Source organism: Amblyomma maculatum, chromosome 5, assembly GCF_055883805.1.
Source record: "Amblyomma maculatum isolate TAMU_Amacu chromosome 5, ASM5588380v1, whole genome shotgun sequence".
Classification (NCBI taxonomy): domain Eukaryota; kingdom Metazoa; phylum Arthropoda; class Arachnida; order Ixodida; family Ixodidae; genus Amblyomma; species Amblyomma maculatum.
This window is the reverse complement of record NC_139348.1, coordinates 43139558-43211646: the sequence shown is the minus strand read 5'-3', so window position 1 is coordinate 43211646 and position 72089 is coordinate 43139558. Positions and strand designations below refer to the sequence as shown.

Here is a 72089-nt window from a genome sequence, read left to right as displayed (position 1 = left end):
AAAACGGATTACTCGATCTTCCGAACGTTTGTGCGTCGGGTTAACACACTCATGAAGAAGGATGAGAGTTTTAAATATATCATGCTCGTAAACTCCGAATCTAATATCAAAAATAATGAAAAATTGTCTACAAACCTAAATACTTTAACAACTGTTGATCCCTTCAGACGGTCGCGGAGTAGCCGGTCGTATTTAGCTAAATATAAGTCGCTACGATGTAGGAGCCAATTCAAATGCCATCTGTTTGGAGGTAAAAGCTATCCTTCCATTGAGCAAGAGTTGAATTAAGATAGAAAGTTAAAAATTCTAAAAATCCACTAACAGTTATATCTGGACAATTTTGAAAGACCACATACGCCATGTTCACTGATGTATTCCTCGACACACTGCAACAACTTGTCTTGCGGTAGAGAGTAATATAGATATTTGATGTCAATTTACATCAAATATCTATATTGTGAGGCGGTTCTTATGACAGGCGTTAAAAAAAATCAAGGGGATGGCTTCGGATTTTTTTCAACAGGAGAGCATCATTTAAATGCGAAAGGGACAGCTTTTGCAAAAACAGAGCTATCAATTTCTGCCAGTATCCATTCTATGAGTCTATAACACGGAAAGGGCATTGTATTCCGGCTTGTGAGGCTTTTATGGAAAGGACTAGATTTATGTGGCTTTTGTTCCTATTTTCTACACACTTATCAAATACTGCAGGTTCAGCCCGTCACACTTTTTTTTGCTTTAGTTTTGAGCTTGAAGTTAATATCGCCATGGAGTTCAAAAGCTTTCGAGTTGGCATCCCCAGTTTTGGAACTAAACCAACCAAACGATAGAGTAGTGAACCCACCTGTTTGTCTGAAGCCATTACACACAAGAAATATTCCCTGACCAAATTGACGACAGGTTGTACAGGAGGTCGTGACATACCAGGCTTGCACTTGGCCAGAAGTTGACGCCTTGCGATATGCACCGCTGTTTTTGTTTTCATCCGGAACTTAAATTTGTTTGAAACCTGTCTCACAAGTGACAGGAGCTCGGGCGCTGTGTTCCTCGGCTGAACAGCGAATTTCGGGCCAAGCGCCAGTACCTAGGCTACGTGCTTGAGGACCTGCAGATTTTCAGGGTTGTGGGCCTGCGCGCTCACTCAATGAGTCTGTGAAGGTTGGCGAGTCCTCAAGTAGGCCAAGGCCTGTTGCCAAATGAATTCCGCTGTGCGGTCAGCGGGGAGCATAAACTCTCATAGCCGACTTTTGGCCACTGCGGGGACCAGAGAGCTATGTAACTGGAGAGAAAGCGACGTTTTGTGCAGGCGAGCTAGTCTTTGCCATTTATATGTCAAGTCCTTGCAGATCTGAGCACCATGACCCACTAAAGTTTTTAAACCGCCGAACAAGGAGATGACGTCTTCTGGGAGCGTAATGTGTGCATTGCCTTATGACAGTCACCTAATGTTTAGGTGCGTCATTAGAAAGAAAATAATTACACAAGTAATAGTTAAGCAGGCATCAAAGAACATTTACGTTTCGCTTACCTGCGATATAGTGCACAGGAGAGAGGGCGCTATGTGCAGAAGAAATGCATCAGTGCTGAGCTGACAGCTGGGTGATTTGCCTCCGTCACCGCTAATTTTTCGAACCCCGAAGGCACGCAACAAATATTTGTGTCGCTTTAGCTCTCAAACGCTTGTCTAAATGTATTAAAGCGATTCTGTGCATAAATAATTGAACTAGCGGCCATCGTCGGGAAACTTATGTATAAACGGCAAGACACATACATCCCAGGCCTCTTTCCTCCCAAAGAAATGGCTTGGGTAGATTCAGGTTTTGCAAAAAACTATGCGGTCATAATTTCAATTTGCCGGAAATCCAAGCACATACCATGACTATGCGGGATTGTGTTTAAGACTGCTTTCTGAAGTCGAGTCAGATATAGATTGCCGATAAAATGACAAGCAACAGTAAGCAATTTCCTAAACGTATTGTTTTTTTTTACGCTAGCTTGCCATAAGCCATATATAGAAACTCATGTAAATTATTTTCGGTAAGGAACCGGAGCAGGCTCCCACTCTTGTCGTTGTCGGAGAGCCTTTAGAGAAGTCCTCTTCCCTTGTTTTGGTTAGTCCCACTTCGCCAGAATCTGCGTCCTTGATGCCCTTGTCCCTGCACAAGTCCACAGCAGGTGGCGAACATCCACTTCGGCAGCTAGTGTGGAACACTTCGGGCATGTGGTTGGTCCGATGTCTGCTTGAAATTCCCATCGGCATGTTACCGATAAGGTAAGGGCCTGTACGTATTCGGTAATTTATTTCTCAAATCTTAACCAGAGGTGCCATAATGAATGTCTAGCGTATATTTATGATCACAAATATTTTGATTATCCGATGTGCTGGTTTATTCGGGCTAGACTGCGGCCCCCCATCGACGCTCACGGAACTTTATGAAAAACCAATGGAGAAAGTTTTAGGCTAGTCTAGAGTACATTATTGTTTGCGCCACATGTAAATATAAATATGTGAAGATTGCTTGGAGACAGAAATTATTTCAGGGGCTGCTGAATACTTATTTGAATGTATGCATATGAACAGGCAGTTGCATAAAAAAATACGAAAGAGATTAACGAGAGCTCATACAAATGCACGAAACCGCATAGCGGACGACTTCAAAAACCAGCAGGGAAAACAATTAGCGACTTCAGTGAATATAAATAAATAGCTCAAGAATATGGTAGCAATAATATGAAATGCTACAGAAATATATGGAAATGTCACTGAACTACAACACGTGAATGAATTAAACTGCTAAATTTGAAAGCACACAAGACGCATAGACAGTCAATAAATAGAGCCCTCAAACACGATTATTTGCACCAGCTCACATTTAAGTGCTTTATCTGCTCTGCTTTAGAGCTCTCCTGTTGGTTTAGTGACCACAAAAAAAATGGAAACGCATATGGACGTAGAGCTTCACAATGCGAAGCGTCATTTCTCTATCATGGGTAGGACATCCAGGCTCGGGAACTTGTGCGCTTTTAAAAAACATCGCAAAATCTATGATGCTCCTTGGGTTATTCATAATTCTTAAACTACAAAAAAATGCGACTCTTCCAGCGCGTTTATGATCTTTTCAAGCTCCGCAGACGGATAAAGAAGCCCTGCGTGATTGAAGTTTGAGGTAAATTTCTTTTTGTGCGCGCATTATTTGCACTAAATGAAATACGCAGAACAAGCACTGCATTTTGATTTGTGCTTGAACTTTCAAGCCACATATACTGCAATATTAGCTGTTACCTAGAACTGTACCTATAGTGATTTACGATCATCTGGAGGAAGAGCATTCAATGTAGCTTCAACGTTCTCGAACCATCCCTCGGGAACAAAGCGGTCAAGGTCATTAATCGGAAAGGGCGCGCAGTGAGCAAACCAAAATCAAACAAAAAAGAGACGTTCAGTTTTTTTTTGTTTTGTTTTTTTTTTTTGGGGGGGGGGGGTGCACAGGAGCCAAACAAGATGAATGGAACTGTGACTGCAATATCTGCAGACTTGTGTTATCCTGCTTGACCAACTGTCTACAAGATATCATATTACGACAGAGAAGCAATGCGACGCAACGAAATTAACGCAGGACACGAGCGCAGAAGCAGACGCCCCGAATCTTTCCTCTGCGGCGCGCGCCTTCCTGATGCGCTCCTGCGACTGACAGCGCCACCTACGTTTTACATCATTCCGCCGATCACCTTGCTCCCATTGCCGCGCGCTGCAGACGGCACCACTTCTCAATTCAAGTGCACTATCCTGCGATGCAGCGTTCACTGAAAAATTCCTTCAATCGTATGCCGCTGCCGCAACAGATGGCGAGGGCCGCCGCCCGATTCTAAGCCTTATACATCCGTCTATCATCTTCAAAGCATTGGGGTAAACGCTATTGAGTTCAGCGCTTAAAGGTGAAGGTTAAGTGTCGTCCAATTGTTTGTGGATATTTAAAAACAACAAAATATTTTAAGGCAGAGGTTAAGATGGATGTATAGTGAAGTGTTAACTATAACACACACTTGCATGGCTCCCAAACTGTTAGACTTCTTTGATACGAAGCTACAACGCGAGCATTACCAGACATCCCAGCACTCATATTGTAATGAGGTGACATTACTTTTCAGAAGCAGATTTTGACATACTTGGTTATACATCGCAGGATTCGGATATCATGCTTTTATGACTAATGTTTCTACAGCAATACGCACTTTCTCACGTATGACTGAGGTTTTGTGCGTGAAGTGTCTGCATAATAAGTGTGTTGTTTCCATAATCCCTGTCTTTTGTGCATTTTTTTTATGCTAAAATGTAGATCTGAACCTCCTTGTGTACTTGGACTATGCCTTTTTTTGCCTTTATCACTGACTTAAAAACACGCCGCATTTCTCAGAAATGAAATTACATTTTATTTATTTAAATATAAATACTGCAATAGAAATGGGGACACGAAAGGAAATATATAGGTGGGATTCCAGATATTGTTACAGACTAGATGGATAAAGAAGAGAAGCTGAGAGTGTAGTAGGACGAAGAAGTGTGGTAGCGGAGTTGCTGTCTGGCTCGAGTGTATTGTTGTTTGGTCGCAGTAGCGTTGTCTTACGTCGTGACATCATGAGTGCTACATTTCGGTGGAGAGTGTGGTTTCGATTCCCCGGCATCGCCCCGCAAATGAAGCGCCCCTGGAGCCTCTTCGTAGCCGCCGCATTGCTGGACTTCGGCCACTGTTCATTACCATGCCACCGCCAACTGAGTCTACATCTGTGCTTCTTACCACTTCAAGTCCAGCGGCTTCCGCCCTTTAGCCACCACACCGGGAGCCCTGCTCTTTCGCTGGCGCAGCGGAAGAGTATGTTGGCGATTGGCTCCGCCACTACCAACGGGTGAGCCGCTACAACCGTTGGAACGCCACCACACAGCTCGACAACGTCGTATTTTTTCTTACCGACACCGCCCTTCTTTGGTTTGAAAACCACGAGGACACGCTGACATGGGAGTGCTTTGTCGCTGAACTTAAACAGTGCTTTGGCGACTTGTCAGCGCGCAGGAAACGGGCCGAGCAGACCCTTGCCCATCGTGCCCAACTACCCGGCGAGACCTGCACTACCTATACCGAATAGGTCCTCAAGTTGTGCAAGAGATAGACTCATATTTGTCGGGTGAAGACAAAGTCAGGCATCTTCTGAAGGGCATTTTACATGATGTCTATAACTTTCTTATCGCTAAAGATGGTATCTCGACTGTCTCCGTTGTCCTTCGCCACATCCGCGCATTTGAAGCACTAGAGACTGGTCGAATAACGCCTAAGTTTGGAAGACTGGCCAATGTGACAAAACGTCGCCAGTGTTGACGAGCATGTCTAGACGGACCGTAAATCGACTATCCGACAAATCATTCACGAAGAGCTGCTTCGGCTCGATTCTCACGGCCGGCACACATCACCAGTGTCCTCCCAGCCATCTTTTCCGTACGAGCCTGCCTACACGCTGCAGTCACAGCCTGAGTACCCTTCTGTTCACACAGCACACCCTGCCTCTACCAACGAATGACCGCAGCAATATTTCACAAGCCGTGTTTCTTCGAGGCATCCTGATCAGCGCAATGACCTTCGCCCACGAAGACTAGGCGACCATCCAGGTTTACAGATCAGCGCGACCCTGACTCTTATTGACACCCTCACATCGAGCACTTTCAGGACCAACCTTCTTTCCGCCCTGCTCCCATCTGTTACCGGTGCGGCATCCCGGGCCATATCTCAAGACAATGTCGCCGTCGTCCGCCAACACGGTATGACCGACCAACGTACTCAGGCACGACTAGTGATCACAGTGATCACCCAATTGACTCCCATTGATACTGGCCGCCTCCTCCGCACGGCCAAATTCAGCCCGGTGGCGTGCGCAACTATTCCCCAGCTTCCGACCGGAGTCTAACTCCACCGCCTGCATTTCGTGCTCACCGTTCGATGTCTCCGCAGCGTCGCTCCCAGTCATTACTTCCGGGAAACTAGGCGGCGCGGCCGATAGAGGTGAGGCCGCCGGAGAGCGATCGCTACTCACAGAAATACCTCCTTCCATGACTATGCTAAAAGAAAGATCCGTGTTTCAGTTGACGGTATTTTGACTATGACGTTAGTGTACACGGGTGCAACCATTTCGATTATGAACATAACGTTTAACAACTTGCTGGGCACCAAAGTAACGTCTTCTTGGAGCAGAAATGCTAACTTCCATAGCATTAGTCGCAATTTATTGTACCCTGTTGGAATGTGTAGCGCCAAGATGTGTATTGGAGGAACCGTGTTTCCAGCTGAATTCATTGTGCTGCCCCACTCTACACGTGATGCAATTCTTGGTATCGATTTTCTGCGCATGTAGAACTGTAGACTGCCGACGAACCTCTTGTTCGTGATGACGTGCTTTGCGCGCGCGACGATACTGTTGTGTCCCCGATGTCTGTGCAGTGCGTTCCGGTTTCGTGCTCTCGTCGTGAGACCAAAGCATTTGATGCGACCGTGAGACCTAATTATTCGAACTGCGTGAAGACATCTCTTCTGGTTCCTCATTGTTTTGTGTCGATAACCCAGGGCCGCACGTGATTGTGGACCATTAACTGCTTGACACCGCCAGTTCTTTTAGCAGCCGGCATGAAGCTGGTGTCTTGTAGTGAATACGTGCCCGTATCAGTGGCCTTGGTTACGGATCTAGCAGAGCAGCATGTCGCAGCATCTCCAGTGAATGCTGAGCTGCGTGGTATGACTAGTCATTCTCTTAATGCCACAAAGAGTGATGTTCTGAAATATCTTTAATCGAAGTATTCATCAGTTATTGATTTCTACAAAGCCACGAGCTCACGCTCCTTACCCGGGTCACGTACTAATCATCGCACTGACACTGGATATGCGCATGTTATTCGCCAAAACCCGTACCGTGTGGCGCCATCCGAGTGCAAGGTGATCAATGGCAAGTTCGCGAAATGTTGAGGCAGGGCGTCATTCAAGAGTCGTGCAGTATATGGGCTGCTCTAGTAGCACATGGTGATTTTGTGTAGATCACTGCCGCCTGAATTCAGCACCTAAAGAGGACGTCTATCCACTTCAACGCAATGGCCGTTGACTGCTGGTACTCTGCCTCATGCTTTTCATCCTTAGACATTTGGCCTGGATACTGGCAGATTCCGATGCACCCAGCAGATAAGGAGAAGACCGCCTTCATCACTCCCGATGGACTGTTCGAATTTAACGTTGTGCCCTTCGATTCGTGCAATGCACCTGCGACATTTGAAAGATTCATGGATTCTGTACTACGCGGACTGAAATGGGAGGCCTGTAGGTGCTATCTGGACGACGTTGTCATCTTTGGCCGGACATTAAAAGCGCACAACGACCGCCAAGTGCTCGTGCTGAACTGCTTGCACCAAGCTGGCCTCGTGCTGAACTGCTTGCGCCAAGCTGGCCTCCTGCTGAATTCAAGAAGTGCCGTTTTGGTGAGCGACAGGCGTTGGTGCTTGGTCACCTCGTCAATGGTGATGGCGTCCGGCCTGATCCTCAGAAGACCGTAGCTGTTGCCGCGTTTCAGCAACCTCGTAATGTGAAGGAGCTCCGCTGTTTTTTGGGGCATTGCTCCTATTTCCGACGCTTCAATCCTCGTTTCGCAGACTTCGCCTACCCGCCCACGTGCCTGCTACATAAAGATGCGCCGTTCCAGTGAACAACTGAGTGCGACTCGTCTTTCCGGCAAATCAAGTTCCTTTTAACAACCCATCCTATTTTACGGCACTTCAACCCTTCTGCTCTAACGGAATTGTATACTGACGCAAGTGGAATAGGCATCGGTGCTGTTCTCGTTCAGCTATATGATGACCGCGAACATGTGATTGCTTACGCCAGTCGGACTCGAAGCAAGACTGAGCGCAACTACACCATCACCGAGCAGCAGTGTCTGGCAGTTGTTTCCGCCATGCAGCGCTTTCGCTGCTACCTATACGGACGGCCTTTCGTAGTAGTAACAGACCACCATTCCCTATGTTGGTTGCTCAATCTCAGAGATCCGTCGGGTCGCCTGGCTCGCTGGGCTCTTCGATTACCAGAATACGAATATACTATTTCATACAAGAGTTGCCAACGGCACGCAGATGCGAACTGCCTCTCGCGGTTGCCACTTGCCACGACAGAATGTAACGCGGACGACTTCAGGCATTACATCGCAGCTTTGTCTACGAGTTTTCTCGATATTCGCACCTTTCGAACAGAGCAACACAACGACCTGCACCTAAAGCCGTTCTTGAAGGCTGCTCAAGACCCAACCTCAAACAGCCAGTTTTGTGTGCGCGATGGGTTGCTGTACAAGTAGCTTTACTCAGACACTGGCCATCGGTTCCAGCTGGTAATACCTGAAAGCCTCTGTCTGTCCGTTTTACGTGCCATGCATGACAATCCAGCTTCCGGACACCTGGGATCGGCGAGAACTTGCGCCGTACTCAGGGGCGATTCTACTGGCCCCAGAGGCGCCACACCATTGACCAGTATGTGGCCAGCTGTCTTTATTGTCAGTCACAAACGTCCTACTGGTGTAGCCTCCGGAATGCTTCACCCCGTATTGCCACCTAAGGCTCCTTTGAGAAAATTGGAGTTGATCTTTTGGGTCCTTTTCCAAAGTCGCAAAAAGGCAATCGTTGGAGTGTTGTATGTGTGGATCATGTTACACGCTACTGTGAGACGGCCGTTCTTCCCACCACTACAGCCTACCAAGTGTTTTTTTAATGCTGCATTCAGTCATCTTGCGACATGGTCCGCCGAGAGTTGTTATAGGTGACAGAGGCCGTCAGTTTACTGCCAATGTAATAGAAGAACTTCTCCGTTTATGCTCACCTGATTTTAGGCATTTGACCCCTACCACCCCCAGAAAAATGGTTTAACAGAGCGCACCAACAGAACTCTAACCAATATGCTTGCAATGTACGTCGCTTCGGGCCATAAAACCTGGGACTGTGTTCTCCCATTCATCACATACGCATTCAACACTCCCAGCCATGGGACCACCGGGCACAGTCCGTTATTCATCCTGTACGCCCGCTCCCCGCGACGCACCCTCGATACTATATCTTCCCATTCTCCACTTACGACGACCCGTGCTTAGCGAAAACTCTCTGCCCGGCTGAGAAGCGCGGCGGATAGCCCGATTGCGGACTTCGGCGTCAAAAGAAAGATCAAAAGCTCGCTATGACGACCACCATCGCCAGATCACCTATCTCCCCGGTGACTTAGTCTGGCTTTGGAAACCTATGAGGAAGTGCGGCTTATAACAGAAAAAGTGGGCACGCTACACCGGTCCATATGTAATTTTAGAGTGACTCAGCGAACTTAACTACCGGATTGCATGCCTTACGGCCATTGGACAACGTTCGGCGGACACTGAGGTTACGCAAGTCGCCCGCCTGAAGAAGTGTCATAGTCTTCATAACACCTGACTCACCCGGAGGGCTTTGTTTGCGAAAGGGCAGTAAATGTTACAGACTAGATGGATGAAGAGGAGGTGAGAGTGTAGGAGGACGAAGAAGTGTGGGGTAATGGAGGTGCTGTCTGGCTCGAGCGTATTGTTGTTTGGTGGCAGTAGCGTTACCTGACTTCGTGACGTCAAGAGCGCTACATTTGGGTGGAGAGTGCGGTTTCGAGTCGGTTTCGAGTGGGGTTTCGTGCGGATTCCGAGTCGTGGCCGAGTGGTTTCGGCGCCCGTCTCGACTACGGGAGGTGGTCTGTTCGAAACCAGCTGCCGGACCTCCACCGGTAAAATGGGTACAAGTGTTGTTGTGACCGTGCATGGTCCGCGCTTGCGCGCACTATTGTGCGCCTGTGGGCATGGTATTGATATGTTCTGTTTGTGCAAGGTCTCTAAGTGAGCGTGTTCACATGAATCTTTTTGTGGGAGCATGTTTTACTTTGTCGTGACCCTACAACTGCCAAGTTGACCCTGTCAAGGGAACGTCAAGAATACAAAGAAACATCGCCCTGTGAGAAATAGCCGGAAGTGCTTTTGTTCAACTGTTCACGCTTCCCTTCGAGAGGCGCTATTGTCAAGTGAGGAATGCCTATTTTCCAAAGGAGACGATCGGAGTGACACGTCCGCTGACGTACAGGAGAAGAAAGGAGCATGAGGATTAAGGCCATTGGAGGATTTCCTGGGAATGCAGGAAAGAGTTGAAATTGCCGGAAAGGGACAATGCTGGGAGCAGTATTCGTGGCGCGCACGTACACTTGGGTTTCTGAGAAGGAAATCCAGTTGCCGGAACCAACATTGCGGACCTTTTCAGAAGAATCGAAATTTACCTCCTCGCCGTTCCCAAGCTCTACCCGACAAGTGACCACGCCCGGCGAAACAATACTGGACCAGTCAGGCATCAGACCATCAGTGCAGTGATGTGTTCAATTGGTTGCCGATATCTGAGGGCTGTGCCCTGGAACTGATTGGTCAGAATCTTCAGAGAGGGGCTGGACATAGGGGATTTAAGGACGTTGCAGAGCACGAAATGACGCTCTGAACCCTGGGTGAACGGCTCATCCAGACTCTTCTCGCTATGAACTCTTAACGCTTGCCATTTTGCTTATATACCCTTTTTTTCATGTAAATAAGTTTTCTCAAAGTGCCATTAAGCCTGCTTGTGTATATTTTAACAACTTAGAAGATTCAATCCTTCATCAACACGGAGTCTCTGCACGCTACCAAGTGAAGGCCGGGTCGACTTAGTCCCAGCGTCACGACAGCGTCCCCCAGCCCTATGCCCGGCTCTCTCAGGGGTGTGCGTTTGGAAGGGGCTGTGCTAACCCTGCTGTGCTCCTTTGAGGGCTTTAACTTTCGAACTAATGACCTGCAAAAGTCGGGTTGACAGAAAAAAAAGGGCCACGTAATGGGCTTCTTGCCGCACAAGGTGGACTTATTGTTGTTCAATGGCGGAATGAATCATTGCCCCTGGATTGATTTTAAACCTGTTGTCCACTCCCTAGTGCCACTCAATGCCGAAGTAATACTGATCGATCTTGCCTGCTGATTTATTTGATGTCAATGAACCAGATGTGAACGTTACACCGGTTAAATTAATAAACTTGTGAAGGGAATGTTTTTTTCCTAGTCTTGAGGCAACATCCACTCTCGCTGCAGGAATTGATCTTCTTATATACATAAAAATTCGTGAGCTGTTTTTCTCGAGTCGAAGTTTTCTTTGAAGACAAGGAGCTGCTATTTCAGTTCAAGACCTGCATCTGCTTGCTTAAGGTAATTTTTCATTTCCAGTCATTTCATTTATATAAGACAAATCTTTTCCACAAGTCATCTCAGCAGCTTTATTTCAAGGAAGTGTAGGTACATGAATGCCTGCAAAATTGAAAGAAAAACGTCTAGATTCTAAAAGAGTTTTGCTGTATATTTTCGAACGTCACACATAACAGTAAAAATACTGTCATGAGTGATATCATTCATTGCAGTCTTCCAATTTCTGATAGAACATGAAGTCCACAGACCACGTTTGGCTAATCTGGCTCTGTTTGTAACACAAGAGGAGGTTGCTATTGCATCGCTCTCCTTCCAAAGCCAGTAGACTAAAGGAGCTGCAAAAATAGTTTTGATATGACAATAAGTCTAGTGAAATGTGTTGTCAGATGCAGCATTGTAGTAAGTGCTGAGCTACAAGTGAAAAAACGAAGTATAATTATTTGTTGCATTGCCTGAGACAAAAGTGCAAGAGGTTGACAACATTTTTTTTTTTTGGTTATCCAAAGATAACATGTTCAATTCCCTTTAAGAATGCATGTGCTGTCTTTTCACGGCCAACAACAGCACAACAGCATCAGAGTGTATAAAAATGTGGCTTTGACCATTTCGATTAGTTTTGCAGTAGGCCATATATAGAGAAGGAAAGCGGCTACAGTGATTTGCTGCAGCTTGTTTATGGGTATATGTTCACAAGAAAACAAAGGAAAAGTAGGAGACATACACACACACACCGTAGCCGCACCGATTTGTAAGTCCATTGACGGTGTGTGTGTGTATTTGTCTCCTACTGGTCATCGGTCCGTTATCGCTGCCTTTTTTTTCGTTTCTACATGTACCAACTCGCCCAGCGATTCAGGCTTATGGATATATACCATGTCTGATCTCAACACGATTGTGTCAGAGTATGTGAAAACATAGATTTGAGTGCAGTAATGACTGTATTATTGTACAGGTGCAAAATCAAGACAAAATTAGGCTTACTGGTGATTCACTGCTACTCTGATATTGTGGGCACGAGGGATGGTTTGGTTTCACCAGTGACTACTGTTTCGGTGACGCAGCAGAAAACGCATAAAAGTAATGTGGCACCTATATTTTGGCTCATTTGTATGTGTCAACCTACTCGTATTTCTACTTTTATCAAACATATTTTATTATGTAATTAGAGTACCACTCTCATTGCAATATGCAAAGACCCACTTTAAGACGTTATCATCACATGCTTATATGATTTTGAAGCTCATTTACTAGTAAGCCTGTTGCACCAAAATATGGAAACTTTAGGCCTCTAATTCTGCCTGGTGAAGGGCAAGTGAGGTATGTATTTAGAGAATTATATCAGAACATTTCTAGATTGAGCTGTTAATCAAATTCATCTTTGCTATCCATCTATTCTGTTAGCTATCTTGGTCGACTAAGTTGGTAGAGCGACTGGCACCAATAGACAGTGGTCTCAGGTTCAAACTTTGGATCAAAACGAAGATTTCCAAAGTAAGTTGTTGTGAGAACACTTTTGAAGCCATATGGTTTTGCTTTGGGGGACGTTGAAGTAATTACTCTCTTTATATTAGTTCTTAAACTGCATGTAATTTATTATCTTCCACAATATCTGCAGTGAGAGGTTGTATGTGTATTGGACAGTGCTTTGAAAGCGGCTATAGCTTCCTTTAAAAAACTGTAAAAGCTTTCTTTTTTTGGAAATTCAGTATATTCAGTATAGAAAATTGAGGCCCTACTGCTCGCACTATAAATAGTATCTATAGTATTTAGCAAGCAATAAATGTGTTGAATGCTTGAAGACTCTACTGGGCTGACTGTTGCGCCGCTTTGTTTAGCTTTGGGGAGGTAAACGCAGGAGGAGAAAACAGAGTACAATGGGACATATAACATTTCATACTTAAAAATATGCAGTGCGGACTATTTTATTAGTGGGGACATTGATGCAGTAAGAATGATACTTTGAGGCCATGACCTACCGCACAATGCGTCTCATAAATTCAAGAAAATGGATTTTAGATAATATTTTCTATTGGTTTTTTCGAACCATGCATTCTGTCCAAGCTATATCGATTTGTGAATAAATCGCCCTATACAGTGCCACTTTGTGCCACGTTCTTGAAAAATAGAAGTGGAGAAAATCTTCGAGACTCATAGCAGAAATTCTCAGCGCTGCTGCCAAGACCTGCAGAACACTAGAACTAAAGGAAACAACAGAAAGCAGCCAAAAAAGAAAGCCTTGGACATCAAATAGTTACTAGTAAAGAACAAGTGCGTGAATGCACCATATCTGACACTTCTTAAAAAGAAGCTGGTGTGAATATTTCATTGACAAGTTGATTATTTATACCTTTCTATAAAGCCATTGTAGTCAATATTGTCCCAACTGACGGCAACATCTGCGCATGTGGTTTCATTACTAAAGACAGAAGTGTGTTCCTAATTTAGTCGCATGTAGTGTCTGACGCGTCCAGTCATCTGGTCCTTTGTCTTCTATTCTAAAATTTAAAATTTGAATGACAGATAAAGTGTTTTTGCGTTGCATTTGAATGGAGCAGAGCGCTTGTATGACGGAGAGGAAAAGTGGAAGTTAATATGTTCATTCATATCTGTTTCATCTTTTATTTAGGGGAGTACCTTGTCTCACGCGTCATTTTGGTAGCCACAGCCCAGAACCTCCCATTTGATGAGCCATCAAGCTTGCAGCGCCTTCGATGATCTCTGCTGGGTTTTGCTGTGGAGCAGCTTCACAGTAGGATGCCGCTTGTTTACATATTTCAGGCGGCTGCTGCACTGTTGTTGACTATTGCTGAAAAGCTGGACATGAAAAAAGAAGTGGATTAGTGACAGCAAACAACTGTTCATGGAGTGAAGCGCTGCTTTGATAGTTGGTTGCTTTCTAGGGTTTTAACATCCCAAAGCGACTCCGGCTATGAGAGGCCATGGTGAAGGACTCCAGAATTTTTGACCACCTAGGTTTCTTTTAGAACCTTCTGTTTACACATGCTACTGCCATAGTATGACTTCCTGAAATTTTCACAGGAGTATCCGCAGTCACATATCCATGTGATATTTTGGTGGGGGACGATGCTACTGGGTGTTTGTTGCATGGGGTTTAACATTATGGGCTTTAACGTCTTAACGTGACTCAGGTTATGAGAGTCCCCGTAGTGGAGGGCTGCGGAAATTTCAATTGCCTGGGGTTCTGTAACGTGCACTGACATCGCATAACACACGGGTGTCTTTTTTTCGCCCCCCTTGTAAAGCGGCCGCCGCGGTCACGATTCGACCCCGCACCCTTCGTCAAAGTAGTCTAGCTCCCTAAACGCTTCACCAAAACGACGAGTATGCTTGGTTTCGTTTATCGGGTTTAGCGTGCCAAAGTGGCTCAGGCTCTAAGAGACGCCACAGTGGAGGGCTCCGATGATTAAATACCTGGGCTTCCTTCATGTCGACTGACATCGAGCCGCACGAGAGCGTTTGCTTTCCGTCTCCACCGAAACACGGCCACCGCGACCGGGATTCGATCTCGCGTCTTTGGGCACATCAGTCAAGCGCCCTAACCACTGCACCACCACGGCGGGGGCAGGATACATGAATATCACAATACAGATATAGGATTACGGTAATAAATAATATAATTATGTGAGCCGTAACTAATTGTGCTCGTGCAGATTCGTAAGTGGAAATACAGTTAAAAAACAAGGTTCAGAGAAAAAAGCCAGGAATACAGCATAATCCGTATCATGCGGTACAAGCGCAATGCATAAACATAAAAATCATGCTTGAGTTGCGGTTGTAATAGCAACGAGCGCATGTAGATGAAATGGCGATAAACTGCAGAAGAATTAAATAGAATTGCCTAACACAATTTTGACAGCATTTATCTTGAGTTGGAAAGACTATATATTGGAACCAACATGGGTGCTTAGCTATGTCGAAAACATTCAAATTTAACAAATGTTATTCACATGAAACATTACTAGGGTTCAACGCTGAACCGAGTGTGCAGCGAGCGCTGTGCCTGTGGGAAACCGAGCTTTGGAACAAGCACAATCAGCGTTTACTTTAACGATTCAACGTGCACCGGTGTTCAGTCCATAATAAGAGTAATTATAATTGGTTCGTTGCAGGATAGGAAAGGTGCCGCATGCCGCACGTTTTTATATGGACACCTCAATCGCACTGTCGGTGAGGAAAGTGGGAGTCAGATTCCCTCCGTGGTGGCGCAGTAGGTAATATGGCCTACTACAGTTTCCAGAGTAGCCGGGGTCCCAAATACCGGCGGCTTCGTTTCGCTGGGGGCAATACCAGAGGCATCCGTGTACTGTGCTATGTAGGTGCACGTTAAAGATCCCCAGGTGGTCGAAATAACTCTTCGCCCTCCACTACAGCACGTCTTTTGATTCGGAACCTACTCCCATGCCTTGCGCTTGCGAAGCCGGCAGACGCTTTCCCGATCAACTCAGCTCTCCGCGGTGACGCACGAATGCGCAGCGCAGAAACTGCTCTTCTCTCCGCGCCAGCGCGCAACTGCTCGGAATTCCACTGCTTCATCCTCCTCTCAGTAGCTGCTACCACATAACTAACAAGCCACAGTGGGTGAAATTACCACCACTACCAAGAAAGTTTGCCTTATGTCTCAACTAAATTGGTTTAAGCGAAAATCTTATATCCCTCAATGAGTGAGTAATAATTTTATTTATTGTCCGGCAGGCTTTGGAGTCACCGAGCATAAACCTCCCACGTGGTAACGTCAAGATATTATCTCTTCGCCGCCTCTAGGGCCTGCTGGACGGTCCTGGGTTGGTCGATGAGGCTTTAGCTGCACAGAGTGGTGGACCACCTCGACGAGAGGGTCTCGGTATTAGCAACTGTATGTTGTGCACTACGCTTCCAGGGTCTGTGTTTAAGTGCGTCTATTTTGTGTCTTGCATACCTTACACTTGTCAGTGTTAGATACTTCTGGGTAAACCCTGTGATACTGCATAGAGTTCGGGTATGTATTTGTTTGTAATAACCTCCAGACCACCGCCGGAGCTCAGCATACTTTACTGGTAGGAGGAGAAAAGTTCCGGCAGGCTTGGTAGAATGCTTTGGTTAAATCATTGAATCTCGTCAGCTTCTCTCTACCCCCTTGTTCACTATGGCTCTTTCAGTTACTGCTTGCGAGAGCTTATGCGACGGAGTGAGCGACCTCGTGGGGGTTGGTGAAATACGAAGACGTCCCTCATGTGTGCGGGGAACCAAACTTGCTCGTTCTTGTTCTCCGGTGAGCGTTTCAGGTTCTTGATAATTCAGCAGGCTTGTACGAATATTCTACTCTTGGCGTAATTCTTTATGGGCGTGCGTGAGTCGCTGACATCGACCTCGCATTCAGAATCAGGTATGGCAAGTGCAATGGCTAATGTTTCGGCCACTTCGCTGTGCGGGACATTACGCTGGCGCCGTAGACACACGTTCCGGCAGTGTCGATGACCGCAACGGCGTATCTTCGATCATCTTAAACTCGGCAGCTCCACGTAGAGCGCTTCCCTCGCTTTTTCGTAGTCTCGTAGCAGGACCACGACTCTGGCCGGTCTTCTGCATTGTTTATACTTCAGGTGTACGTTCTCGGGATTTGTGCGATATGGATGACATCCTTTACGTTCCACGGGATTACTTCTTTTCACTGTGTTGGAGATGCTACCGATGCTAAGCTGCTCGAGTATGTGTCGTCCAGCTTCGATATATGCGGCGCTTCTGCAAATTCGTCCATCGTGTGGTGGATTCCTAACTGTAGCAGGAGCTCAGCGCTAGTCGGGTCTGGCAGTCCAAGTGCTGTCTTGTATACTCTGCGTGTAATCATTTCTATTTTGTTCTCCTCCTTGTACCAATTGTGCATGGCAGCCACGTAGGTCATGTGGCAGATGACGAAGAAGCGCACAAGTAGACTCAAGTTATTGTCTGGCATGCCAGTTCTCCTGCTGATGACTTTAGTTATCGGATTTGGACGTCTTCTTTATGAGCTTATTGACCGTCTCTTCATTTACGCTGTTGGATTCGAGGATCATCACTAGAACTGTTTTTTTTTTCCACGGTGGGGATGGTTCCGTCGTCATTTGTGGTTAATCTGTTTTTTTTTTTCATATTCTGTCTCGTGCTTGGATCCTTTGGGAGGCTGTCCCTTCTGCGTGGGGCGGTACAGCAGGAGCACTACCTTCTTGCGCGGATGGAGGAGCCGCATATTCTCAGTTATTCTTTCACGACATCAATCGCTTCCTGCGTCGAAGATTCGAGCTGGCCGTTGCTCCGCCTTTATTGCTCCGCTCTTTTCGTGTATTGAAGCAAAAACCACTACGCTAGGTTTAATCGCGCTTCGTGCGTATGAGAGTTTGACCTTCAAGTGGCCCTGAGATACCAGCGCATTTCTTTTCTTGTAAACCAAATTACAATTGAAGCGAAAGTTGTTGCGACTGTAAGAAGAAGGCAAGGCAAATGTACGGGCCTGTTACTTGGCTCTGTAGCTGAGCCACCTCCGCTACCTCGTGCTGACAGAAGAGACAATAGGGAATGAAAGAAGAAGGAGGAGAGAGAAAGACGCGCGTCGCAACACCCGTCATCCGCCACCGAAGCGGCGGCTGGGCAATGACGGCCTACAACAGATAAAATTATGGTGGCAGGCGAGCCCCCACCCCCCATAGCAAACGGCAGGGACCTACTATTCCGAGCCCCATAGGGCCAGGAGCTGTCAGTCACCCTTCCCGTCTCTTGAAGCCAACTCTTCACTACGGTAGGTATCGCCGGTCTTCGCGCCACATTAAATTTGACCTTCAAGTGGCCTTGGCCTAATTAATTGTGGGTGCCCGCGATTCCGCGGTGTCCACACAAAGTATACTTCGCCTTCTTTCTCCAAAACCTAACTTAAACGGCGAAGCAGCCCTGTGTTGTGCGATGTCAGTGCCCGTTAAAAGTTCCCAGGTGGCTGTATTTACTCTGTAGCCCTTCACTATGGGACCTTTTTCACTCTTTCCACTTTCACTCTCACGTTCCTCCCTTTCCTCGAGTACGACAAACTGTACTGTTCCTTTCTTACAAACCAATTCACAATTTAGAAGAGAACACATATGAAAACATGACCTTGACCTGGTTATGTGTATGTCTCAACCATTCCGTGGTGTCCACCAAAAAGTATAAAGCTGCTTCCTTTAGCCAAAACCTAACTTAAAGAAAAATTATGAAAAACCGCTTATTTAAAAGGCGATATTACAGAGGCTATCACTGCAACGCTCACTACGTTCGCTCTATCAGAACGTTCAAGCCATTCTTAACCCTCTAGAATGTTTCGTACGAAACCTATCGAGCATTTCCTTCCAGTTGCGCTATGTATTCAATCCATGATTGACGTTCGCTACCGTATAGTGAGCGTTTTTAGGATACAGGTTGGCTTTATTCATGGTAGCCGACCTCTTGTCCGTGGAAGCTATGATGTGTAGAAACAAAATTAGAACTCGCAAAACTCTGTCATGTCATCTTAAAACGGATTTCTTCGAACAGTACAATAATCGAAACAATATTGTTATAAACGTGTTGGCTTGTTTTTTGCAGAACTTGTGAACGAAATTTATACGAGCCATGAGGGAGTTAGTCCGGCAGGAGGGAAAATATATATGAAACTCGACAAAATATGTAATTTGGGGGTCTAAATACAGACTGCAACACATATACAAACAAAGAAAATAAAGAAGACATTACATATTAATCACATATTTTGAGTATTTTTGAGTTGCCTTTCGGATTCTAGGTAAAACTAAATTAGCAAAAAACCCATAACTCTATCATTCGGAGCAAATACTTTGAGTTGCGTCCTTGGTGACAACACCAAAGGGCTTAATGAATTGAGTTCGAGGAAAATGGCAAATTCTTAACGTTCATTGACATTTAAGTGACGCCTGCAAGAAAAACGCTGCTTCGGACGGAGAAAATAAAAAGAGAATGCGGGCGTAAATGCGTTGTTCGAGCAGCAACAATCACGCTGATAATGCCACTACAGTATATATCCACCATACTGACAGCCATTATTCTTGTATTAAGCCTGGGAAGCATATCCTGGTGCGAAAAAGCAATTTGCGATTCCAGCTGTGAAGAGGTTTGGAAGGTAAGTAGATATAATTGTTTTCGTTTCGATTTTTAGTAGATTAGAAATTAACTTAAACTCTCCTAAGTGGAATTCACCCTTCCACTGAAGTCTCGCCATCGGACAGCGCATCCAAGTAATTTTAAATTTAAAAAAACTTGCATAGAGAAGAGGTTCAAACCTATTAAAAGGAATTGTAAATAACATCACCAAATTTTGTTAATAGAAGGCTCTGCAATTCTCTCTTCCCACACCTGGTGCTCCTTAATTAAGCACGCAGGGAAAGGCAGACGAAATTGATTCAAAATATCGCGGCACGCGACATCGCGATGAAGTCAATACCTGCAAGTCAATATATCGATTGTTGAAACCTCCTATATAAAATCCCTACACACGTGCATTTGAGGTATGAATATATTTTTTATTTATTTATTTATTTATTCGATACTGTTAATCCCATCAGGGATCGTAACAGGAAGGGCATAAAAATACAGAGGTACAAAATATAGTAATGGCAATTAATCAAGTACATGAAAGAATATGATACCAAAATTATGCATAACAAATTAAACTATAGCAATAAGACAGACTGAGATGCGTATGACAAGATTTTCGCGGACAAATAATACAAGTGAAACACAAACAGAAGGAGAAAAATTCGTAATGACATAAGAACACAGTAATTAGTCAGATGTAAGTAGCTTATGTTTCACACGTGTACTAAAAGCATTTAATGATGAATTATTAACAATGGATGTGTGTAAGGTGTTCCATTCGCGTATAGCACGAGGGAAGTATGAATATTTGAAAGTGTCAGTACGGAATGAAAACTCGTTTAGAGTGTGAGCGTGATTATTACGTGTTTGTCTTGTTTGCGATTTTGATATGTATCTTGAAGTGTCGATTTTTAAGTGATTGTGTATTAGCTGGTACATGGTTTTAAGGCGCGCTAGTTTTGCTCTGTTTTGAAGGGTGAGTAGTCCTGCCTGTTTGAGTAGTTCTGTTGGTGAGTCTGTCAACCTGTGTTTGTTATATATACATCTGACCGCCTTCCTCTGTACTGCTTCTATCTGTTTAGTAAGCTTGTTAGTGAAAGGGAACCAGACAACATTGGCATATTCTAGAACTGGCCTGACAAATGTCTTATAGGCGAGTAGCTTTGTTTCCGATGGTGCTTGTTTAAGGCGTCTGTTAATGAAAAATAGCTGTTTTAAGGCGGTTGATGTGACAATGTTAACATGAGAATCCCATCTGAAATCAGAGGTCAGTGTTATGCCTAAAGATTTATATTCGGAAACCGAGGCAAGGGGAATGTTGTTTAATGTGTACTGAAAAACTGATCGATGTAACTTTCTGGTTATGGATAAAGTAACTGATTTTATAACATTAATAGTCATTTGCCATTCTTCACACCACTTTGTCACTGCTGTTAGGGCGTTATTTAAAGTTATATGGTCATTGACAGAGTTAATTTCCTGGTAAAGTACACAGTCATCGGCGAAAAGTTTAATATTGTGAGAAACACTAGTAGGTAAGTCATTTATAAAAATTAAAAATAATGCTGGGGCCAGAACACTGCCTTGTGGTACACCGGATGTTACATTGGCTGTTTCGGACCTCGCGTTGTTAATTTCGACGAATTGAGTACGGTCAGTCAGGTAGTCAACAATCCAATCTACTATGGGGCCAGCTCCAAAGGTTGCAGTTAGTTTCATAATAAGTTTAGAGTGTGATACACGGTCGAAAGCTTTAGAAAAGTCTAAGAATATTAGGTCGATTTGTTTCTGCTGATCAATGGCGAAGGATATGTCATGTGTAAGTTCGGTTAGTTGTGTGACTGTAGAAACTCCTTTCCGAAAACCGTGCTGAAGAATTGTTAAAATTTGATTTTCTTCTAAGTAGGTTGTTATGTGTTTTAAGATAATGTGTTCCAGTAGTTTGCATACTGTGCTGGTTAGTGAAATTGGTCTGAGATTTGAGGGATCTGATTTGCTTCCTGTTTTATGTATAGGTGTCACTTTAGCTATTTTCCATTCTTTAGGGAGGGTGTGCGCTGACAACGACTTGTTAAAGAGTACCACTAAAAATTTTGCTACCCATTCGGCATATCTACGCAAGAAGATGTTAGAGATTCCATCAGGCCCTGATCCTTTTTTTGTGTCCAAGTTTAGTAAGAGGTTTAAGACACCTGTTTCTGTTACGGTAAGGGGTTCTAGGTAATTTCCGGAGCAAAAATTAGTACGAGGCGTAGTTCCGTTGTCTGTAGTGAAGATAGAAGTAAAGTAGTTATTCAGCGCGGCTGCAATATTTCGGTTTTCGTCTGGAGAAGCTTGATTTTCATTTCTTGATTTAGGGCTCAGGTGACGCCAGAACTTTTGGGGAGCATCTTTTAAGAAGCGAGTCAGCGTATTAGTAAAGTAAAATGTTTTAGCTGTTTTTATTTTGGATTTCAAATCAGTGATAGCCAAGGTTAATTTTTCAATTGTTCTCGGTGATGGATGGCGTTTTTGCACTTTTTTCAGTCGTCGAACTTTTCGTTTGGCATGAATTACGGCTCGAGTTATCCATGGATTACGTTTGCGTATTCTTTTAGTCTTGGTAGGCACATAATTAGTGATGCAATATGACACAACGTTTTTAAATCTCTGCCACAATGTTTCTATATCAGTGTGTATGCCATCCGAGAGATGTTGAAATAATGTTAGTTCGTACGATAAAATATCAAGTATGGTAGTGTCGTCAGCTCGGTTGTAGTCGGGATACGTTATTGTTGATTGCAAACAAGGTGCATTATAGTGATGCGGGACAGAACACCTTACTAGTTTGTGGTCAGACAGGCCATTTAAAATTTCCACATTGGTTTCTTGACAGGGGAAATGACTACTCAGGAAAACTAAATCTAGAATGTTGGAGCTGGTTCCTTGTACACGTGTGGGTTCTGTTACGATTTGCGAAAGGTTAAAAGAAAGCATTATATCAAAAACAACATCGGCGCAAGGTGAATTATGGTGCAGGGTGTTCCAGTTAATATCAGGAAGATTGAAATCACCTAAAAGTATTAGTCTCGCCCCCTTAACATGATGTTGCATATACGTATACAATGATTGGAGTATGATAGGATCACAACAAGGACTAAGATAGACGCAACCCACAACGATGGTAGAATCAGAAAAGCAGAGTTTGCAAAAGATAGCTTCTACCCCTTCAACTTCAGGTAACGTAAGGAAACTTATATCTTTTCTTATCAATAATGCCACGCCTCTGCCTCGCGTCGGCCTGTCTTTGCGTGATATGGAATAATTTGGGGGAATTACTTCAAAGTCTTTAATTTCTTTTGTTAGCCATGTTTCAGTTATCGCCATGAATTCTGGCTTTAAACCTAATAATAAGGATTCTAGGGGACCGACCTTATTGATAATACTACGCGCATTAATGTTCACGAAGGTTATTTGGGACGCTGTGGACGGCGCGAGCGTAGAGTCCGTGTACCTGTGTTTTGGTTTTTTGTCTCGGTTAGTGAAGGTGTAACTGGAGGAGCTGCAACTGGTAACACTTCACAATTTTCGTTGTCCCAAAAATAAAGTTCACCGTTTATTTTTAGTTTGTCGTAAACCAGCGACACTTTCTCGCCGCGATCTTTTCTTGGTTTCCCGTATTTCCATAGCTTTTTTCTGATTTCGCGGACACGAAGCGAAAAATCTTCACTTATGGTAAACTCGGTGCCCTTTAATTTGTGACAGTTGCACAAAATGTTCGTTTTTTCCCTGAAATCTAGAAGCTTTAGTATTACAGGCCTTGTTTTGTTTTCCGTTGGTCTACCTAGTCTGTGAATGCGTTCTATTGCAACTTCTTCCAGTTTTAGGGATTCTTTCAAAACTTCTTCATTTACAGTTCGCTCCAGAAATTCGCTATTTTCTTCTTCCATTTCAGGGATGCCATAAATAATAAGATTTGATCTTCTGGAGCAATTCTCAAGATCGTCTAGCTTTAATTCCAGAGATAATACGACCTGTTGAAGATTGGCAATATGATCGGTACCTGACGAAAGTTTGTCTTCAAGGAGAGTAAGGCGTTCTAGTTGGTTGTCTATTGATGTTAGCCTTTCTTCTTTTATTGTCTTTATGTCATCTGCTATATTCTGTAACTGTTGCGAAAGTTCTGCCATGTCAGGCCCAGGATTACTCTCAACGTCACCCGCAAGCAGTAACAATTTCATCACATGCACCACATCGCGCACTGTGTCAAGAAGTACCGCAGGGCACGGCAGCACAACAAGGCATCGCTCGCTAGATCGAAAACATTTTCCAAAGCGCTTTCTTACCTGCACGAGGAAGACAAGTGGATTATCCATCTTTGCGCAAGCCCAGCTGCCGTGCCCTTTGGTTCGAAATCCTTCGGTCAAGTCTTTTATAGTCCAAGAAGCTTGCAGCGCCGCTCCGCATGGCTTGAAGGCCACACAGTCGCTGCCGCTAGTCGTTGGCGATGGTAGGTGCCAAAATTCGTCCGTGGATCGTAGGACCGGGGGCGTTGCAAAATTGTCGTTCCGTAGCACTTGCACATGTTCGGGCTGGAAATGCTGACGTGGTTGTTGGCATCCCGATGGTATCACCAGCAGGCTGGCGATGATCTGCACGAGGAAGACAAGTGGATTATCCATCTTTGCGCAAGCCCAGCTGCCGTGCCCTTGTTAAGGAATTGTTAAGGAAAATGTACACAGCGGTAACTGCTAGTTGACTGTCAGAAGCACTCGCCACCAGAACAAACCCAGCTTAGCCTGAGCGTCGTCTTCTTCACAACACCACAGCAGCGCGGCGTCATCTCGATACTGTGCTCCGTAACAGTACTCCCCGCGCGGGAGAAGCGCCGTCCCGGTGCTGCCTACACAAGAGAACTTGAATGGTATGGTTTCAGACGGGCGACGTGCACGATTTCCGGATGAGTGGTTGTGGAAGGATATTTGGGCTGTAGAGGGGCGATCTCATAGCTGACATCGGTGACTTGCCGCAGGACGCGGTAAGGACCCACGTAGCGAGGCAGGAGTTTCTCGCACATCCCCAAACGGCGGGCCGGAAGCCAAAGAAGCACGAGGGAACCAGGAGGGTAGTGAACGTCTCGGTGATGTAGGTCATAACGACGCTTTTGTGAGCACTGAGTCGCGCCAAGCCGGTCTCGAGCAATGTGGCGGGCGGCATCAGCTCAGGCGATGGCATCCGAAACGTAACTACAGGAAGAGTCATCAAGAGGCAGCAAGGTGTCGAAGGGGAGTAAAGGGTCGCGGCCGAAAAGTAGATAAAAGGGAGAGTATCCGGCGGTATCATGGCGTGAAGAGTTGTAGGCGAACGTGATGAAAGGTAAGGAGATGTCCCAGTCACGATGGTGATCGGACACATACGTAGATAGCATGTCGGTCAGTGTGCAATTCAGGTTCTCAGTAAGACCGTTCATTTGCGGATGGTAAGCCGTGATGAATTGGTGACGAGTAGCGCATGAGCGGAGAAGGTCATGAACTACTTTAAAAAGGAAACAGCGGCCACGATCTGTGAGCAGTTGACGCGGAGCGCCATGAATCAATATTACGTCATGCAAAAGAAAGTCGGCAACGTCGGAGGCGCAGCTGGTGGGGATGGCTCTGGTTACAGCATATCGGGTAGTATAATCAGACGCCACAGCAATCCATTTGTTCCAGAAGTCGACGTCGGCAAAGGCCCAAGACGATCAAGGCCGACACGAGAAAATGGCTCAGTCGGCACTGAGATTGGTTGCAGGGGCCCGCTAGGTTGAAGCGAGGGTGTCTTGCGGCGCTGACATAGCTCACAAGCGGCGACGTAGCGACGGACAGAGCGGTAGAGATCAGGCCAGAAAAATCGGCGTCGCACACGGGCGTACGTGCGTGATACGCCCAAGTGTCCTGCTATAGGGGCGTCGTGAAGTTGGGCGAGGACAGTAGAGCGCAGATGAGCCGGAACAACCAGTAAAAGGTCCGCGCCATCTGGACGCATATTGCGTCTGTATAATGTCTCGTTATGGAGCACAAACCCAGCACCTCCACCAAATGTTAAGGAAAATGTACACAGCGGTAACCGCTAGTTGACTCTCAGAAGCACTCGCCACCAGAACAAACCCAGCTTAGCCTGAGCGTCGTCTTCTTCACAACACCACACCAGCGCGTCGTCGTCATCTCGACACTGTGCTTCGTAATATAAAAAAGCGAGATTAATTGATCGCAATGAAATATTTGGGGAAGGCCGGCCCGCAGCACAAAATGAACACCGCTCAAATCTGATCTTAACTTTTCCAAACAACCTTCCGAACATCAACAAAATACTAAAAAAAAACACTTTAACATCATCGAACAAAGTGATCGCCTCTCCAAAATATTTTCTGTGGTTCCGCGGGTTACATACAGACGACCAAAAAATTCACAAAATTATGTAGCAAAACTCTACTATCGATAAAGCAGATCTTGTGGGTTGTATGCCGTGCGGAAAGAATAGATGTCAAGTTTGCAAACACATGCAAACAACGACCACGGCAAAGTGCACACACTCTGATTTTAAACACTCCAATCGCAGAAATTTGAATTGTGACTCCAGGAACGTGGTATATATGCTCGAGTGTGGCGAGTGTCAAATGCAATACATAGGGCAGACCGAGAACACCTTCCGAATTCGTTTCAACAACCATCGCGCGCACAGCAATTCTCTCCCCCACCTTCCCCTGTCCAAACACCTGCAACAGAAAAGTCACGAATTCGACAAACTTAAAGTTTTCCTGCTCCAGAGCGGCTTCCATAGCAACTGCGAAAGGGAACAACGAGAATCATACTTTATATTTAAATTTAATGCCCTGGTATAAATGAGAGCCCTGGTATTCTTTCTCAACTTCAAAGTTCAGTTACCCCGTAAATTCCTTCCTCAAACACACCCAAAACGGCCAAGTCAAGCTTACTGCAGGTGGCCCAAAGGAATGTCAGCCTCCCCCACCATACACACAATGAAGGCCACACAATTCCTGCTTTTGTCGCCTGGGGTCATACCTACTACTGTGCTTCCTTCCATGTGCCGTCTTCTTTTTTTTTCTTGCTCTCCCCACCTGCACTTCCTTTCACTCTCCGCCTGCACCTGCTTTTTACCCCACCCACCACTACAATGCCATTGTATTCCTCTGCGAACCTGTTTCTTTTTCCACTCTTTGCATATAGAGCCTACCCCCATCGCTTGCATTCGCACTCCTGATGAATGCCAGCTTCTGGTCGAAACGTCGAGTCCAATAAAATGTTTCTTTAAATGAAGCGTTCCCTTCGCACTATAATTTTTTAAGCGACCAAGTACGTTAAATGTTCTCACATCCTCTATATATATATATATATATATAAATATATATATATATATATATATATATATATATATATATATATATATATATATATATATATATATATATATATATATAGGGAGGGGGTTGAAGCTCGAATGGGTCCGGTAGGGCATAGACTTAAGTAGGTGACACACGGTAGAAAAAACAACACTTTATTCCGACGTTTCGACTGGGGTCCGGCCTTTGTCAAGGAATGTAGAAAGAAGCTGTCGGTTCCCATTTCTTATATACATGCACAATCGAAGAACACGTGACCAGCTAATATCAACAAATAAACATCAAAATATCAAAAACAAGATTTCAAACGCATGATGCGGTGCAAGGTATATAGACAGAATGACACGTGTTGCGCTTAGGTCATGCATCTTAATATGTTGCACAAAGAAAGGAAGATGTATCGCTTAAAAGATTGTTGTCACTATCAGCGCACAAAACAAAATATCACGAGGTTAGGATGGGTGGAATACATGCCACACTTAATTCTACAATATTCAGGAAGGGGGGGGGGGGGATTCATCTACTGAAATATCATTCTCATTGGTAGGCGACAGTAGCAGATAACACGTCAGTAGAATTTAACAGTGAAAAATAACTGTGATTTAGCGTGGTACACACACACACAAAAGTAAACAGTCACTGAAATCGCGGCATGGTGACAAAACTCGATTTTGTGCTCAATGCGATGAGGACAAAGAGAAGAAGTTAAAGAAGTTAATTGTTCGTAGCAGTATTGATTACACAAGGAATCATGTGCAAGGTTATTGGATAAGTTGTAAGGATCAGTGCATGTTACAAGAAACCGTGTTAAACTTGTGTATTAAAAATGATTCACGAACTTCGCGTTCATGGTGGGTTCTGAAACCTGATTCCAATAAAGTTACTTGCATTTTTTCAAAGGGGTGCTTGGTAATGTTTACATGCTTAGAGATAGGAAGGTTAGGCAGTGTATTACAATGAGCTTTATGGTTATTAAATCGGTATCTGAAGGGTGTTTCGGTTTGGCCAATGTACTGAATTTTGCAGATAGAACATTCCAGCATATAAATCACGTTGTCTGTATCGCATGAGAAGTTGCCTCGAATCTTTACATTAAAGTTCGATGCAGTGCTGAAAGCTTTCAGTGATGTAGTCATTTGTGCACAAACTTTGCACCGTGACTTGTTGCAAGGATGGCAGCCGATTGGTGTAGTGGGGCTAGTTTTAGACAAAGTTAAAATATCACTGAGGTTTTTGTTACGGCGATAGACCACATGGGGGGCTTGCTCATAAATTTCTTTTAGACGATCACTTTGCATGAGAATACTATGATGTTTCTTTAAAATGCCTGCAGCGTTGGGGACTGAAGCTGAATGCGTTAGCACGAGATTGATTCGTGATTGGCCGGATGGTTCCTTTTCCGCTTTGAGGAGAGCTTTGCGATCAAGAAGGCTTGCTCGTTCCACTGCATCATTTATTAGGCGCTCTGGATATTTCCGTTCCATTAGGGTGTTACGAAGGTTTGCACAGGGAAATTTAAAGTCGCGATCGTCTGAACATATCTGTTTAAAGCGGACGGCTTGTCCATATGGGATGCTAGTCTTGCAGCATTTAAGATGGCTGCTGTTGAAGTGCAGGTACTGACGTCTGTCACTGGGTTTCCGGTATAGATCAGTGATTAGTTTGCCATTCTTTATTGACACTGTCACGTCTAGAAAAGCAATAGTGGTCGGAGAATAAGAATGAGAAAAGTTTATGGCCTCATGCACATTATTAAAACTAGAGATGGATGATAGAAGTTCTGCCTCACCATGTTGCCAAATAAAAAAAATGTCGTCTATAAATCTCTTGTAGTAAAAAGGCTTTAGCGGGTAGTCTTCGAGAAACCGGTCTTCTAATAAGCCCATGAATATGTTGGCGTAGTTGGGACCAATACGTGTACCCATCGATGTTCCGTTAATCTGGACTTAATTTCTGCCATCAAATTCAAAGTTGTTAAGTTCAAGTAATAATTTAAGAAGGATAGCCAATGTAGAACCGTCAATGTTACTGCATAAGTTTCGATCTTCAAAATCCTTTACAACTGACCGGATACCATCGGAGTGGGGAATATTGGTATAAAGTGACGCAACATCCAGAGTTACGAGCAAGACGCCTTGAGGGATGGTGATATCAGCTATATCAGCTAGGAAATCAGTCGTATCCTTTATGTAGGACTAGAATGTGGCTGGAATCTTATTGATTAGAGTGTCAACATAGCGTGACAGGTTTTCAGTTACGGTTCCTATATCGGAAATGATGGGTCGTCCAGGGTTGTTAGGTTTATGAATTTTGGTCAATAAATAAAATCGGCCTGGTACAGGGCTGAGGGGAAGTATTGACTTTGCAGTGCTTTTGTCAATTTTTTCACTCAAGCTAGGACTAGATAAGGTTTCTTCCAAAACAGCTTTAAAGTCCGCAGTAGGATCGCTTTCTAGCAGGCGGTAAAAGGAACCATCTGCCAGTTGCCTTTCGGCTTCCGCGATGTAGTCACTTCTGTTCATGACTACGATGGCACCACCCTTGTCAGCGGGCTTTATGACAATATCAGTTTGTGACGCGAGTCGTTTTATTGATGCGGTTTCTTTTCCAGAGAGGTTACGACAAAATTTCTTTTGAGTATTGTAAGCTTTCAGCACATCATTTTGGACTGCCTTAATATAAATGTCAAGGCAGTTTTCTCTTTGGGTCGGGGGAGTCCAGTGATTTTGAGAGGGCAATTTACCATCTTGTACGGGACCTTGTGGCCGGCCATGGAAGTACTCTTTAAGTCTCATATTGCGGGCAAAATTTTCCAAGTCTTTTAACAATTGAAACTCATTGAACCCACCTGATGCAGGGCAAAAATTAGGCCGTGTGCCAGGGCACTCTCGTCATCATTACAATTGGGGTTTACAATTGGGGTTTGAACCTGAGATGGCAGTGGCAGCGGAGGCTGGGACTGCGCGGGCCGGGAGATTTTGTCGCGCAAAAGTTTTTTGGATTTCACGGAGTTAATCTCTTCCCATTTTTTCTTTTTGTACACGTCAAGAGCAGTAAGTTCTTCGCAAGAGAGGTTAAGATGATTAAGCAATTGTTTTTCTGTATTAGCTAATGACTTTAGGGCAGATTGGTGGTGATCCAAAATAATGCGCGTAAATTCCAAAGCAGCCGTTGCCGATATGCTGTCCCATTTTGCACTGTTGCTCTTAGACAGTTTGGACGTTGCTGGTTTTACATTAACGCGGAGACCACGCGGGGCAGTGGAGCATGCTAGATAAGCCTTTAAAGTCATAACATGCAGTTCTGCACGAATGCGCTTTTCTGCCACTTTTCTAACGCGTAGAAATTCGTTGGAGTATTTGAGGCTAGGCTTTTTTTTAGGAACCGAGTTTTTAAGTCATAAGGGTTTTCTTACAGTGTTCGGGAGTTTCTTTCGAAGGTTGTACTGGCGCTCCTCGGTCGAGGCACGGTTAGCTGAAGACGGAGCAGACGTAGCATGGGCTTTGCAAAAGTTCGACTTAGAAGTGGACGTTCCGGAGCCTCGAGCCCTATAAACACGACTGTTTAAAAACTGAGTATTACACTTTTGAGGGCAAATATCTCGAGAGTCGGAAACAGTGGGGCAATGAAGGCTGGAGCTCTGGGCGTTGGAAGCTGGAGGGTCGGCATCATGAGGGCCTCTAGAGGATACGCTGGGAGCGGGAAAGGCTCCTTCAGCGGGAGCATCAGAATCAGCAGCATCGAGACCAGGCGAGACTGGAGAAGATTTGGTGTGAGTGAAAATGTCGGTAGCGGAAGAGCCAGGGGTCGGAGCGTCGGGAATAGCGTTAGCGGGAGCCGCAGCGACAGAAGTGCCGGAAGCAGAAGCGTCAGCAGCAGGCGCGTCGACGGGGGCAGCCTCGTCGGGGACAGCTGCGTCAGGAACAGCAGTGTCAGCAGTATTTGCAGCAAGGACACCATCAGGACAGACGCCGGTAGTAATAACGTTGGCGGCACTAGGGCTTGAAGTAAAGCCACCAGTAGCGGAATCGCCTGTAAGCGCGTCGACGGGAGCAGCCTCGTCGGGGACAGCTGTGTCCGGAACAGCAGTAGTTGCAGCAGGGACACCACCAGGACAGACGCCGGTAGCAAAAGTGTTGACTGCAGTAGGGCTAGAAGTGATGGCACCAGTAGTGGGATTGTCTGTAAGTGCATGCCCTGTCGAAGTGCTTATCATTCCTGCAGAAGGATTATTTGGTGCGCACTCAATCCATGAGGGCGCTCCCACATCTCGAGTGGCTTTTGAGCAGAAATGCTTAATCTTACTTGCAATCAGGGCGGTCCCGTCATAGCTTGGATGGAGGCCGTCAGCAGCGAGCACGCGTGTCGGTGGAAGCCACTCAAAGCCATGGTCCACATAGTAAAGGAGCTTGGAGCGCCTGCAGAAGGCCCGCAGTAGGCGGTTGAAGAGGTATGCCTCTCGATTTTGCCAGCGAAAAGCCCTGTCTCTGTGGTTTCGACGATTTTCTGTTCTTGGTAGAACCAGGCTAGCGTACACACGAGTGATGCCGGGCCGTGTGGCTGATATGTGGTCCAGTAATTTGCAGTAGTTTTGAAACACGGACCGTCCTGAGTTGGAAGCCAGATCGTTTGTTCCGATATGTAGAAGAATAGTTGAGGCTGTAGAAGGTACCATGTCCAGGAGGAGGTAAACATCTTCAATGCGGGCGCCGCATTGCGTAATGAATGCTGGAGTATCCAGTCGGGAAGGGTCAAAGTGCTGGTACACGTATTTGGTTTGGGAATCGCCTACGATCGCAGTGGAGACATCAGGACGTGGGAACTTCAGAAGTACGTTTTTTGCCGTGGTCTTGCCGGATTCCATTGTTGTTGCATAGGGAGGAGGTTGAAGCTCGAATGGGTCCGGTAGGGCATAGACTTAAAGTAGGTGACACACGGTAGAAAAAACAACACTTTATTCCGACGTTTCGGCCGGGGTGCGGCCTTTGTCAAGGAATGTAGAAAGAAGCTGACGGTTCCCATTTCTTATAAACATGCACAATCGAAGAACACGTGACCAGCTAATATCAACAAATAAACATCAAAATATCAAAAACAAGATTTCAAACGCATGATGCGGTGCAAGGTATATAGACAGAATGACACGTGTTGCGCTTAGGTCATGCATCTTAATATGTTGCACAAAGAAAGGAAGATGTATCGCTTAAAAGATTGTTGTCAATATCAGCGCACAAAACAAAATATCACGAGGTTAGGATGGGTGGAATGCATGCCACACTTAATTCTGCAATATTCAGGAGGGGGGGGGGGGGGGATTTATCTACTGAAATATCATTCTCATTGGTAGGCGACAGTAGCAGATAACACGTCAGTAGAATTTAACAGTGAAATATAACTGTGATTTAGCGCGGTACACACACACAAAAAAGTAAACAGTCACTGAAATCGCGGCATGGTGACAAAACTCGATTTTGTGCTCAATGCGATGGGGACAAAGAGAAGAAGTTAAAGAAGTTAATTGTTCGTAACAGTATTGATTACACAAGGAATCATGTGCAAGGTTATTGGATAAGTTGTAAGGATCAGTGCATGTTACGGCAGGAAGCAATATGATCGTGAGAAACATGAAAAAGATCAGTGCAAGTAAAGCATGACATCCTGTGAGGGGCTTTGGGCTGTGACCGTAACAGCGCAAGCGGAGAGGCAAACAGTGCAAAATGGAGGCAATGTCGATTAAACATAATATCTTTTGAGACGCTGCCAAAGGTGCTACCATTTAGTTAAAATGCTACGACGAGAGACAAGTTAGCTTGCCAATGTTTTCATTCAGACCACAAGAAACCGTGTTAAACTTGTGTATTAAAAATGATTCACGAACTTCGCGTTCATGGTGGGTTCTGAAACCTGATTCCAATAAAGTTACTTGCATTTTTTCAAAGGGGTGCTTGGTAATGTTTACATGCTTAGAGATAGGAAGGTTAGGCAGTGTATTACAATGAGCTTTATGGTTATTAAATCGGTATCTGAACGGTGTTTTTGTCGTAACCTCTCTGGAAAAGAAACCGCATCAATAAAACGACTCGCGTCACAAACTGATATTGTCATAAAGCCCGCTGACAAGGGTGGTGCCATCGTAGTCATGAACAGAAGTGACTACATCGCGGAAGCCGAATGGCAACTGGCAGATGGTTCCTTTTACCGCCTGCTAGAAAGCGATCCGACTGCGGACTTTAAAACTGTTTTGGAGGAAACCTTATCCAGTCTTAGCTTGAGTGAAAAAATTGACAAAAGCACTGCAAAGTCCATACTTCCCCTCAGCCCTGTACCAGGCCGATTTTATTTATTGCCCAAAATTCATAAACCTAACAACCCTGGACGACCCATCATTTCCGGTATAGGAACCGTAACTGAAAACCTGTCACGCTATGTTGACACTCTAATCAATAAGATTCCAGCCACATTCCAGTCCTACATAAAGGATACAACTGATTTCCTAGCTGATATAGTTGATATCACCATCCCTCAAGGCGTCTAGCTCGTAACTCTGGATGTTGCGTCACTTTATACCAATATTCCCCACTCCGATGGTATCCGGTCAGTTGTAAAGGCTTTTGAAGATCGAAACTTATGCAGTAATATTGACGGTTCTACATTGGCTATCCTTCTTAAATGAATACTTGAACTTAACAACTTTGAATTTGATGGCAGACATTATGTCCAGATTAACGGAACATCGATGGGTACACGTATTGGTCCCAACTACGCCAACATATTCATGGGCTTATTAGAAGACCGGTTTCTCGAAGACTACCCGCTAAAGCCTTTTTACTACAAGAGATTTATAGACATTTTTTTTATTTGGCAACATAGTGAGGCAGAACTTCTATCATTCATCTCTAGTTTTAATAATGTGCATGAGGCCATAAACTTTTCTCATTCTTATTCTCCGACCACTATTGCTTTTCTAGACGTGACAGTGTCAATTAAGAATGGCAAACTAATCACTGATCTATACCGGAAACTCAGTGACAGACGTCAGTACCTGCACTTCAACAGCAGCCATCTTAAATGCTGGAAGACTAGCATCCCATATGGACAAGCCGTCCGCTTTAAACGGATATGTTCAGACGATCGCGACTTTGAATTTCACTGTGCCAACCTTCGTAACACCCTAATGGAACGGAAATATCCAAAGCGCCTAATAAATGATGCAGTGGAACGAGCAAGCCTTCTTGATCGCAAAGCTCTCCTCAAAGCGGAAAAGGAACCATCCGGCCAATCACGAATCAATCTCGTGCTAACGCATTCAGCTTCAGTCCCCAACGTTGCAGGCATTTTAAAGAAACATCATAGTATTCTCATGCAAAGTGATCGTCTAAAAGAAATTTATGAGCAAGCCCCCCGTGTGGTCTATCGCCGTAACAAAAACCTCAGTGATATTTTAATTTCGTCTAAAACTAGCCCCACTACACCAATCGGCTGCCATCCTTGCAACAAGTCACGGTGCAAAGTTTGTGCACAAATGACTACATCACTGAAAGCTTTCAGCACTGCATCGAACTTTAATGTAAAGATTCGAGGCAACTTCTCATGCGATACGGACAACGTGATTTATATGCTGGAATGTTCTATCTGCAAAATTCAGTACATTGGCCAAACCGAAACACCCTTCAGATACCGATTTAATAACCATAAAGCTCATTGTAATACACTGCCTAACCTTCCTATCTCTAAGCATGTAAACATTACCAAGCACCCCTTTGAAAAAATGCAAGTAACTTTATTGGAATCAGGTTTCAGAACCCACCATGAACGCGAAGTTCGTGAATCATTTTTAATACACAAGTTTAACACGGTTTCTTGTGGTCTGAATGAAAACATTGGCAAGCTAACTTGTCTCTCGTCGTAGCATTTTAACTAAATGGTAGCACCTTTGGCAGCGTCTCAAAAGATATTATGTTTAATCGACATTGCCTCCATTTTGCACTGTTTGCCTCTCCGCTTGCGCTGTTACGGTCACAGCCCAAAGCCCCTCACAGGATGTCATGCTTTACTTGCACTGATCTTTTTCAACTTTGCCAGTTTCTCACGATCATATTGCTTCCTGCCGTAACATGCACTAATCATTACAACTTATCCAATAACCTTGCACATGATTCCTTGTGTAATCAATACTGTTACGAACAATTAACTTCTTTAACTTCTTCTCTTTGTCCCCATAGCATTGAGCACAAAATCGAGTTTTGTCACCATGCCGCGATTTCAGTGACTGTTTACTTTTTTGTGTGTGTGTACCGCGCTAAATCACAGTTATATTTCACTGTTAAATTCTACTGACGTGTTATCTGCTACTGTCGCCTACCAATGAGAATGATATTTCAGTAGATGAATCCCCCCCCCCCCTTCCTGAATATTGTAGAATTAAGTGTGGCATGTATTCCACCCATCCTAACCTCGTGATATTTTGTTTTGTGCGCTGATAGTGACAACAATCTTTTAAGCGATACATCTTCCTTTCTTTGTGCAACATATTAAGATGCATGACCTAAGCGCAACACGTGTCATTCTGTCTATATACCTTGCACCACCATTACATCACGCGTGTGAAATCTTGTTTTTGATATTTTGATGTTTATTTGTTGATATTAGCTGGTCACGTGTTCTTCGATTGTGCATGTATATAAGAAATGGGAACCGACAGCTTCTTTCTACATTCCTTGACACAGGCCGGACCCCGGCCGAAACGTCGGAATAAAGTGTTGTTTTTTCTACCGTGTGTCACCTACTTTAAGTCTATATAGTGTGAGCACTGTGTGGCGCTTCATCTTCCACACTGCTGAACGTGCTGCTTCATCTTCATCCTGCTCCCTCTTGTAGATACCCATCGTCATCGCGGAGTGTGTTTGGCTGCAGTGTGCGACCAAGGCTTCAGGTCTGTAATAAAGCCTGATTCCCCAAGTCCGACCTTCGCGTTGCCTTACACGTGGTGGAGGTGCGCCTTGATTTCCCCGCTGCTTCGTCACCTGCATCCACCTGGAGCTTCATTCTGGCCGCCGTTTGATCCCGACCACCATCGTCATGACACAAGAGGGCCACTCCGCTATTCCGGCTGCTACCAACTCGACTCCAGCTCCCCTTGCCACTTGGACTGTCAGTAGCCGTCAGCGCGACCCTCAGATGTTCGCCGGTCTCCGCGGCGACGACGCTGATGACTGGCTCGACAGCTACGACCGGGTCAGTGCTTTCAACCGATGGGACGATTCTCTTAAATTAATTAATGTGTCCTTTTATTTGACGGATGTGGCCAAAACGTGGTTTCTAAATCATGAGTCGACGATTCCGGATTGGGCTACCTTTAAACAAAAGTTACGCCAGATTTTCTGCGCTCCTACTGTTCGCACGGAGTCCGCCAAGAAGAAGCTAGAAGCCCGACTTCAGCGGTCCAATGAGACCTATACCTCTTATATCGAAGACGTTCTCGCACTTTGTCGGCGCATAAATGCCACCATGCCAGAGGCCGAGCGGGTTCGGCACGTCCTTAAAGGTATTGGTCCACTCGCCTATAACGCCCTGGCCGTGCAGAACCCAACCACAATTGACGCCATCATATCGACTTGTCAACGCCTTGACGAACTACAGTCAATACGCCTGCAGCCTGATCCCACTTCATTTGGTTTCACTGCCGAAGCTGACCTCCGTGTGCTTATTCGCGAATTAATTCGTGAAGAGCTCTCGGCTCAAGGTAATTTGTGCCGCCCTGCATCTGAGCCACATAATTCAAGTGCCGGCCTGCGTAGCATTGTTAAAGAAGAGCTGGCCTCAATGACCCATTCCCCGCCAACATCGGTCGCTCCTACCATCTGTCAGGTGCCAACGTACGCCCAGATCACGTCCTTGCCGCCCGCAGTTGGAGCACCTACGCCACCGGCGCCTACCACTGCTCATGTCGCTGCATTGGCACCACCTGCCGCCGCGCCGACATACTACCCCAACTGGCGCCCAGCCCGCCCTGTGTGTTATTACTGCGGGTACCGAGGCCATATTTCCCGCTTCTGTCGTCGCAGGCTCCAGAATGAACGCCGCGGCTACGAATCATTTGAAGCAGACTACCCTCCTCGCTTTTCCGGCTCTAACCACCGTTCATTCCCTGATTATCCCCGACGTTCATCACCCCCGCCAGAAAGCCCCGCTCCGCCTGCTGGTTACAGGCCTTCAAGACGCCGTTCTCTTTCGCCTTTTCGCCGCTCCACCTCGCCTCTCCGTCAAGCTTCTCTGACGACTCCCCGCCTGTCGGAAAACTGACCACTGCAGTTTTAGGAGGGAAAACTGCACTCTTCGGCCATCCCAAAAATCCTCCGGAACGTCCCTGGAATATTATTTTAGTGCGGGTTGAAGGATTATCTGTTGAGGCTTTGGTTGACACGGGCGCCGCTGTTTCTGTGATACACACTGACTTGTGCTCCCGCTTGCGAAAAGTGAAAACGCCTTATGATGGACCTGAACTCCGCGGAGCTAATGGTGCAATAATTCGGCCTTCTGCAAAGTGTACTGTGCGACTTTTTGTTGATGGTGTCCGCCACCATGTACAATTTGCCGTGATGTCACCGTGCGCTCACCCAATTATTTTAGGCTGGGATTTTCTGTCTGCCGCATCAGCCAGCATTTCGTGTCGCGACAGGGTCATTTACATGAACGACAGCGATCCGTCTTCTGAACCTCCCGAGCCCCGTTATCGCCTGCTTGCCGCTACTAACTCAGTGTTGCCCCCTGGATGCGAACAACTTGTCGCGCTTACTTCTACTGACATTGATAACGGAGATGTGCTAATCGTGCCTTCTGATCGCCATCTGACCCGCGGAATCGCGCTACCACGAAGTCTTATTCGGTTTGAGCATGGCACAGCGCTTGTCGCTGCTTCGAACACTTCCCCAGAGCCCATTGTGCTGACTAAAGGGACATGTTTTCCTTGTGTCCTGGACATTCACCCGGTGTCCCTCACCACCCTTACCGCCCCCTCTTCCTCACCAGCAGCTTCTTCCGATGCTTCTCTCTGTGTTCTCTTTGGCACCATCAATCCTGACCTTCCTGCGACTCACCGCCAAGCTTTGCAGGAATTACTTCGAAAACACCAAGCCTCCTTTGATGTCACTTCTCCGACCTTGGGCCGAACGTCTTCTGCACAGCACCGCATTATTACAGAAGGTACTTCTATTGTTAGCCGCCGCCCTTACCGTGTTTCCTTATCAGAACGTAAAATCATAGAAGATAATGTGAATGATATGCTCCGGCGAGACATTATTCGGCCATCAGCTAGCCCCTGGTCATCTCCGGTCGTCTTGGTCAAAAAAAAGGATGGGTCCGTGCGTTTTTGCGTTGATTACCGCGCACTTAACAAAGTCACTCGAAAAGATGTTTACCCTATGCCACGAATTGACGACTCCCTCGATTGTCTTCAGGGCGCCGAATATTTCTCCACTTTGGATTTGCGTTCCGGTTACTGGCAGATACCGATGCACGAAGCCGACAAAGAAAAAACCGCATTCGCTACTCCCGACGGGCTTTACGAATTCAATGTCATGCCTTTTGGACTTTGTAATGCCCCCGCTACGTTTGAGCGCATGATTGACACTGTTCTTAGAGGACTTAAGTGGAAAACATGCTTGTGTTACCTAGACGACATAGTTATTTTCTCTGCGACTTTTTCTGATCATTTATGCCGCCTTGATCAAGTATTAACGTGCCTGGCATCCGCCGGTCTCCAGCTGAACACAAAAAAGTGTAATTTCGCCAAGAAAGAAATCAAGATCCTGGGCCACCTCGTCAGCCGCGATGGCATTCGACCCGACCCTGACAAGCTTGCTGCAGTTTTGAACTTTGCACGCCCTCAGCGCACTAAGGAACTACGCAGTTTCCTTGGCCTGTCTTCGTACTTTCGCCGTTTCATTCCAAATTTCGCTACCATTGCTGCACCGCTCCACCGCCTCCTTACAGACCGTACTACTTTCAATTGGTCCGAAGAATGCGAAAAAGCTTTCCAAACCCTAAAGAATGCCCTCACTTCGGACCCTGTTCTCGCTCACTTCGACGACACTGCTGCCACCATTCTTCACACCGATGCCAGCAGCCTCGGTATCGGCGCCGTACTTCTGCAACGTGATACAGCTTCTCGGGAAAAGGTAATTGCGTTTGCCAGTCGAACTCTAACAATAGCGGAACGCAACTACACCATCACTGAGCAAGAGTGCCTAGCCGTCGTTTGGGCAGTTCAGAAATTCCGCCCCTACCTTTACGGCCGCCATTTCACGATCGTTACCGATCACCACGCTCTGTGCTGGTTATCAACCCTCAAAAATTTGACTGGACGCCTGGGCCGTTGGATTCTGCGTTTGCAGGAGTACCACTTTGATGTCGTATTCAAATCGGGACGCAAACATCGAGATGCCGATGCTCTTTCCCGCTGCCCGCTCTCAGATTCACCACCTAGTGCTTCCTCGAGCCTTCCTGTGTGCACCCTCGACGTCCCAATGTCGTCCAGAGCCCCAACCTTAACCTGTGCTACTCTTGCCGCTGCTCCAGATCGCTACGCCATTATTTCAAACCAGCGAGCAGATCCCTACTGTATTTCCCTAATCGACCTTCTCACCGGTGCTTCTCACCCTCCTACCGCTAGGATGCGCAGGCAACTCCAAAAGTTCAAACTTGACAACGGCGTGCTCTCCCGTTATATTTATTGCTCCGAAGGCACCCGTTGGGTCCCCGTTATTCCGAAAGCGCTTCGCATCCGTATCCTGGCGGCTTTCCACGATGATGCTACAGCCGGTCACTTAGGCTTTCATAAAACTTACCACCGCGTGAAAGCCCGTTTCTTCTGGCCAGGCCTCGCCTCAAGTGTGGCAAAATACGTCGCCTCTTGTCTGCCATGTCAGCGCCGCAAACGGCCCACTTCTCCTCCTGCTGGCCTACTACAGCCGCTACCTTGCCCTGCTACTCCCTTTACCGTTGTTGGCATAGACTTATACGGGCCACTTCCATTGTCCGCACGAGGTAATCGCTGGATCGTCACCGCCGTCGACCACCTAACACGCTACGCTGAGACCGCTTCCCTGCCTAATGGCTCAGCACATGAGGTCGCGACCTTCTTTTTGGAATCGCTCGTACTGCGCCATGGGGCCCCTCAAGTGCTTCTCAGCGATCGTGGTCGGACATTTCTGTCGAAGATTGTAGCCGAAGTTATTGAGGCCTCAACCACACATCACAAATTGACCTCCAGCTATCACCCGCAGACCAATGGGTTGACTGAGCGGTTCCACCGCACGCTTTCTGACATGTTGTCTATGTATGTCGACCAGGACCACCGAAACTGGGACGTAATACTTCCTTTTGTTACGTTCGCCTACAATACGGCTGTACAGCGGACCACAGGTTACACCCCGTTTTTCCTCGTCTACGGCCGTTCTCCCGCTACCTTTCTTGACGCCTCTTTTCTTTCTACACATGCCAGTTCCTCATCCTCTCTTCCTGACCAGTTCCTTTCCCGAGTGGCCAAATCACGCCGGCTTGCTCGCGTCAACACGGAAGCTAGCCAGGAAGACCGCAAGTACCGCTATGATGCAACCCATCGCCAAGTTTCGTTCCGTCCCGGCGACGAGGTGTTACTTTGGACCCCATTACGCACTCCTGGCCTTTGTGACAAGTTACAGCACCGTTACATTGGTCCTTACACAGTTGTTGCAAAAACCTCCCCGGTCAACTATCGCGTCTCCCCTGTTTACCCTCCTCCGGACTGTCTTTACCGTGGCACTGAAGTTGTCCACGTTTCACGTATGAAACCTTTTATTCGGCGCAATCCTGCGGACTAATTGCGGCCAGGTTGGCCGCTTGAACTGCGCGGGCGAAATAGTGTGAGCACTGTGTGGCGCTTCATCTTCCACACTGCTGAACGTGCTGCTTCATCTTCATCCTGCTCCCTCTTGTAGATACCCATCGTCATCGCGGAGTGTGTTTGGCTGCAGTGTGCGACCAAGGCTTCAGGTCTGTAATAAAGCCTGATTCCCCAAGTCCGACCTTCGCGTTGCCTTACAATATATATATATATATATATATATATATATATAAATATATATATATATATATATATATATATATATATATATATATATATATATATATATATATATATATATATAGTGTGAGCACTGTGTGGCGCTTCGTCTTCCACACGGCTGAACGTGCGGCTTCATCTTCATCCTGCTCCCTCTTGTAGATACCCATCGTCATCGCGGAGTGTGTTTGGCTGCAGCGTGCGACCAAGGCTTCAGGTCTACAATAAAGCCTGATTCCCCAAGTCCGACCTTCGCGTTACGTTACACGTGGTGGACTGCAGTTTGCAAACTGAACACTGCAGTTTTAGGGGGGAAAACTGCACTCTTCGGCCATCCCAAAAATCCTCCGGAACGTCCCTGGAATATTATTTTAGTGCAGGTTGAAGGATTATCTGTTGAGGCTTTGGTTGACACGGGCGCCGCTGTTTCTGTGATACACACTGACTTGTGCTCCCGCTTGCGAAAAGTGAAAACGCCTTATGATGGACCTGAACTCCGTGGAGCTAATGGTGCAGTAATTCGGCCTTCTGCTAAGTGTACTGTGCGAGTTTTTGTTGATGGTGTCCGCCACCATGTACAATTTGCCGTGATGTCACCGTGCGCTCACCCAAATATTTTAGGCTGGGATTTTCTGTCTGCCGCATCAGCCAGCATTTCGTGTCGCGACAGGGCCATTTACATGAACGAGAGCGATCCGTCTTCTGAACTTCCCGAGCCCCGTTATCGCCTGCTTGCCACTACTAACTCAGTGTTGCCCCCTGGATGCGAACAACTTGTCGCGCTTACTTCTACTGACATTGATAACGGAGATGTGCTAATCGTGCCTTCTGATCGCCATCTGACCCGTGGAATCGCGCTACCACCAAGTCTTGTTAGGTTTGAGCATGGCACAGTGCTTGTCGCTGCTTCGAACACTTCCCCAGAGCCCATTGTGCTGACTAAAGGGACATATTTTCCTTGTGCCCTGGACATTTACCCGGTGTCCCTAACCACCCTTACCGCCCCCTCTTTCTCACCAGCAGCTTCTTCCGATGCTTCTCTCTGCGTTCTCTTTGGCACCATCAATCCTGACCTTCCTGCGACTCACCGCCAAGCTTTGCAGGAATTACTTCGAAAACACCAAGCCTCCTTTGATGCCACTTCTCCGACCTTGGGCCGAACGTCTTCTGCACAGCACCGCATTATTACAGAAGGTACTTCTATTGTTAGCCGCCGCCCTTACCATGTTTCCTTATCAGAACGTAAAATCACAGAAGATAATGTGAATGATATGCTCCTACGAGACATTATTCGGCCATCAGCTAGCCCCTGGTCATCTCCGGTCGTCTTGGTTAAAAAAAAGGATGGGTCCGTGCGTTTTTGCGTTGATTACCGCGCACTTAACAAAGTCACTCGCAAAGATGTTTACCCTATGCCACGAATTGACGACTCCCTCGACTGTCTTCAGGGCGCCGAATATTTCTCCACTTTGGATTTGCGTTCCGGTTACTGGCAGATACCGATGCACGAAGCCGACAAAGAAAAACCGCATTCGCTACTCCCGATGGGCTTTACGAATTCAATGTCATGCCTTTTGGACTTTGTAATGCCCCCGCTACGTTTGAGCGCATGATTGACACTGTTCTTAGAAGACTTAAGTGGAAAACATGCTTGTGCTACCTGGACGACATAGTTATTTTCTCTGCGACTTCTCTGGGAATATATATATATATATATATATATATATATATATATATATATATATATATATATATATATATATATATATATATATACAGCCAAGTATATGCTTCATTTAAAGAAACACATTTATTGTACTCAAGCATAGAGAAGAGGTTCAAACCTGTAAAATGGATTGTAAAAAAATCCCTTCACCTGTGACAGAGTTTCACTTCTTGCGCTCCAAGATTACCCCGGAAGGAGACTGCAGCCATGAAATTAGGAGACGCCTGCTTCTGGGAAAGTGAGCCATGGTTAGCCTTGACCGCCTAGTAAAGAGCAGAGACATTAGTCTACCAACCAAGATCCGTATAACTCGTGTTATGGTCTTTCCAATTGTGATGTATGGATGCGAGAGTTGGACTGTGAAGAAGGCTGACCACCGAAGAATTGACGCGTTTGAATTGTGGTGCTGGCTTGGTCGTGCTTGGTCTTGAGAGTTCCTTGGACTGCTAGAAGATCAAATCAGTCGATATTGTCGACCATAAACCCTGACTGCTCATTGGAGGGTCAAATTCTAAATTTAAAGCTCAGCTACTTTGGTCATCTGATGAGAAGAGAGGATTCGATGGAGAAAGATTTGATGTTGGGAAAGGTTGAGGGTCACCGGAGAAGGGGTAGGCAACGAACGCGATGGTTAGATGGCGGCCTCGAGGCCCTGCAGATGTTAGGAAGATAGTGAGACCGAAGAGCGTTGCGTGATATGGTCCATAGGGTCACGAAGAGTCGGACACGACTGAACGACTTAACTGAACTGAAATACCTTCACCAACGTTTTTATACAGAAGGCTCTGCAATCCTCTCTTTTTTCATGCTTCCTTTGACGCACGGTGCTTCTTAATTAAGCTTGCATGAAGAGGCAGACGAAATTGATGCAAAATATCGCGGCAAGCGACATTGAGATGTCAATGCCCGGATGCAGTATGGATAGGTAAAGCCTCCGATGTAAAACACCTACACCTGTGCATTTTAAGTATATATTGCCGCAATGTCATCTTACTGGCGCCGCCATGTGGCGATCTCGGGAGACTGGCACGCGCTCGTCTTCTTCGCTCTCGGTGCTCGCCCGCCAGCCGGTTACGTGCGTGATCTTACCGGAGCTTTTACTTAGTTGTAAGTAAACCTGCTGAACCAGTTTCACTGGCTTCTGCGACATTTTGGTGGAGCTTCTGGGTAGATCTCATGTACGAAGAGCCTCTGGCTGCCCCCTACGCCCATCTACACACCGTGTACACGACACCTGTGCACAAGGCGAGCCGTCGCTTGAGAGGCTTAGCACCCGAGTGTGGTCCTCTTGTTTCTCCACCGCGAAGCACGATGACTACAGCGGCAATTCAGACCACTCAGCTTCCCGTGAGTGCCCAGCAGCTGATCTGCCATACTCCACGTATGCCCACACCGTTTCATGGCGACAAGTTCGAAGACGTTGAGGACTGGCTGACCAGCTACGACCGGGTCGCTGTATTTAATGCGTGGGACGAGGAGCGAAAATTGCAGAATGTTTATTTCGCACTAGAAGACTCCGCCAAGATGTGGTTCAAAAACCATAAGGCTACCATTTCCACCTGGCAGGATTTCCGGCGGCAGCTGCTCGCAACATTCGGCAACGATGCAATAAAAGAGGTGGCCTTACTCGCTCTACAGTCCCGAGCACAGCGGCCTAATGAAAGCGTCGCCATGTTTGTGGAAGAAATGACTCGCCTTTTCAAACGGGCGGATCCCTCCATGTCGGAGGTAAAGAAGGTGCGCTACCTTATGCAAGGCGTCAAGGAGCAGTTTTTCGTTGGCCTTTTACGTGACCCTCCACGTACTGTTGCTGATTTTACGAAAGAAGCAACAAGCATCGAGCGTGCCTTGAATCAGCGATTTGTACATTTTGATCTCTCTGCGAACATCGCTGCTATAGACTTCCGCTTGCCAATGGCCGGAAACGACAGGGAAGCCCTTCGCGAACTTATCCGAAGCATCGTGCGCGAAGAGCTGCAAAAGCTGCCCTCTCTCGATCAACATCCTTGTGTTGGGGGCATCTCGGATATGGGGCGCGAAGAGTTCCGCCAAGAAGTGCCATCAGTACCGTCACCCCAGCCGCCTGCGCCACAGATCATGACGTACAGCGACGTGTTGCGTACCCCTGCGCCTGAACAATTGGCACGCTGCAACCCTGCTCCAGGTAGCGGCGCCGTAGCGGTAGAACATCCGCCTCGCATGCAAGAGGACCGGGGTTCAAATCCCGGTGCCACGCAATTCTCCACCGGATGAAAAAAGAATGAAAAATCCGCGTGTCGATGGAATTGCAAAACAGGTTTGGGGTGCGACCTGATGCCGGTGAACACCTCCGGCAACGCACGCCCTCACCAGAACAGGAGTTGGCCACCCTGGTGTAGTAATTGGCCGCAACCTCCTATGAAAAGCTCCATAAAACCCCGGTCCTCAGTCACCAGTGGCTGCGGAACAACTGACCACGGCGGCGGTCAGACCAGTGACGCAGCAGGGTGTCCTAAGAAAGCCTGGCTCCGCTGGACAGGCCGCCATTGGAAACTGACCCTGGCTACGTTTAATGCTAGAACTCTAGCTAGTGAAGCTGGTTTAGCAGTGCTGTTAGAGGAACTAGAGGCATGAAATGGGATGTCATAGGGCTTAGTGAGGTTAGGAGGCCGAATGAGGCATATACTGTACTGAAGGATGGGCATGTACTGTGTTATCGAGGTTTACCAGAGAGGCGACAACTAGGAGTAGGTTTCCTTGTCAATAAGTATATAGCGGGTAATATAGATGAATTTTATAGTATTAATGAGAGGGTTGCAGGCATCGTAATTAGGCTTAATAAGCGTTATAAACTGAAGGTTGTACAGGCCTATGCACCTACATGTAGTTATGATGACCAGGCAGTTGAAAGCTTCTATGAAGATGTAGAATCGGCAAGGCGAAAAGTAAAAACGCAGTATACAGTCGTGCCTCGTTAATATGGACACTGGTTTCCGACCAAAACTGTCCATAAAGCGAGTCGTCCATAATAACGAGTCATGAATAAAAACAAAGGATTTTATTGAGAAAAGAGAATTGTAATTAACGACTGCTTTTGTACATAACGGTGTGCACTGCACTCAAACTTTCACGGAACACCGGCACTTTTGAGTGCATTATCCTTGTCATTGTTGTCTTCGAAAAATTGTAGTGCAGTCTGAAGCGACTCGCTTACCATGACAACCGTGATGTTGGGCTTTGTGTTGGTCGAATTTTCGAGCACGAACTCCTCACTGAGCGATGAATCAGCGTCTGATTCTCTACTCACCGCCACTTCCAAAATGGCCTCTTCACTGAGCTAAGTAGCCGCTAAGTAGCTGCTTGAAATTTTCCAGAGGCGAGGAAACAGCTGAGCTGTCGATACTAGTCCCTCGCAGGTTGGATTGACTGAGATGGCTTTTGCCGCTTGTATTCACAGATTTCTTCGCGCCTACGTTCAGCTCTTTTTTTTTTTTTGCGTTTAACTCCCTCCACGCCAAAAGCCAGACTCAAGTTCAGGGCTATAGGCTCCTGATGCTGTTCACTTTTTTGCCTAGTTAACCTTTCTGCCTTTCCGTTCTTCTGATTGTTTCTTTTTTTGCCTTGTACTGTTTCTGTAAGAAAGCGAAGGAGTCAAGCTGGCAAGCTGCTATGCAGAGGGCTATCGAACATCCCATCTTCTTGGCGCCGTTTTTATGTGTTCCCATAAAACAAACACTGCAAGCTGAACTATAGTTTAGAACGACGGCTAGCCGACTGCGAAGAGCTCAGACCTTGTCAAGGCCGCATCGTTGACTCAAAGCGAAGCCGGCATACGGACCGCCTAGTGTGCAAAGTTTGGCCATTCGGCAGCGCAACAAGGACGAAAACCAGGAGCATGAGAGGGAAGCGCGTCCAGGACGGGACGCCCGGTCCTGGTTGCGTGTTCGTACGTCGCCTCTTTTGTCGCTGTACTTTGTGAGTGTGTCTTAACTCTCACCGAAAAGCGTTAACGGCTTCATGGAACACACATTGCGCTTTGGAAAAGAAAACTTCAGTTCCCACCGCCACTGTAGGCACTTGTCTTTCTTCCTGTCATTTCTTTCTTACACTTTTACCGGCCTCTCTGTTCACGTTCAGCAGAATTTATTGCAGCCACATGTTGCTGTTTTCCCGACTGCGGCGGCACTTCCGCTGCACAGAGAAGTCTCCTGGTTCCCCCTTTCGGGGTCTTTCTTACGCTGACCCTCGGTTTGCTGTGTACGCTCTTATCCGCTCTTGCGCCCCCCCCCCCTCCCCCCTTCCTTAGAACGGCGACACGCCGGCTTTGGTTCTTTGCAACGCCACAGGACCCGTTCAGGCATCCCGCCGTATCGGTTGTCGCGTAGGTTCGCGGGTGGCGCGCCCTTCTTTAACTTGCGTTCGGACTACTCTGCTTTTTTTTCAAGCACTGTCCATATTAACGAGACAAAAATACATGGGCCCAAGTGGGGCGCGTGCATTCTTCCCCTGTACATTGTCCGGACAGCGAGTTTCCATATTAACGAGGCATAAATACATTGAAAAGGTTTCGTCCCCAGAAAAACTGTCCATAATTCGGGTCGTCCATATTAACGGGGTTCATATTAACGGGGCAAGACTGTACTGTACTAATGGGCGACTTAATGCCAAGGTAGGGAAAAAACAGGCAGGAGACAAGGCAGTAGGTGACTATGGCCTTGGTCCTAGAAAAAGCAGGGGAGAGTTACTAGTTGAGTTTGCAGAGCGCAATAACTTACGAATCATGAATACCTTCTTCAGCAAACGGAAGAACCGGAAATGGACATGGAAAAGTCCTAACGGAGAGACTAAAATTGAAATCGACTTCATAATGTGTTCAGCCCCCGCCATTATGCAAGATGTAGAGGTAATCGGGAAAGTGCGATGCAGTGAACACAGGATGCTGAGGTCCCGAATTAGCCTAAATCTCAAGAAGGAACGCAACAGATTAGTAAGAAAGAAACCCATTAACGAATTAGCGGTGAAAGGGAGGGCAGAAGAGTTCATGATCTCGCTAGAAAATAGGTATTCAGCTCTAACTGAGGATGGCGACATTACCCTAGAGGCAAGGAACAATAATTTCAGAGATATCATTACTGAGTGCGCGGTAGAAGTAGGCGGTAGGATAGTTAGAGAGGATACCAGTAAGCTGTCTAAGGAGACGAAAGATTTGATTAAGAAACGCCAGAGTATGAAAGCTTCCAATCCAACAGACCAGATCGAATTGGCCGGTATATCAAAGCTAATCAATAAGCGCAAGGTGGCCGATATAAGGAAGTATAACATGGAGAAAATTGAGCATGCTGTAAAGAACGGGGGAAGCCTTAAAGCGGTAAAGAAGAAATTAGGCACAGGCAAAAACCAGATGTATGCGATAAAGGACAAGGCGGGCAACATCATCACTAATATGGAAAAGATAGTCAAAGTAGCCGAGGTGTTTTATACAGATCTCTACAGTAGCCGAAGTAGTCAGGACCGTAATGAGATTGGCGGTAGGGAAAAGCCGTCAGACGTTCCACCAGTGACGAAGGACGAGGTCAAGCAAGCACTAGAAACTATAAAAAGGGGGAAATCAGCTGGAGAGGATCAGATAACTACAGATTCGCTGAAGGACGGGGGGGGGGGATATCGTGCTAGAAAAGCTGGCCACCCTGTATACGCAGTGCCTGGTGTCATCGATGGTACCGGAACCATGGAAGAGTGCAAACATTATCCTCATTCACAAGAAAGGGGACTCTAAGAACCTTAAAAATTACAGACCAATCAGCTTACTGTCTGTTACGTATAAGGTATTTACTAAGGTAATCGCTAATAGAATCAGAACAACCTTAGACTGCAATCAAGCAAAGGATCAAGCAGGGTTTCGGAAACGGTACTCTACTATCGATCATATCCATACCATCAATCAGGTGATAGAAAAATGCTCGGAATATAACCAACCCTTATACATAGCATTCATTGATTACGAAAAAGCATTTGACTCAGTTGAAATCACGGCGGTGATGCAGGCATTGCGAAATCAGGGGGTAGACGAGCCGTACGTGAAAGTGCTGGAAGATATATATATAGTGGCTGCACAGCAACCATAGTTCTGCATAAAGAAACTAACAAAATTCCCATAAAGAAAGGTGTTAGGCAAGGAGACACAATCTCCCCAGTACTATTCACAGCTTGTTTAGAGGAAGTATTCAGAGACTTGGAATGGGAGCAGTTAGGGATAAGGGTAGATGGAGAATACCTCAGTAATCTGCGATTTGCTCGTGACATTGTCTTGCTAAGCAACTCGGGGGATGAACTGTAATAATGAATGATGACCTAGACAGGAAAAGTAGAGAGGTAGGCTTGAAAATCAATATGCAGAAGACTAAGGTAATGTTCAACAGCCTCGGGAAGGAACAGCAGTTAACATTAGGTAGCGAAATACTGGAAGTAGTAGGCGAATATGTCTACTTAGGACAGGTAGTAACCGCAGATCCGGACCATGAAAAGGAAATAACAAGAAAAATAAGATTGGGATGGAGTGCATTTGGCAAGCACTCGCAGATTATGACTAGCAGCTTACCGGTATCGCTCAAGAGGAAAGTATACAACAGTTACATCTTGCCTGTACTCACCTATGGGGCTGGAACGTGGAGGCTGACCAAGAGAGTTCTACTTATGTTGAGGACAACCCAGGGGGCTATGAAACGAAACATGGTAGAGGTGACATTAAGAGATAGAAAGCGTGCAGAGTGGGTCAGAGAAATAACTCAAGTTACCGACATTCTAGTAGGAATTAAGAGGAAGATATGGACATGGGCAGGACATGTAGTGCGAAGAGAGGGTAACCGATGGTCGCTGAGGGTAACAAACTGGATTCCAAGGGAAGGAAAGCGTAGCAGGGGGCGGCAGAAAGTTAGGTGGGCGGATGAGATTAAGAAGTTCGCTGGGGTCAAGTGGATGCAGCTAGCACAGAGCCGGGTTAAGTGGAGAAATATGGGAGAGGCCTTCACCCTGCAGTGGGTAAAATCAGGCTGATGATGATGATGATGATGATGAACCCTGCTCCTCCCGCACCTCCTCCACTCCAATATCCAGTTTCGACTGGTGTGTCTGAAGCTCGACCACCCGTTCGCAAAGCACACGCCTGGCGCACGCCGAAGAATCTGCCTTTGTGCTTCCACTGCGTCGAAGCCGGTCACGTTCTGCGCCACTGCCCGTACCGTCGGATGGGCTTGCGCGGATTTTCCCCGTATGCCCCTCGGCCGCGCTATCCCGAATGACCTCGGGACATCGACCAATACCTCATCGACCACGTCCCACCTGAGTCCCTCCAGCGACGCCAGTCCAGGTCATCACCGCCGAGACAGTTTTCAACTAGCCGCCGTTCTTTCCTCAGGCAGTCCCCAAGTCCGCAACGTGAAAACTGTAGACGGCGACCCTCGGGGGTAGGGCCGCCGTCGATGAACACTACGACCAACATCCTCCGCTCACCGATTCGACCACACAGACCGCCCTCTGACCCTTCGCTCCGATCAACAATTCGACCACTTTCCGACGATCGCCGAAGCTTTCCTCCGACGCCCCCAATCGACGCACCGCACGACCAACGAGTCAGACGACCTCCTGACGATCACAGAAGCTTACCTTCGACGCCGTAATTCGACGCAACGAACGACCCCTCAGCCCGACGATCCCTGACACGCCGCACTTTGTCGACGGTGAGCTACATTCCGCCGAGATACCGATCACCGTTGATAACCACAATACGACTGCCCTTGTAGATACCGGCGCTAATTTTTGCGTTATGAGTCATGGCCTTGCTACCATTCTGCGAAATGTCCTGACTCCTTGGCACGGAGCCCCGATAAGGACAGCCGGAGGGCACGTGGTAATGCAGCTCGGAGTGTGCACCGCTCGCGTCGAGATTCACCACGTAACTTTCTCGTGCTGCTTTGTTGTGCTAGCAGAGTGCTCCAACGACCTGATTCTCGGCCTTGATTTTCTTAGAGAAAACGAAGCAATCATCGACCTCCGTGACTCCATGTTGACGTTCTCAACTCACCGCGCAATTTCCGACGAGTACAGACAGCACAGCGATGACTACACAGACAGGCCAGTTTTCCGAGTGTGCGACGACCATTTCACTCTACCTCCACGCACCAGCTTGTTTGTTACAGTGCAGTGCGACAACCCCCCCCCCCCCTGCCTTTCAAGGCCTCGCGGAAACGAACCTGAATTTATTGTTGAGCCTACAATTGTCTGCGTCACTCGGGGGGTCTTCGCCTTGAAAAGTAAACGAACTCAACTGCTTTTAACAAACTTTAGTGCCGAATACCGCCGTTTACCGCAAGGTACAGCTATCGCTTATTTTGACGAAGTCAGTGCGCCATCCGCCCATTGCGCCCTTTCGCTGGCCAACGAGAACCCTCCCGGGAGCACTGGACATACTGTTCAAACTGACGTGAATCCAGCTTTGTCTCTTACCCAGAAAGGCCGCCTTCAAGCAATTCTGGACACTTACCGTGACTGCTTTGCCGTCACTTCCAAAGTGAAACAGACGTCAGTAACCAAACATCGAATTATAGTTGATCCCACCGAGCGCCCTACCCGCCAAACCCCTACCGAGTATCGCCGAAAGAACGAGAGGCGATTCGGGCGCAAGTTGATGAAATGCTCCGCGATGATGTGATCCAGCCTTCCACAAGCCCACGGGCGCCACCAGTTGTGCTGGTCGCTAAAAAGGACGGAGCACTCAGATTCTGCGTGGACTATAGGAGGCTTAACAAAATTACGAAAAAGGACGTCTACCCACTGCCTCGAATCGATGACTCGTTCGACCGACTTCGCCACGCCCGATACTTTTCATCGCTCGATCTACGCAGCGGGTACTGGCAGATCGAAGTCGACGAAAGTGATCGAGAGAAAACCGCATTCATTACTCCTGACGGATTGTACGAATTTAAGGTGCTTCCATTTGGTTTGTGTTCCGCTCCCGCAACCTTTCAAAGAATGATGGACACTGTCCTAGCCGGCCTGAAATGGCAAACGTGCCTCGTCTACCTTGACGACGTTGTCATTTTCTCTGCGACCTACGAAGAGCACCTCAAACGATTGATGGCCGTGCTAAATGCCATCCGCGGCGCCGGACTCTCCCTAAAAACAGAAAAATGCCACTTTGCATTCCAACAGCTCAAGTTCCTGGGTCACGTCGTGAGTGCTGAGGGAATTAGCCCTGATCCAGAGAAGACGGCTGCCGTAGCTGCTTTCCCGACCCCCACTGATAAAAGTTCCGTACGTCGGTTTTTGGGCCTCTGTGCATATTACAGGAGATTTGTGCACGACTTCTCCCGATTAGCGGAACCATTGACTCGTCTAACAAAGGACGACGAGCCTTTCATCTGGGCCGACGAGCAGCAAAGGGCCTTCGAAGAGCTTCGCAAGCGCCTCCAAACGACGCCCGTACTTGGCCACTTCGGCGAGGAGGCCGACACAGAATTGCATACCGACGCCAGTAACGTTGGCCTCGGTGCAGTTCTCGTTCAGTAGCAAGAAGGCGTTGAGCGAGTGATTGCTTACGCCAGCCGCACCCTGTCTCGTTCCGAAGCGAATTATTCTACTACCGAAAAGGAGTGCCTTGCAGTTGTGTGGGCGATAACAAAATTTCGGCCGTATTTGTATGGTCGGCCGTTTAGAGCGGTCAGCGACCACCACTCACTCTGTTGGTTAGCGAACCTTAAAAATCCTTCAGGCAGGTTAGCCCGCTGGAGTCTCCGCTTACAGGAGTTCGATGTCACTATTGTGTACAAGTCCGGCAAAAAACACAGTGACGCTGACTGCCTATCCAGAGACCCTATCCGGTGTTCTTCAAATGAAACAGATGACTCCGCAGCGAGACGACACCGAACTGCGGCCCCTCATCGATTACATCGAAAGAACCGCCTCATCGCCGCCTCGCCTTTTCACGCATGGCCTGCCGTCGTTCTGCTTGCGTGACGGCGTCCTCTACAAGAAAAACTACGCTTCCACAGACATTTAGTATCTGCTGGTTGTCCCAACGCCACTCCGTCCCGACGTTTTGCAGGCATGCCACGACGAGCTTTCTGCCGGACATCTCGGTCTTTCTCGCTGCTTGGCACGAGTACGACAAAAGTACTACTGGCCCAAGATTGCCGCTATGGTTTAGCGCTATGTTAGGACGTGCCGTGATTGCCAACGTCGAAAGATACCACCTGTCAAGCAGACCTGCCTGCTGCAGCCTATTCTTCCTCCGCGAGTACCTTTTCACCAAGTCGGTATGGACTTGCTCGGGCCATCTCCTAAGTCATCATTGGGCAACAGGTACATTATAGTCGCCACAGATTATCTAACCCGCTATTGTGAGACAAAAGCTCTTCCCAGCGGCACGTCTACTCATATTGCGAACTTTTTAATCTTTAATCTAGTCCTTCGTCACGGTGCCCCTGCGATTGTTTTAACTGACAGAGGCACGGCATTTACTTCAGCTCTAACCCAGGAAGTGATGCCGCTCAGTGGCACTTGTCATCGCAGAACAAAAGCTTACCACCCTCAGACGAATGGACTTACTGAGCGACTCAATAAGACCATCGCCGATATGCTTTCTATGTACGTCGACGAATATCATAAGAACTGGGACCAGATACTACCGTATGCAACATTTGCTTATAACACCGCAGTCCAGGAAACGACCCGCTTTACAGCTTTACACCGTTTCGTTTGGTGTACGGTCGCGAAGCTGTCCCCATACTGGACGCAATGCTACTGCCACATGTTGCCCACCCATCGATTGCCGGTGCCGACCAATTCGTCCAGCATGCCGAGGCTGCTCGCCAGCTGGCTAGACTGAGAGTCCGGACACAGCAAGTTAAAGATGCTCGACGGTATAACCTTCGTCACAGGGAGGTAATTTACAACCCTGGCGATCAGGTTTGGGTGTGGACACCTGTTCGCCAGCGGGGTCGCTCCGAGAAGTTTCTGCGCCGCTACTTCGGCCCGTACGAAGTACAACACAAACTCAGCGACGTCACCTACGAAGTGACCCCGCAAGGAACTGTTCGCTCATCCCGACGGCAAGCACAGTCGGAAGTCGTACATGTCGCCAGGATGAAGCCCTTATATTCCCGCTAGGTCAAGCTACATGTGTTTTTTTTTCTTTGCTTCCTTTAACTACTTGACGTGAACGCGCATCCTCGCCGACTACTGTTATCCTCGACCTCGCTACTCGGCATCGGGACGATGCCTTTCCCACCGGGAAGGGCAATTCCGCAATGTTATTTTACTGGCGCCGCCATGTGGCGATCTCGGGAGACTGGCACGCGCTCGTCTTCTTCGCTCTCGGTGCTCGCCTGCCAGTCGGTTCCGTGCCTGATCTTACCGGAGCTTTTACTTAGTTGTAAGTAAACCTGCTGAACCAGTTTCACTGGCTTCTGTGACAATATATATATATATATATATATATATATATATATATATATATATATATATATATATTGTAACGGAGAACAAGCAGAGACGCGGTCGTTCTTGCGAACGCCCAGCTTTATTCTATCTTCATCCTCTTCTGTTTCTCCGCTCCTGCACTGTTCACTTCGTTGACGCCTAGCACATCACACTCGGCCACGACTGCGTTCGTCCTTAAATGAGCACCACCACATCGCAGACATCGCATCCGCTGCACATTACGTGTTTTTTTTTTTGGGGGGGGGGGGGGCTGTCCTTCTGCGTAGCCATGATGATATTCGCGCCGATAATCTTGGCTTATTGTCTGCTTCAGCGATTGGCGCGTTGCACTTTGTGCGGGACTCCTTGGACAGTTGCCACTTGGGCGTTCTGTCGAGGCCTTGATGATAGTCCTGAACGTTTCTCCAATGCCAGTTATTTGCTGTTGACTTGCTCTCCTTGCGCGGTATTCGATGCTTTTCCACTTTTCCCTGATCTGGAACTGTCGTCGTGAAGCATCCGCAGTGGTGACAAACATTGAAGAAGCTTCACCACAATACTTGTTGCTGCTGCCATCGTTTCCACCGAGCCATGCACAGCTTCCCTGAGTAGGCCAGTAGGTGTGGGTTCCTACCTTCCCGACGAACTCGCGACGTTTCTGCGCGGTCTTCCCATCTATCACACTGACATTGGCCGCAGTGAAGCTTTTTTCTCCTGGAATTACTTCACATTCAACTTCCTGCCCTTTGCGGATGCGGCGCAGTTTACGGGAGTTTTGTAACGCAGTGCGGTGGACAAAAATGTCCTCGCCAGTGTCAGTTCGGTTGATGAAGCCGTGGCCGCCTACCACGTTAAACCATTTCACAGTTCCACTCATCTGGTCTCGGGAAACAGAGGCTTTCGGGTGCTGCACCGCTTCTTTTTGGTGTTGAATGGGGAGGGGGGGGGGGGGCTCGCTGGTTGTAATGGCGTGTGTGTTTCATATCTATCGAGTGTTTTATATACGCAAGAAGGGGCGTGTGTTTGATAGCCTTAAAGTAACAATATTACAAAGTGGCTTCAAAAACATTAGTGAGAACAAGCAACGAGAATCATTTTTATTTTATTGCGTAAGCTATACTACGCCAGGTTTCAGCCCGTCGCGTAAATCCGGCCGGCAGCCACGTTTGACCTTTAGAGCGACCGCAGATGGGGCCCCTCTTCAAGCCGTCGGGTAAACCCGGTCGGTAGCCAGCTGCGCCGTAGAAGAAGAAAGGAGAAGCAGAAGCAGAAAAAAGGAAGAAGAAGAACAGAAAGAGAAGCTACGTCGGCTTTGCTTACGCAACCTACCGTGTTTAAAACTCCAGGCAATTTTTTTTAAATTTGACACTGTACGAAATGGCCTAAACGAAAGCCACGGCATCCTGTCCTCTCTTCCGAGTTCAGAGGCCTACGAAAACTGAAATTCCGACACCGAAAGCACCACTCTCTGCGCCATTTTGTATCATACCCCTTTTGCATGCCGAGTTCAGTCAATTATCTCCACCTCCGTTGAACTCACCTTTCATTCTCGCTTGGAGTACTCCTCTCCCGCCGCTGTTTTTTGTCTTTTTTTTACTTTTTTTGAGCTTCTATTAGCTGTGGTCTTTCACACATAGGGTTTCTTTGGGACTTCAGTCCCTGCTTCCTTTGCAGTTGGGTGAAGATTCTTTCTCACCACCCTGCCCTCTCGGCCGGCAGGAGGGACCGCCGCATTCTTCCACAAATGTTGCTACGCAGGCGCGGACGCTGCCCACCATCCCAGCACGACATGCTTATCAATTTCAGAGCACGCAGTACTGAAAAAAAAACACAGAGGTCGAGGTCGCATTGAAATGTTCTACTCCCCTACAACTTGCATGCTCCTGGCAGCATCCGGCCTTCCTACAGCTTCTATATTATTTCTTCCCATCAGTACTGAATTTTATCTTTTTTAGTTTTTTACCTCTATGCTCTTTTCGCTTGCGCAAGCCCTATAAAAGGGGATGCAGCAGAGAAGAAAAATTACTCTTGAAAAAGACCGGTCCCCCGATCGAAACATCGAGGATGGTGGTGGTGAAAACGTTTAATAAAAATAGAGTTACGTAAAGGTTGCTGTGTGGTCAGGCTTAGTACCCTTCCCCTTACAAACACTAGGTGGAGTCCCTAGTACGGGACCCCAGTGGCTTCCGCTGCCGCCATTGCTCGTTTGACCAAGGCCTTTCGGGCTTTCAGGTCGGAGCAGGCGAGTAGGGTCGCCTCCCAGTCCTTCCGGGTGGTGTTTGGGTTAGGTGCAAAGGCAGGGTTGGAGGGGCACGCCCAAACCATGTGGAAAAGGTCCGAGGACATTTCCCCGCAGTGCAGATACTCTCCGGAGAAGGCACTGTCAAAGTGTTTAGGTGACGCCGGTCACATCATGGTATTCGTAAGGAAGCGAAGTAGCACGCGTTCCTCCGCTCTTGTTAACCCATTACACGGGTGGGGGTAAATATTGTGTCTGTCTTGGTACACCTGCGTAATCTCTCTGAAAGTGTAGGCTGGTGGGGGTAAATATTGTGTCTGTCTTGGTACACCTGCGTAATCTCTCTGAAAGTGTAGGCTGGTGTGAATTCTTCTGAGGAGGAAGGAGACGAGGTTGCCCAGTTAGAAAGCGCGCGGGCGGCGGCATCTGCTGCCTCGTTTCCTCCTAGCCCCGAATGAGCCGGAGCCCAGACTATGAAGTGGCGGGATAGACTTTCCACGTACGAGCTGTTTTGCAGTAGTGAGTAGGCCAGGTCCGAGCTGTTCTGTAGTAGCCGGTAGGCCAGGTACGGGACCCAGCCCTGTTGAAAGTTCCTACACGCCCCTCGCAAGTCCGTTATGATTGTTTTGGAATCAGAGTGTGTTGCTGCTAACGCGATGGCGACCTCCTCTGCCTGTGTTGCGCTTCGGGCTTTAAATGTGAGCCCGTTTACCGTTTTCGACTCGTGGATCACTGCGCCGTGTACCACCCACCTTGGTGCGGGCCGGACGCGTCCACATAGTAGACTCCGGGTTTCCCTTCGTAGTAGTGAGCTAAGGCTTCTGCCCTGGCCATGCGCCTACCCTCCTGGTAGTCCTTGGACATGTTAGTGGGGAGTGGTTTTACGTGCAGGGCATATCGCCACTCCTGGGGAAGCCTTACTCTTTCCACGGTTACAGTCGTGTGTTGTATGTGTAGACGGGTTAATAGGCGACACCCCGATGGTGTCTGCGATAGTCGCCTGTATTGGCACGTGAGGTGGGCTTCTTTCAGCTCCTCGAACGAGTTCGTCATAGCCAGACCTTGGAGTCTCAGGTTCGACGTGGTTATAGGGAAGTCGAGGGCCTTCATCGTTATTTTGCGCATGATCACCTCGATGGTATTCTCGTCGTTTTTCTTGAGGTGGAGATAGGGGGTCGAGTACAGGATTCTGCTTGTTACAAAGGCATTGGCCAGTTGTAGAGAACCTTTGCTTCTCAGTCCCCCTTTCTTGTTTGAGACTGTGCGGACCATTCGGCTTACCTAGTCTCACACCTTTTTTAGCTTGTCGAGCGTGGTCGTCGCTAGTTTACGCTGGTGAATGGAAAGACCCAGTACCCTAATTTCCTCTCTCTCGGGTCGCAATTCTATCTCGTCTGTGCATTTTTTAGAGGGACGAATATGGACGAATTCGGATTTTTTTCGTGAGCACTGAAGGCCGCATTTTTTTGCGTACTCATCCAGAGCGATGCAGCGATGCCTGCCTCCTGCAAGCTGGCCTTCATTTCTCCGAGAGAGCACCGCGTGGCTAATATGAAGATATCGTCCGCGTACAGTGCATACTGCGCACCCGAGACTTTCTCCAGGTGGACCGGGAGATTTTTCATTGCCATGTTGAACAACAGCGGGGATAGCACCGCTCCCTATGGTGTACCTCTCGTGCCTAATAGAAAGGAACCGTGGTCGGCGTTCTGGATCCTCACGTAGGCCTGTCTGTCTGAGAGGAAGCGTTTTATATACTCGAACGCGTTCTTTCCACACCCAGTCTCCGAATAGTGTGCCAGGATGACCTCGTGCGTCGTATTATCGAAGGCTCCCTTCAGATCTAGGGCCAGCACTATCTTATCCCCGTTCGGATGATCTATCGGATTTAATATCTCCCTGCTAAGCTGTAGCAGGACGTCCTGAGCTGATGTATTTGACCTGAAGCCATACATCGAGTCGGCGATGACTCGCTTGTTTTCAATATACTCTGAAAGTCTGTCTCTGACCATTGTTTCCATCAATTCGCCCACGCAGGACGTGAGATAAATGGGCCTGAGGTTGTCCGTATCAACGGCTTTGCCTGCCTTTGGGATGAAAGTTATGAGTGCCGTCTTCCATTCAGTGGGAAGAGGAACTTCGGCCGTCCAGATCGAATTGAAGTGTTCTAGAAGGGATTGGTAGGCGTGCTCTGGTAGGTTTCCTAGGAGTTTTACCGTGATCCCATCCCTTCCTGGCGCGGTACCGCGTTTCATTCTCGCTAGGGCTGCCTTGAGCTCGTATAGTTTGAAAGGTTCATCTAGCTGAACATTTTCGTCTCCACTGTACCTGTAAGCTTCTCCCCTTGGGCCTTGGGTCGTGCTCAAGTACTGGTCTCGGAGCTTCAGCGCTAGCTGCGCCGTATTTCCTTGAAATGCTTGTATTGCTTTCTGTAGGTGTTTCTGCGACTCGGTGCGCGTCTGGTTTGGATCTATGAGAGTTCGGAAGAGATGCCACGTGTTTTTGCCAGACATCTGCCTAGCTGCCGCACTGCACCTCTCTACCCAGTTAGCGTCCGCGAGTTGCGCCGCGTATTCTGCCGCCTATTTTGTTATCGCCGCGATCCAGGTTTTTAGCTTGCGGGTATGCTTCTGCCTGCGCCATCTTTTAACCATGCTGCGTCTGGCTTCCCAGAGGTGGAGGAGGTGGGTGGCCACATCCGTCACCGCCTCAGAGAACTTTACCCGCGTTTCCGTCGAACGGAGACTGGTCAGCAGCTGTTTGGTCCAAGCTTAGTATCCTGCTCCTGGATAGAACTAACATTATATTTTTTTCTGAATTTTGCCCAGTCCGGCATCCTAGTCTGCCCCGTCGGTCTGGTAAGGGGTTTAGTGCGGATCGTTATGTTGATCAGACAGTGGTCGCTACCGAGTGTTTCCTCCGTATTCGTCCACTCCACTCGCCTCGCGTTTTTTGAAAAAGTTAAGTCCGGACAAGTGTCCCTTTACGCCGAGTTGCCAATTCGCGTGGGGAACGCCGGGTCCGTGTATAGGGTTAGGCCTAATGTGGACGCTGCCTCCGCTAGTTTCCGTCCTCGTATGTCCTCTCGGTTGTAGCCCCATGAGAGGCTCTGCGCATTGAAATCTCCTAACACTAGTAACAGATCTCGTCCCGCTTCCCTGATAGCCCTACTCAGGGGTGTGGAGAAGGTTACATTTTTTGCTTTAGGTCAGGGGTGTGGAGAAGGTTACATTTTTTGCTTTAGGTGGGCAGTAGACGTTCAGGATGTGGAGCGGCGGATTATCCTTTTTTATGGGCAGGAGAGTCACCATCACGTATGAAAAGCTGGCTTGTAATTCCAGATCTATTAAATTTGCTGTTAAAGTTTTTGCACGAAGATGCATGTTAGGGGGTCGATTTGGAACGTTTTGTAGTTTCTGAGATTCGCTTTCCCGCCTGGCTTCTGTACGGCCACCACTGCCGGAGTATGCTCGTACGTGGAAAGGTGCATCCTAAGGTCCACTTTCTTAGTCTTTGAGTTAAAGCCTCGACTATTCTACTGTGTTAAAATTACAGGACTCTCCTTAGTTCGTCCCGCCATATTGTGCCTGGAGATTGTTATTCTTCTCACCCTCACTGATCACCCTACGCATCTTGCGAGTTACGGAATTTGTGGGTCTCCTTGTGTTAGCATACTTTCGAACCGTCATCGCTTTCGCTATCTGTCGTGATACTATGGAGGGAATGAATTCTTGTATCTTACTGATCATAGCTTCTAGTCTGGTTTCCATGCTAGGCTCTGCGTCGCTTTCCATCGCCTCCTCTTGCTGAGGCGGCTAGGATTTAGCTAGTGCAGTTTCTAGTTTGCTGGTTAGGAGCTTTTAGGGCTGCTATCTGTTTTCTTAATTCAATCTCTACCAAATTTTCATGTCGAGGTAAATAAAAAATTAACTCATCATCTCCCAGATACCTACATCATGTGGACTGCGGGACACACTCATTTGGAAGGAAACGAGGCCGCCAACGCCTCAGCCGGAGGATATTCTAACCTGGCACCACTTCCAGATGGATTTCGGAGAACACAGGATGTACCCAAGTAATATACTGGCATCCTCTTGCATTACAGACTTGACAGAAGAAGATATTCCCCACCCCACAAGAAACTAACCAGAGAACAAGCAGTCACCCTCCGAAAAATCCAATCCAACAGCCACGTCCATGGCACCTTACTACACAAAATCGCGCCCATCACCTACAGATATGAATGCGCATTTTGCAACATACCATAAACACTCTACAACATATGGTGTGGGGATGAAAGAGACCAAATGGCACTATAACCACCATGGCCATAACCGAGGAGCAGTGGGAGACTCAGCTGCCCAGCCCCAGCTTGGAGGACCAGCATAGTCTGGTCAGCCGGACTCGGGAGATGGCTCGGGTCCACGGCTTCCTGGACTGAGGAGACTGCTCACCTAGGGCTAAATATTTCACGCCTGCTCATAATAATTGTTTCTCTCCCTCTCTTTAAATGAAGTGAATACTTCGACTTCGCAGCAAACCTTTTTAAGCGGCCAAGTACGCCACGTTCTGGCATCATATATAAGACAGCATACAGGTGAAACGAAGGACAGTGATACCGCCATATGGCGGAGACGCAACATTTTTATGGACTCGAAGTGTTGTAGCAGTGGAGCGAGTTCGAAGCACAGGTCCTAGGATGAGGCAGTAAGAGTACATAGATTCGAGTTGTTGAGGGCCATGGCTACCTCTCCAGATTCCGCCATGATGATTGCGGAATAAATTTACAACCCAAGGGCTCCCCGGGAACAATCAACTGCGATGATGGAGTGCCACACAAGGCGTGTCATACGCAGATGCTCGTGAGAAGAAACAACTACGGCAGAGTGGGCAGATACATGAAAGAAGCGATTTTTTTTATCAAGAGGGTGACGGAAAGTGCGGAGAATTGGACTTGAGGTCTCAAAGAATCTATCAGAAACACGCGTTCTAATTGTCACGTTCCGCGTGTCATGCTCTATAATGGCTACAGCATTTTACGTCCGCTGCTATGTGTGAGGAGAGCACCGCAGAACTATGTACAGTTTGCATACAAATACTATAACAGTAATAAAATAATTATGTTATAATGTTTTGTTGATCAAAATTGTAATTGAATGAAATCAGAAACTGTCCCCTTTGCTTTTCTTGGTTTCAATGATGGTTTTCATCTTTCATAGGTTGAAAGAATGTTATTCTCGTAAGATGATAGGCATGAAATCGGTTTTGCTGTGTATAAGCCCCGTACGCCCAAAAGCTTTCAGAAGGCGTACTGTTGCACGACGAAGCAAATCATTGATTCCGTCCGACAGAGCACTGCGTCACAATGCATCCCTACCTCCGTCTTGCCGGAGGGTGGCAGCATGTCGCATGGGTGACAGTAGGGAACGGAGTAGATGAGAAAGTCTTTGCGTCATTTATCTTCAAGCTTTCCTCGCGCGGTTCAGTCTTCTACATTAGTTCCGGCTCCCTGACAATAATAGCTATAGTAGCTATTAATAGTATATTATAGCTATAGTAGCTATAGCTATAGCTATAGTAGCTATAGCTATATTATAGCTATAGTAGCTATTAATAGTATAGTAGCTATTAATAGTATATTAACAATAAGTAGCTATAGAGTTTATTGTTCTAGGGCTAGTCAAGAATAATAAATTAATTACGCATATCCTCAAAGCATCAACATGTGTTGCTGGGCGAGTTGGTGGCTGATCGTGGTAGAAGAAAAATGCGCAGGAGACGCGACAAGGAAGTAAAGAACAAGAGCGCCACTAAGAACTGAATGTATTCAAATTGTGAGCATATGAATACACTGAACCACAGATGCGCAGGAAGGAAAAGGTAACTTGGCGCTGCATTGTTAATCTCGTCCGAATTGTGTTCCGCTTTTCGAACAGAGCGTCCTTCTAAAATATTATCCGGAAAAGCATACCAGAGAAATCTTTGAATCTTTCATCATCGGCCGCAAAGGGGCTTCATGCGCAAGCATACCTTCTGTTTCGTTGTCGCGCCACGAGCTTCCTATCTTAACTCTTAACGAGTTAAGTTTTCAAAATCTTAATGAGTTTCCTTCCTGCGCATGTGTCGCTCAGCGTATTCATAGGCTCACGCTTTGAATACATTAGTTGTTAGAGGCACTCGTGTTGACTACTTCCTTGTCTCGTCTCCTGCGCTGTTTTCTTCTACCATGATCTCGAATTTTTGCACAAGCTGAAGACAGTTCTCACTGTGTCCGGCTTCGGGGCGATATATATTTGGAAAGCACTGTACTCAATGCTTCTTATAATAATCTCTCTTTTTCTTTCATGAAACCTCGGAACACTGGCGCGGTTTCACTGATCAGCATCATCCTTGATATATGGCCCTTGATGGCAAATGCTTCACCTGGATGCCAGCCTCACTCGGGGAAATACTGCATATTGTCAGACCTGCGTACAGCTGGATGTTGGTCACATTGCCAAGATACAGGATGACGTTGTTGTGCATCTTAGTGTAGTTCCAGTGGTTGTGCACCAGGAAACAGACGCGAAGGCAATCAACCTCGTGAGTCGCCGGCACGTTTGAAGAAAGATGTGTTATATTTCCTGCGTGCGCTATAGAAATCACCTGTAAAGATGGCGGGTTTGGTGCCTGGTGTGTGTATATATGCACAATTGATGTTGCAGCTCTAATGACCAGCCTCCGGACCGGATTTTTTCCCCGCATATCGCTTATCTTAGCCCCTTCTAACGATGTGTATTGGCGCGAGAAAAATGATATTTATTGGAACACAAATCATTCCATTTCATCAAGGAGCGCTCGCTTGTCACAGACAATCAGTTGTATCATACGGATGTTTCCACTCGTTCTGAAAACAAAAATGCCTTTCAGTCATCATTAAATGCACTGAATGCCGAACATCTCAGATAGAGCGTCGGATCGTTCAGCACTTAACACTGTCAAATGACACGAAACACAAAATTATTGTGACGCAGGTATAACCGACGCCTTCGCGGCCTACAAGCGATTTTGCTAGCCTTCAACGGGGTTAAGGTTTATGACTCGCCGACATTGGAAAAAAGAATATATATATAACCCACAAATGAACACGAAGTGCCGACGGTAGATTAAAACATTTTGCAGTGAATTTCAAATAGATAGAAAATTATGCCACAGCGCAATGATGGGAAGATTAAAATAAAAATAAAAGGTTAAATCAGTGTTTTAAGGGCACAACTTGACAGCAACCGTAAAGAAAATAAGGAGAAAACAAAGACAGATAGCTTCTATCCAGATGGGTGTACTCATTTGCAAGAAATATCGTCTATGATCATTATTAAGGCTTTGTACACAATATTGAAGGACTTAACTTGTAATCTAAGATCAACATCGAGTTCATGAAGGATAAGTAACTTTACTACTTAATAATCAAGATCCTGTTTCTCATGCTTGATTCTGGGTTTTCGCGTTTTATGCTCAAGGTTTCGCCTGGTGTGTGGGGTTTAACGTCCCACACACCAGGCGAAACCTTGAGCATAAAACGCGAAAACCCAGAATCAAGCATGGGAAACAGGATCTTGATTATAAAATCGTGGAGGGCTCAGGAAAATTTCGACCACCTAGGTTTATTTAGAGTGCCCTGGCATCACACAGTAAACGGGCGCCCTGCTTCTCGCCTCCACCAAAAGCGACCGCCGCGGCCTAGATTCGATCCCGCACCCTTTGGCACAGTAGCAGAGCGTTCTAACTGGTGCACTACAGAAGCGGGGCTTTTATGTGGAAGATTTCGTGGGAATAATGTGGTGCTATATTTTTGCACCTTTGCGTAAATCACTTCTATCGGTAATTAGGATCAGTTTAAAATACACCACCTTGTTGGTGGTAGTAAATCATAACTTAGGAATATTGGCTGAGTTCACAGCTCCCTTATTCTATCTTCACAGTTCTAAAAAAGATGTACAGTGTGTTTTTGCATTAGAAGTAGCTTGTGGTAATTTTTCATCGTGGTACTACACAATAATACATAAAGTTTCCGAGAGTTAGAAAAGTTCGTGATACAAAGTTCTTGAGCCAGAGAGAGATAAATTGAGATACACGGCTCATGCGATCTACAGCATGAGAAAGATCGAGTAGAAGTGGTTATTATCGAGAGTCGAGGATAAATATTCACCAAACAGACACCTAAAGCTTTTGGTATAGATTCCGGATCAATATAATGCATGTCATAGTCCAGCGTAAAATGTTAATTGCGAAATTTGTTCACTGGTTCAAATAGTATAAACTTTCATTTTAACATATTCAGCTGCACAGTGCTGTCCTGGAGCCAAGCAGACCGCTGTAATAGTTTACGATTTGCTTCCTTTTTGATCTGTTGTACATATTTACCGATGAAACAATAACTGGTGTCATAAGCAAACAATGTTATATAAGGTGTTTAATTTTCGTAATATTGTTACGCTAGAACGCCTTCACGAGCATCAGGGTGTCAGAGACGCCATGTCAGCTCAGATCGTTCTCCTCCACTGCACCTAGCGCATCATCTTCTTTGTCGCCGTTATAATTTCCCCCTGCGCAGCCGAAGCCCACTGGGCGAGTACGCAGTCTCACTAGAGTTCCAGGGCTTCAAGCGCGCAACATGAGAAAGTTCTGTCTTTCACGAACAGCGACCTGTCGCAGTTAGCCGCGCAATCTTGTAGGTGACACCGACTGGGGTAATAACGATGTAAGGTCCATCGTACTGCGCCAAAAATTTCTGGTGAAGGCCACGCCATCGAAACGGTCGCCAAAACCAGACGACATCACCCGGAGCGTAGGTAACATGCCGACGGTGCTCATCGCAGCGTGCCTGAAGCGTTCTTGAGAAGCTAAAGTCCGCAAGCGGGCAATTCTCCGAGACTCTTCGGCGAGGCATAGGATCTCCGCAATAGAGAGATCGTCGTTGCCTGGGAATGGCAAGATTGTATCCAAGGTACAGCGCGGTGGACGGATGTAAAAAAGAAAGGGCTCTAACCAGTAATTTCATGGGTCGCAGTGGTAAAAGCATATCAAAGGGTACAAAAGGCAGGACGGTGTCCCAGCTTTTGTGACCCGCGGCCACGTACATTGACAGCACATTGGTCAACGTTCGGTTAATGCGCTCAGTCAAGCCGTTTGTTTGCGGTGGATAGGGCGTCGAGTGGCGAAACATTATTGCTTAGATACGCAGGAGTTCTTCGGCGACATCCGCAGTGAACTGACGGCCACGGTAACTTATAATAATCTGTGGTTGTCCGTGGTGTAAGATGACCGAGCGTAGAAGAAACATTGACACCTGATATGCTGTAGCCGATGTAATAGCAACCGTTTCGCAGTATCGAGTCAGATAACCGGCGCAAACAAAAATCAGTGATTGCCAAACCAAGACTTTGAAACTGACCCAGCACGTCGATGCCCACTTGTTCAAAGGGTACGCTCGGAAGCGTTACAGGGTGCAGCAGCCCAGCAGGAGCAACGGTAGGACTTTTGTGGCGCTGGCACTGCGTGCAATTCGCCACTTAGCTTGAAATTGGCGTTAGCAACTTAGGCCAATAAAACCATTCTTGAGCACGATGGAGCGTGCGAGCCGACCCGAGATGACCAGACGTGGGGTCAACATACAATATGCGCAAACCAGATCTATAAAGGCTTTTAGGAACTACGAGTTCTAGCCGTGGGCCCACCGGAGATTAATTCTTCTTCCACAGGAGATCGCCGCGTACTCAAAAACAGCATGTACTCAAAAACAACATGTCTGCGGGGAGTTGAAGAGAGGTTGGAGACAGATCTTTTCCTGTTTCGATTTAAAAACTTGAAGGTCTGGAAACTGTGAAGTCAGGACAGATATGTAGTCGTCGGAATTGTCGGCGTTGTACTCGGTGGTGAGCAGGGGAAGCGTGAAAGGTAGCCTGCGTCGGCTTGCTGCCGGCCCCTTTTGTTGACAACGTCGAAAGTATACTCTTGGAGGCGAAAGGTCCAGCGCGCAAGATGACCACAAGGATCCCGAAGGTTTGTCAGCCAGCAGAAAGAGTGGTGGTTAGTAACAATGGTGAATGGCCGTTCGTGTAAATATGAGCGGAACCGTTGGATGCCGAAGACCACTGCAATGCACTCCTTCTCCATGACCGTGTAGTTTCGCTCAGGGTTGCTGAGAGAATTGCTTGAATAGGTGATAACATGTTCTTTTCCGTTGCAACGCCGACCCGAAATAGCCCTTCTGCCAACACTACTTGCATCCGTGGGGACATCTGTGGGTGCTGCAAGGTCGAAGTGGCATAGAATAGGATGCGACGTCAAGAGAAACTGCAGCTGACGAAAAGAGGCTTCACACCGTGGTGATCGATTCGAAAGAAGCGCCCTTGTGTAGCAGACTTGTCAGAGGAGCAGCGATGTCTGCAAACCGGTGTATAAAACGACGGAAATACGATCTTAACGCAAGGAACCTGCGGAGCTCTTTGACGGTCTTGGGTGGTTTCAGTGACTCGACCGCCGCTGTTTTCTGAGAATCAGGTCGTAACCCATGCTCGTCAATGAGGTGTCCCAGCACCAATGCCTGGCGCTCGCCAAACCGGCCCTTATTGGAATTGAGGACGGGGCCAGCGTTACGCAAAGAATCCAAGACAATAGCTAAGCGTTTTTTATGTTCATTGAAGATCCTTCCAGATATTACATCGTCCAGGTAACACATGCAAATGTCCCACTTCAAGCCACGCAACAGTGTCCGGAAATTTATCGAAGGTTGCAGCGCGTACCAAAGTCCGAACTGCATAACGTTAAATTCGAAAAGTCCGTCCTGCGTAACAAATGCAGTTTTTTTTTCTTGTCATTAGGGTGCACAGGGATCTGCCACTAACCTGAACTTAGATCGACACATGAGAGTAGGCGGCAGAAAGGCAGTCAATGGCATCATCTGTACGAGGTAGAAGGTGTACGTCCTTTTTAGTGAAGGCGTTCAGACCGCAATAATTGACGCTGAACCTCCACGTCCCCCGGCCTGGCACCCGGCTCTCACATGGGTGTATGCTTGGAAGAGGCTCGCAAACCCCGCTGTGCTCCTTCAGGGGCAAAATAGTTTCGAACAATTCAGCCTGCAAAGGTGGTTCAAGTTGCCGTGTTTCACTGGGTTCAAAACTGAAAATAAGTGTCCGGGCCACGCGGGGGCCTTGTGGTACAGCATCCGCCTTGTATTCGGTAGGTACCAGGTTCAATCCCTGATGCCTGGGTACCCACCTGTTTTTCAATGGGTACAAGCTATCACCAGGCCTGGTGCTCGACTCTTATAGGGTAAAATGCTTAGGAAAGGGGCCATAGCCCAAATAGTTGCGCGATTGCGACATGATTCGCTCCGCCATCAGACAACCATAAGTCCGCGTCGGGCTGCAGAAGCCCTTTTGTGATCCTTTTTTTTTTCTTTACATCCTGGGGGACATCATCTTATCGGCATAACTTGATCATCAACAACATATCATCATCAATCTCAATTGAATTTTGAACCACCTTTTCAGGCTGACGTGTTCGGAACTGATTGTGCCCCGGAAGGCGCAGAAGGGTTAGCGGAGCTTCTTCCAAGCTCACCCCCTGAGGAAGCTGGACACCAGGATTACAGGGGCTGCCCAACGACTCGAATACGCCTGAATCACCCCTTTGTGAAGCATTTCTTGGACTTGCTCATTGATCACCTAGAGCTCGGATGCTGACACTCGATAAGGCTTCTGGCGAATCGGGTGGTGAGAACCGGTGTCTATGGCGTGAAGAGTGCGAGACGCAGGGATAGAAGGCGGTCCAGTGGGCTGGGTGAAGTGGAAAACAGATGGGTATTGTAGCAGAAGGTCCATCAGGGCCTGGCGCTGAGGGGTACTGAGGCTGTTGTTGACCATGCGAGTAATTGTGGAGGTTTCTGCCGGATCCTCTGGAGTAGGGTCGGCTAGAGCGACTCCGACCGATGCCAACGAGGAGGGCATATCGCGGCCACAGGAGGCAAGTTTCAAGCCAATTGGCACAACGGTGGGTTCGGGAGAGGAATTAATTATCCACAAACAGGCGCGTCCGTCCACCACGGAGACCACACAATGAAGCACAAGGACATTCTTCACACATGCTGAATACATAGGTTGTACTACAGCCTCAAACATGTCACTGCTGCGAAGCGATTGAGGAAACTGGGATACACTGCAGTCCATGATGGCACAATTGTATCTTGGGACACGCTAAACACAACTTCCGCATCGCACGAACTATTCACGAGACAAGGCACAAGGGTGCGCTCGAAATAAACCGCCCCACTACGACAGTCAACTGTAGCACCACACATTTTCAAAAAATCCAACCCTAATCGCGCTGCCTCTTGGGAAGCGGCGCGGAAGGCGCCCTGGCGGAAGGAGCAATAACTACCTCGGCGCGGGAGTTTCAAATTTTGCGAGAACCATGCAAGTGGTCGAAGACGTGGAGGTGTATCCGGATGAATTCGTCATCCCTAGCCAGTGGTTCAAGAGCCTGGGGAAGAATATTGTGGTGCAGAATACTAAAAGAGACCTCGAGAACGAGCAGCGCAAGCTCACAAAGGCGGGAAAGGTGATGGCGGTCATGTCGGTCGAGAACCACTGTATAAGGTTGCCGGAAGGAGCAGCGAAGATCGGGATCAGACCACGTGGCGAACTTGACAAGCTTCTGAAAAAAAGTGGGGTCTATTTATTTGGCGTGGTCTTGACTTCCGCGGGAGTCGAGGTATAAGAAGGAAGAGAGGACATGGTAATCCCAAATACTAAGCAACATGCCATTATGGTCGCTACAACCAGCTTTGAGAGAAAAAATGAAATATGCTAGTCGAATGACTTTGAAGTGCGAAGAGGAGGTCGTCCAGACTTTTGCATAGGATTGCAGCAAGGGCGTCATTCATGACATTGACGGATCCTTTTCGAACGCGGATCTTATGAATATGCTGTACCATAAGATGAATTCTGAGGTTATCGGAATTAGAAGACTCGGAAAGCAGTAGACGACAGTCTTGGTCCTTTTCAAGGAAAATATGGTGCTGTGGACGATTACGGTGGGAGGTTACCCAAGCAAGTACTTTCTTTACAAGAAGTACGAGGTTTGCGTGGCCTGCGGTAGACTTCTTCACAGAGCGGAAGTTTGCCCGGATCCAGCCAGGTTCAAATGTAGAGGGTGAGGCATGGAAACCCCACCTGACTGCAACACTTGTACACCGAGGTGCCACCTTTGTTGAAAGGAGCACATTCTTAAAGACAAGACATGCAAGAACCTCCGCAGGACTCCCTACGAGCTCAAGAAGCGGAAATGGAAAAAGAAACAGAAAAAAGGGGAAGAGGCTGCAGCGAGAGCAAGAAATCTGCAACAACAAAGGAACCAACACCAGATTCGCTCATAGCCAAACAGGGGGGCCCTTCCAAGGCCAAGTAGGAGCTTTCTCCGAGACTCGAGGAGGTGCGCCAACGACGGAACCAGTCCAGGGGAAGACGCGCCTCGACGCCTGGAGACAAAGCGGATACGAGAAGACCTGCTGCTTGGAGCGAGTTCGTCACAGGAAACGACCAGCAAGGTGGGCAATCCAATGGCATGGATTCCCAGGCAGGTGTTAAAGATGATAAGGACATAAATATTGAAAAATTAGAAAACAAGAATAAGGAACTTCGAGATCAAGTAGCAACGCTAAATAAGAAAATGGATAAAATGGTCATGATTATAAAACAGGGGGGATTGAGCAGGAACAGTACAGAAGGAACCAACTAGGCCCAATTCTCGCCATTTTAGCAGGAACAGTAGCTTGCCTAAAGGTCTCAATAGCACTGCAAGCCCGGTGCCTTTTGTCAAGGATGGGATGGGAGATAATAAGGTGACTACGGGGAATAACCCTTCCCCTCAAAAGAGAAAAATTAGAGAGAATAGTCTCTTGAGAACAAAATAACTAGAATAGTTGGGGCCATGGGGTCGTTGGAAGCAAGACTGGAAGGAGCTTTCGCTAAGATAGATTATAGACTTAATTGCACAGACGAGAAAAATAGATGAAGAGATGAAGAGCAGAATAGCTGAAATCACCATACACATTCAAAATGGACAGAAGACCCAATAAGAAATGTGTGGCTGAAATCTGGCAGTGGAACTGTCGCGGCTTCCGGCGCAAGCGGAGGATATTGCAACAGAGTTTATCCAGACTAGACGAAAGGCCTCTCGCTATAGCCTTGCAGGAGACGGGGGGGGGGGGGGGGGGGGGGGACAGAGGTGAAATTAATAGGGTTCAAGGGCTACTACAGTGAAAAAGAGGAGAATTGAGAGTTACTACTTTTGCAATACCCAATGTAACCGCAGTAATGCATGACCTAGTAGATAAAGATGTGGAAAATGTGTTTGTAGAAATTTTTAGAGGCAAGAAGGGCGACTCTAGCACTTTCATTCTAAACATATATAGCCCGCCTAGGCAACAAAAGACTAGGTTAAGGGCCATTATTGTAAAAGCCTTGAAGGTAGCTGGAAAACAGCCCCTGATAGTTATGGGGGACTTTAATGCATGCCACCCTGAGTGGGGCTGTGATAGAGAACAAATTAAGGGGAGAATGTTATGGAAGGATTATCACAATTTGGGATTAACCCTCATGATAAAACCGGAGTTCCCAAGGAAGGAGAGTAATAGTGTATGCAAAGACTCGTCTCCATATCTTATGTTCAGAAAGAACGTAGGTGAATGGGAGCGGCACAATACAGCGCAACACCTTGGCAGTGATCACTGTGTGCTGATAGTCAAGGCAGATTGGAAAGGTAATCTTAAGCCAATGCAGGAGGTCCCTTTGTTTGTGATAGCTTCAGGGAGATTAGAAGCAACAGCGATGATGAGTCTAAAATTATAGCCTATGAGCTATGGTGTGACACCCTCAAGAAGGATCTCAAGGATGCCACCAAGAAAAGTGAGGGGGACAGTGCCCCGGGTGTTGCAGACAGTCGGCTGCTGCATACGTGTGAGGCCAACGAGAGCATGAAGAGCCCTCTGAAGAGGCAAGGCAGACGGAATCGCTGACTGAAAAGGCGCTGGGCCCGACTCAACAAAGAGATCGAAGACTATGCCTTCAAGCTATGCGAACAGCAATGCTACAGTAAATGTGCAGAAATAGAAAGGGGCATGAATCTCCCTAAACCTTGGAACTTGTTAAGGCACTTGCTTGACCCGGAAAAACCCAAAGGGCAGAAAGGGTAAACATGGCCAAAGTTAGACATTCGTGTGGGGATCTCAGTAATCAGGCATCCATGGAAAAATTGGTGGATACATATATAGGGGACACCAGCTCGATACAGGTTCAAGACTATAGATTCAGGTTTCACAGGGGCCAGGGCCAAAATAGTTAGACTTAAGATTAGGTCGGCACCGGGCCCGGATGGCATTACTAACAAAATTCTAAGAAATATAGACGATAGCCACTATTAGGGATATCGATAGATTTATGAATTTATGCTGGAAGGAGAGGAAAATCCCTGATCAGTGGAAAATGGCGAAGGTCATAATAATTCCTAAGCCAAGAAAGAAACCTGGAATAGGAAATCTTCGGCCAATCTCATTGACCTCGTGCATCGGGAAATTGATGGAACATGTAGTACAGACTAGGTTATCTAGATTCATGGAGAGGAATGAGCTCTGGCCGGATGAAATGTTCGGTTTTAAGCCGCACCTTAGCACGCAGGATGTTATGCTGCTCTTGAAGCATGACATTGTGGAATCTAAGACAAAGGATGGCGAAGATGTTAGGACTGGATCTAA

General features: G+C 47.0%; 1 protein-coding gene across 1 annotated transcript; it reads right to left on the bottom strand.

The window, feature by feature from the left end:
- Positions 1-22676: 22676 nt before the first annotated feature.
- LOC146188188 (uncharacterized) lies at positions 22677-62818 on the bottom strand. Its single transcript, XM_084605005.1, has 2 exons — positions 62761-62818; positions 22677-24082 (listed from the first exon to the last, which is right to left on the bottom strand). The coding sequence occupies exons 1-2, from the start codon at positions 62816-62818 to the stop codon at positions 22845-22847; spliced, it is 1296 nt and encodes a 431-aa protein (XP_084461131.1). The 3' UTR covers positions 22677-22844.
- Positions 62819-72089: the final 9271 nt, after the last annotated feature.

Excerpts from the sequence above, each read along its gene's own strand:
- LOC146188188 (XM_084605005.1), bottom strand. The coding sequence starts at position 62,818 with ATGCACAACAACGTCATCCTGTATCTTGGCAATGTGACCAACATCCAG. Across the intron at positions 24,083-62,760 it reads CAACATCCAGCTGTACGCAG|GGCACGGCAGCTGGGCTTGC; the intron begins GTCTGACAATAT and ends TTCCTTAACAAG.